At 37.0% G+C, this 68,093-nt stretch overlaps 5 protein-coding genes and 1 pseudogene across 5 annotated transcripts in view; 2 read left to right on the top strand and 4 right to left on the bottom strand.

The window, feature by feature from the left end:
- The first annotated feature begins 30,799 nt into the window (after window positions 1-30,799).
- LOC127131942 (uncharacterized) lies at window positions 30,800-33,455 on the top strand (annotated as a pseudogene).
- Window positions 33,456-34,381: 926 nt separating this feature from the next.
- On the bottom strand, window positions 34,382-35,036 carry LOC127131941 (uncharacterized mitochondrial protein AtMg00810-like). Its single transcript, XM_051060823.1, has 2 exons — window positions 34,913-35,036; window positions 34,382-34,593 (listed from the first exon to the last, which is right to left on the bottom strand). Exons 1-2 carry the CDS (start codon window positions 35,034-35,036, stop codon window positions 34,382-34,384), a joined length of 336 nt encoding a protein of 111 aa, XP_050916780.1.
- Window positions 35,037-45,777: 10,741 nt separating this feature from the next.
- LOC127128616 (6,7,8-trihydroxycoumarin synthase) lies at window positions 45,778-47,765 on the bottom strand. Its single transcript, XM_051057983.1, has 2 exons — window positions 46,728-47,765; window positions 45,778-46,645 (listed from the first exon to the last, which is right to left on the bottom strand). The coding sequence occupies exons 1-2, from the start codon at window positions 47,625-47,627 to the stop codon at window positions 46,040-46,042; spliced, it is 1,506 nt and encodes a 501-aa protein (XP_050913940.1). The 5' UTR covers window positions 47,628-47,765; the 3' UTR covers window positions 45,778-46,039.
- A 7,608-nt stretch (window positions 47,766-55,373) lies between these two features.
- LOC127128615 (uncharacterized) lies at window positions 55,374-57,660 on the top strand. Its single transcript, XM_051057982.1, has 2 exons — window positions 55,374-55,961; window positions 57,331-57,660. Exon 1 carries the CDS (start codon window positions 55,663-55,665, stop codon window positions 55,954-55,956), a length of 294 nt encoding a protein of 97 aa, XP_050913939.1. The 5' UTR covers window positions 55,374-55,662; the 3' UTR covers window positions 55,957-55,961; window positions 57,331-57,660.
- A 7,845-nt stretch (window positions 57,661-65,505) lies between these two features.
- On the bottom strand, window positions 65,506-67,229 carry LOC127128614 (BAG family molecular chaperone regulator 8, chloroplastic). Its single transcript, XM_051057981.1, has 2 exons — window positions 66,563-67,229; window positions 65,506-66,419 (listed from the first exon to the last, which is right to left on the bottom strand). Exons 1-2 carry the CDS (start codon window positions 67,133-67,135, stop codon window positions 65,697-65,699), a joined length of 1,296 nt encoding a protein of 431 aa, XP_050913938.1. The 5' UTR covers window positions 67,136-67,229; the 3' UTR covers window positions 65,506-65,696.
- Window positions 67,230-67,860: 631 nt separating this feature from the next.
- Window positions 67,861-68,093, bottom strand: part of LOC127131940 (uncharacterized) — a 1,805-nt gene continuing 1,572 nt past the window's right edge. Inside the window, exon 3 of the mRNA XM_051060822.1 lies at window positions 67,861-67,914. Coding sequence (XP_050916779.1) covers window positions 67,861-67,914 — 54 coding nt within the window. The remainder of the gene's footprint in view (window positions 67,915-68,093) is intronic.

The following is a 68,093-nucleotide window of genomic DNA, read 5'->3' as shown; positions in this document are numbered from 1 at the left end:
ATTTGTTAGCTAATTTATAAAAATTCTAAAAAACACAAAATATAATATCATGACGTCTTGTTCAACATTGTACTCCTTCAACATTTGTTTCATCCAAAGTAGTTGGGTGCAACTGCTTTCCTGTAGTAATGGTTTCAACTGCTGTAGTAGATAATGATACACAATCCTTCTTCTTACTGAACCATGAGATGAAATTGTTCCCAAGAAAGAAACATCCACCAGATGTGTTATTTCTATCATCGACACTCCCAACCCAATCTGCATCACAATATCCTATCAATATTAAATTGGTGTCATGAGAATAGAGAATACCATAATCATAAGTTCCATTTATATACTTCGTGATTCTCTTTACTTGATTCAGATGATTGGCCTTGGGTTTAGCTTTATATCTTGCACACACTCCTACAACAAAAGTGATGTTAAGTATGCTTGTTGTGAGATATAACATACTCCCTATCATACTTCTGTAGAGATATTAATCTACCTCAACTCCATTTTCATCTTTTGATAACATCACATGAGTTGCATTTGGGGTTCTCTTATGGCTACCCTTGTCAACACCAAAATTATTCATATACTTTTTTCATACTTGATTTGAGATACAAAATGCTATCTTCCATTTTCTTTACTTGAAGACCAAGAAAGTAAGTGAATTCTTCTACAAGACTCATCTCAAACTCAATGATCAAATCCAATGAAACCCTAGCTTGCATCATGACCTCTTCATCTTCTGATCAAGACTTATGAGGATGACTTGCACAATGTAACCACATGATATGCAAGATGCAATGCCTAATGACCTAAAAAATGTTATGCAATATGTTAAGCTAGTCCCAAGAGAGGAGGACAAATTTTGAGGTGTTACAGCTGCCCCTATTCAATCCACTGTGAACCTGTCGATATGAATAGCCTCGGCTTTCAGATGATCAGGATGAAGAGTGATTGAATACCAAGAACAGACGAACAATTTGCGCTCTGATGGGAAAATAATTAACAACGCCTGTCAGAATCGGCGAAGAACACAATCTTGAAGAAAAATCCGTCTGGAACGGAGAAAGTCGGCCTGATCACCGAAACAGCAACGTCGACCTGGATACCAAAATAAATGGTAACACAGGGATAACCATGGCCTGAACACCACACATCCGCTGGGGATTATTATCTTTTACTTCTTCTTTTTTTCTTTTCTTGAACCCCGAAATTTTTCTTCTGATTTTTTCATTTTCTTGAACCCCGAAATTTTCTTTCGCGCAAATGAGCCCCGATCACTGCATTTGAACCCCAACACCTCGTTTGCCAAAATAATGAACCCCATTCTCCAGTTTGAACCCCAGTCGCCTGACGATAACTCGTGATCGCCAATGTGAACCCCGTTCTCCAGAAAACACCTCGTGTCTCCTTTTCTCCATTTGAACCCCGCTCTCCAGAAAATGCCTCAACACTTCCCTTTCTCCGTTTGAACCCCAATCTCCAGAAAATGCCTCAACACTTCCTTTTCTCCATTTGAACCCCGCTCTCCCACTTCCCGTGATAATTCCACTGGCAACGTCGGAAATAACACCAAACCACTCTGAGGGCGACATATCAGAGGGTACACCTTCACAAAAGGAAGGTAACATGTGCATCTCTTCTTCAGAAGACACCCCTAACGACCTCTGTTGGACTCAGCCAAAGTCTTAGGTGACACATGAACAGAAGATAATCCTAAGGACCTCATCCCGGATATAATCTTCAACTCCAATCTCCATATGAACCCCACTCTCCAGAAAACGTCACAACATTTCCCTTTCTCCGTTTGGACCCCGATAGTCGCGCTGATCGCGTAACGTCCTTTGATTTCATTTCCATCTCCGTCCGACGGAAAAAAGTTTCACCCAGTATCGCACTACTGGAGAACATTGCTAATCTGACATCAGGATGCTAAACTCCTCAGAATAACCCCCTCACCATCCGGCGAAACAAAAACTTCAAGCGGTAACCACGACTTGAATTGCGCTGATCGCATAATATTTCCATCTCCGTCCGACAGAAACAAATTCCTCCAGTATCGCACTACTGGGAAATACCTTTGATTAAATCATGAGGCTAAACTCCTCGGAGTAACACCTACCAACTGCTGTCTCGCACAACAGAAACCTCCTCCAGTATCGCACTATTGGGGAACACCTTTGATTAAAACCACGATGCTAAGCTCCTGGGAGTAACACCTTCACCTTTGGGCAAAACCACCTCTCAAACAGTAACCACGGCCTGAGACTAGCTTATGCTTGCAATATGATGCATGACTTTTTCTGCGTAATGCTCCATAACTATGGAAATGCTACGCGATTTATTTTTCTATGCAACATGCTATGTTTATTCTACATGATGAATGCATAAAAAGCGTCCCCCTCAAGGGATTCTGCTGGGGAGCACGAGACACTCCGTTGAGGAACTCGTCAATTCTCCGATCTCCACCCCGCTGGGGAATAGCACTGGTGCTGCTGGAAAAAGGTAACCCTTGCTGGGGAAGAACCTCCTTTGCACCCAATCCGCTCGGGAAACTGCTGGGGATAAGAACCACCAACACTCTGTGGGGATACAACAGTCTTCGACTTGCTGGGGATATCAATCCCGACTCTGCTTAGAGAACCCTCACAAATACCTGGCGACTTCACTGGGGAAATGCTCACAGATAGCTCTGTTGGGGAAACAGCAACCTCCAGGCCTGGCGACTGGGGAAGCATCGATCTGACACCTGTTGGGGATAACGATCCCGACCCTGCTAGGGTAACCACAGACCTTGGATCTGCTGGGGATTTGGTCCTCCTGACTCTGCTTGGGGATATACATCCCGACTCGTCTGGACCTTTTCTGCTCCATCATCTTGTATTCCCAATCGCTCCGCGCTCGACGGAAAGCGAACTTCTGGGGACTATACAGACTTTTCAATTTTCCGACTTTGAAGAGCCTTCTTGATTAATTCCAAGGATCGTCGTACGTCCTTCCGTCTCTCGTCATTCCTCTGTTCATTCGTCCCTGATCGGACTCCATGGGAATTTGTTTCGTCAAAAACTTCCACATCACAACCTGCAAGTGAGTGCAAAAATATCTAACAGCACCTACAAAATAGACCGTTAGATAAAACCGTGCCCCAGGCGTATCAAGATTTCAACACTTGAGTCACTCAACCTTCCGAATAAGATTTCAAGCTTCAATCTTATAAACATGCATTGGAAGGGACCTGTACGTCTTAAAATGCAAGATTCTTTATCAAAAATAATCGGATGTTTTTGCAATCAAAGCGATAATGAAAAACAAAAACAAAATTATTTGACTGAATATGCATTTTATTGATTGGAAAAGTGTGGCTCAAATTGAGCAATACAAAGGAAGCAATTCCTGAAAAGAGGTAATTGCGCACAAAAGGAAAAATCTATCCTAATGGCAATGTGAAACTCGTGATCTCATCGAGTTCCAACTCGGTTACACCCCATATGTCCTCAGACTCTCCGTGCTTCCTGCCTTCTGAACAAGACGATTCCGACTGATCCCTACCGGGTATTATCCATGATGCTTTAACCAAAGCACAAACGATCATGTCAGACGCAGTTGTTCGTTTCAATCCCTCTTTTGCCTGGACCGCCCTTTCGGGTTTTCAGTCCACCGGGATACCCTTTTTTGCCCAAGTCGCCTTTTCAGGTTTTCGACTTGCCGGGTGTACAACTTTTCATTTTATCCCTAATTTTTGCCCGAACCTTTTCTTTCTGTTTTTTGGTTCGCCGGGATGCCCATTTTTGCCTGGACTATTTTATTCTTTTCGTCCAGCGAGTCTTTCTATACGAAGTATTTTTTAACTGCGTCCGCATTCACAGGGGATGGAAAATCCTTGCCATCCATGGTTGTTAACAACAAGGCTCCGCCAGAGAAAACCTTCTTGACCACGAATGGACCTTCATAATTGGGTGTCCATTTGCCCCTTCGGTCGTTTTGAGGAGGAAGGATCCTTTTCAGCACCATATCACCCACGTGATATACCCGAGGTCGCACCTTTCGGTCAAAAGCACGCTTCATCCTTTGCTGGTATAACTACCCATGACAGATGGCTGCCAGCCTCTTCTCTTCTATCAGGCTCAACTCTTCATACCGGGTCCTTACCCATTCGGCCTCTTGCAATTTCACGTCCATCAGGACTCTCAAAGAGGGAATCTGAACCTCAACCGGTAGCACTGCTTCCATTCCATATACCAATGAGAAAGGAGTTGCCCCGGTAGATGTACGCACCGATGTTCGATACCCATGTAACGCAAACGGCAACATCTCATGCCAGTCTTTATAGGTTACCACCATTTTTTGCACAATCTTCTTTATGTTCTTGTTGGTTGCCTCAACTGCCCCATTCATCTTCGGACGATAGGGAGAAGAATTGTGATGCTCAATTTTGAATTCCCGGCACAGTTCTGCCATCATCTTATTATTCAAATTAGAACCATTATCAGTAATGATTCTCTCGGGAACCCCATATCGGCAAATGATGTCTCTCTTGAGAAACCTGGCAACGACCTGCTTCGTCACATTCGTATAAGAGGTTGCTTCTACCCACTTGGTGAAGTAATCAATAGCCACTAATATGAACCGATGCCCATTCGAAGCTGTAGGCTCAATCTTCCCAATCATATCAATGCCCCACATAGCAAACGGCCATGGAGACGACATTAAACTCAACGGATTTGGAGGTACGTGCACCTTATCAGCATAAATCTGGCATTTATGACACTTCCGCACAAAATTGAAACATTGGGCCTCCATGGTCATCCAATAATAGTCTGCCCTCAGCAGCTTCTTTACCATTGCATTCCCACTGGCATGGGTACCGAACGATCCTTCATGAACCTCTTTCATCAATTGGCTTGCTTCTTTATCATCAACACATCTGAGCAAGACCCAATCAAAATTTCTCTTGTACAAAACCCCATCCTTATTGAGATAGAACACCATGGCCAACCTCCGCAGAGTCTTTCGGTCCTTCTTCGATGCTCCCTCAGGATACTCTTGCGTCTCTAGATAGCGCTTGATATCATAATACCACGGCTTCTCATCATCAGGCGCTGTATCAACAGCAAACACATAAGCCGGTCTATCCAGACGACCTACCTCCACACTGGGGAACTGATTCCACCTCTGCACCTTAATCAAGGCAGCCAGAGTAGCCAAAGCATCTGCCAAAGGATTCTCCTCTCTAGGCACATGATGCATCTTCACCTTGGTGAAAAACGTCAACAATCTCCTCGTGTAATCCCGGTATGGAACTAAATGAGACTGATGCGTATACCATTTTCCGTTAACTTGATTTACAACCAGAGCTGAATCTCCATATATGACAAGGTTCTTGATTCTCAAATCAATCGCCTCTTCAATCCCCAATATGCAAGCTTCGTATTCAGCCACGTTATTGGTGCACTCAAATGTTAGCCGGGCAACAAAAGGAATGTGGGATCCTTTCGGCGTAACCAAAACAGCACCAACACCGCTTCCATTCACGTTAACGGCCCCATCAAACATCAGAATCCATTCAGATTCAGGGTCAGGCCCCTCCTCCGGGATCGGTTCCTCACAATCTTTCAATTTGAGAAACATGATGTCCTCATCAGGGAATTCAAACTTCATCGGTTGATAATCATCAATGGGTTGTTGAGCGAGGTAATCAAATAATACACTCCCCTTGATAGCCTTCTGAGAGGTATACTGTATATCATATTCAGTCAAAATCATTTGCCACCTCGCAACCCGTCCGGTCAATGCTGGCTTCTCAAAAATGTACTTGATTGGATCCATCTTGGAAATCAATAAAGTGGTATGAACCAGCATATACTGCCTCAGTCGGCGAGCAGCCCAGACCAAAACACAGCAAGTTTTCTCGAGCAGTGAATATCTTGTTTCACAGTCGGTAAACTTTTTGCTAAGGTAGTATATGGCATGCTCTTTTCGACCAGACTCGTCATGCTGCCCCAATACACACCCCATAGACCCCTCGAGGACTGTCAGGTACAGAATTAACGGTCTTCCCTCCACAGGAGGCATCAGAATCGGAGGCTCCTGCAAATATTCTTTTATTTTTTCAAATGCCGCTTGGCAATCATTATTCCACCTGACCGTTTGATCTTTTCTCAACAATTTGAATATTGGTTCACACGTAGCTGTTAGGTGAGATATGAACCGTGAAATGTAGTTCAATCTACCTAAGAAACCACGAACCTCCTTCTCTGTTCTCGGTTCAGGCATTTCTCTTATTGCTTTTACTTTAGCAGGATCAACCTCTATTCCTTTTTCACTTACAATAAACCCCAGCAATTTACCGGACCGCACTCCGAACGTGCACTTATTCGAATTCAACCTCAGTCTGAACTGTCTCAGCCGGTCGAACAACTTGGCCAGATCTACCAAATGCCCCTCTTCTGTTTGGGACTTTGCTATCATGTCATCAACATAATATTCAATTTCATGATGAATCATATCATGAAACAAAGTCACCATGGCCCTCTGATAAGTAGCACCGGCGTTCTTGAGACCGAATGGCATCACCTTGTAACAAAAGGTGCCCCATGGTGTAATGAACGTTGTTTTCTCCATATCATCTGGCGACATTTTGATTTGATTATAGCCAGAAAAGCCATCCATGAAGGAAAACACCGAGAATTGAGTTGTATTGTCTACCAACACATCAATGTGAGGCAGCGGAAAATCATCCTTTGGGCTAGCTCTGTTCAGATCTCGGTAGTCCACACACATTCTCACTTTCCCATCTTTCTTCGGGACTGGCACAATATTTGCGACCCATGGCGGATAATTAGTGACAGCAAGGAAACCAGCATCCCACTGCTTCTGCACCTCTTCTTTGATTTTCATCGCCATGTCAGGTCGAGTTCTGCGCAACTTCTGCTTCACTGGAGGACAATCTGTTCTCAACGGTAGCTTGTGCACAACGATATCGGTATCCAACCCTGGCATATCTTGATAAGACCAGGCAAAGATATCGACATACTCTTTCAACAACACTACCAATCTGCTCTTGACACTTCCCTCCAAAGCAGCCCCGATTTTCACCTCTTTCTTGACCTCGTCGGTACCCAGATTCACAACCTCAATCTGCTCTTCATGCGGCTGAATCACCTTCTCCTCTTGTTTCAACAATCTGGCTAATTCCCCTGGCAGTTCACAATCTTCTTCGTCTTCTTCTTCAGCAAGATAGACCGGATTGTCGAAGTCATACAAGGGCGTAACAGGATTGTTATCAATGAGATCCGGAGAATGATCGCATCTGCATGAATGTTGATTCATGCATTGCTTAGAACCGGTGTGAGACAAATTGAAAAAGAAAAATGAAAACATTGCCATTTTTATTTTGTTTTTATTTTTAAACTGCAAAAATAAATGAAAAACAGGGAACACCGCTTTTAACTGAAAAACATCCTTTTATTGATGATGCGAATTTGCAAATTTAAACATGAGGTGGCCCTTACAATGAACCATTACGTGTCGGGCAACACGTAAGACTTTCATGCATATAAAATCAAAACAAGAAAAATATTACTCTTCCAGCAGAGTGACCCTGATGATCTTTTCAGCCTTCCAGTTCTGGACTCCCATCCCTGGTGCGCACGGCTTTATCCACCGGTCCATTTCACAGTCGCTATCAGCATCGTCACTCATCATGCAGATGTGATCCGGATCCAGCATTCCGGCACTAGTGAAGGTTACTGACGTACGGCGTCCTCCGCCTTGTCCCGACGAGCCTCTGTTCGGCTGATACCCCACTCCGAAACGGTCTTTCTTCGCAGAGATATCCATCATCCTGCCCCAACCAGGAGCCTCTCCACTCTTCACCACCTCAGCGGCCTGTTTGTACGAAGATATGGACGGTTTCTCCTCCTCTTTTGCAAAAAGAGCATTCTCCACCTTAACGGTTTCGAAAGCTTGACTTGGCGTTTCCCAGATTTCGCCGTCCATCTCCACATATTTGAATGAGGACAGGTGGCTGACAAAGATGTCCTCTTCTCCGCACACAGTGACAACCTATCCCTCCCAGATATATTTCAGCTTTTGGTGCAAAGTCGAGGTCACTGCCCCAGCAGCATGAATCCATGGCCTACCCAACAAGCAACTGTATGCTGGCTGAATATCCATGACATAGAAAGTCGACTTGAACACCTCCGGGCCTATCTTCACTGGCAGCTCAACCTCTCCGAACACGGCCCGCTTCGACCCATCGAACGCCCTTACTATCAGATCAGTGGGAGTCAGAATCAGCCCGTCACAATTAAGCTTAGCCAGAGCCTTCTTCGGCAACACATTCAATGAGGAGTCGGTATCAACCAGCACATGCGAAAGCACGGCTCCTTTACATTCCATTGCTATGTGTAGCGCCCGGTTGTGATTTCTCCCATCCACAGTCAGGTCCATGTCTGTAAAACCCAACCCATGGCTGGCATGCACGTTAGACACGACCGTCTCCAACTGGTTTATCGTTATCTCTTGAGGAACATAGGCTTTCTTCAAGATTTTCAACAAAGCCTCCCTGTGCCCCTCAGAGCTTAACAGCAAAGATAGAATTGATATCTTGGAGGGAGTTTGCTGCAGATGGTCCACCAACTTGTACTCAGACTTCTTGATGATCCTCAAAAATTCCTCTGCATCATCATCAAGTTTTTCTTCCGACCCAACCGGCGCCGGTGTCACCACTGGAGTACCATTATTCACCACTGCTTTCCCTTTCGCCCTGGCTAAAGCCTCGGCCTTTTCTTTTTTCTCTTTCTCTCCTTCTTCTCTCCTCAACGCATCCGGAGCAAATAGTCTTCCACTGGTACCGGCATTATCCACCTTTGAGACGGTGGTTTCACTTGCAGTCTGGTCTTCCACTTTCTCACCATTACAGTAGACCTCTCCACCATAATGCCAAGGCACGGCATCCTCTTTGTCATACGGAATTGGTCCAGGTACCGTGATGGTAACTGGAGCTGCCTCAGCAAGAGTTGACAAATCCACCGGATCAAAGTAAATTGTTATGGTGGAGATCTCATCCTTCCCCTTATCAACCTTCTCGATCAAAATACTCCCCTCGTCCATCAGACCCTGGACAGTCTCCCTCAATAATTCACAACCATTGACAGACAGAGTGCACTCAGCACACTCACAACCACAGCCCGGGTAGACCCCATTCAACAACAACTGCCTCTTAACCTCAGCCAGAGGAGTCTTCAACTGATCAACAGTAGACAACCCAACCCTATTCTCTTCAGAAACAGCATTCACCCCCCTTTGTCCATGCGTAGGCATGGGATTAGCATTGACATTGGGAGATGGTGCGAAGTTGATAGCTTTCGAATCCACCAGGTCTTGAACTACGTGCTTAAAAGCTTTGCAGTTCTCTACATTATGCCCAGGAGCACCCGAATGAAATTCGCATTTTGCATTTTCATCATAATTGACGGGCCTTTGATCAGGTCTCAAAGGTGCCAAAGTTCTGAGTTGAACCAACCCCAAATCCATCAACTTCTTTAGCAGAAAAGAATAAGTCACCGGAGGCCTGTCAAACTGCCTGTCATTCATTCGGCCCCTGACCTGGTAACCAGCCCTCTGCGGCCTCTGCTGAAACGGTTGTCTCTGTTGTTGAGGTTGTTGTTGTTGCTGCTGTTGCGGTGCAGGCTGATGCTCAGCAGGAATAGTTACCGCAGCAGTGTGCTGAAAGTAACGATCCCTACTGGGTCCTCTCTGTGCATAGACCGCACTGGTATCTCCCTCCTTCTTCCTCTGACCATTCCCAAAAGGCTTTTTCGACCCTGAAGAAGAAGCGTTACCCTGAATCTTCCCGAGCTTCAGCCAGCTCTCAATCCTTTCTCCAGCCACTACTATGTCTGAAAAGTTGGTCACCGGACAACCAACCATCCTCTCAGCATATTGCCCCTGCAGGGTCCCCATAAAGAGATCAGACATCTCTCTGTCAACTAAAGGAGGTTGCACTCTGGCAGCCAACTCCCTCCATCTTTGAGCGTATTCTTTAAACCCTTCATTATTCTTCTGAGACATACCCTGCAGCTGGGTACGACTCGGGGCCATATCAGCATTGAACTGATACTGTTTAAAGAATGCGTCCCCAAGATCTTGCCATTTCTTGATATCTGAGGACTTAAGCTTGGTGTACCATTCCAGTGAACCTCCGGACAGGCTGTCCTGGAAGAAGTACATCCACAGCTTTTGGTCCATGGTGTAAGCAGAGATCTTACGGACGAACGCTTGCAGATGAGTCTCAGGGCAGGAACTCCCATTATACCGGTCAAACGCGGGCGCCTTGAATTTCTGCGGGATCACAATCCCCTCTACCAACCCCATGTTTGACATATTTACCACACCGGGAGTGGCATAACTCTCCAAGGCTCTGATTTTCTCAGCCAGCAGCTGAATCTCTTTGTTTTGTGGTGGAGCACTGTACTGACCAAAAGGCTCATTGTGCATTGAGAACTGATCAGCCTCTCTGTCCTCCTCTCTGTCGTCCTCAACACCGAAGAAAGGCGGGAACAGACTGTCTTTCATGTTCTGACCCGGTTGACCACCCGCAGCACCGAAACCAGCGGCGTTATTCACTAATCCCACAGTTGTCCTCTTACCACCGTCTCGAGAACCACCCAGCCCCTGGTTGGAGACACCATCTAGGTTTACACCGCTGTTTGCTGCTGAAGCCCGCTCGAGCTTCTCAACTTTATCAGCTAGAGCTTTCTGACCAACTGCAAAACCTTGCATGATGTTGATCAGCTCAGTCATCTTATCCTTCAGCTCAAGGATATCAGTATTCGGGAGATCCATTAGTCTGGGAGTATTGCGTCTCGTGAAGTATCTGTGCGGGCGTGTTGAGTGCAGAGGTACAGTTCTGCGAGCACGAGCAATGATTCCTGAAACAATCAAGCACGTTAGAACCGATACCTGCAAAATAAAACACAAGTTATTATGATCATGCATGAATGCAGTGTTTATCCACATGAGGATCATTTTGTCTCTCGATCCTGGCTTCATCGAGACAAATAACAATCCGGCAGCAATATTCTGATATTCAGCATTTGATTTCGTCATACAGATCAGAGATATATGATTTAGCAAAATACCGCCCAACCATGTGGGTGTGCTGTGTGAGTGCATACGGTAAAGCAAATAAAGCTTGAAGATCAATCACTGAATGAAAATCACCATCACATAGCAAAATACACAATAAGTGCCATAGTCATACATTAAATCAGATACAAATCTCCAGAATCGAGAAAGAAATACAAGCAAATGAATTCCGTCAACAAGCCTGACGGTAATCCACACAAACAAGAAAAGCTAGCCTGACGAGGGTCCCACAGACGGCCCTATCTCATCAACCATCTTCGCGAACTCTGCGGCGAACCTGAGCTCAGTGTTCTCCTGCTGTAATCTCCCCACCTCCTTCTGGTGAATCTTCATCTGCCTGAAGTAATAATCTCTCTCAGCCATGTAATGATCTCTCTCGGCGATGATCTTCAGGTTCTCTGCTTCCTTAACCTTCAGCTTTGACTCCCACTCAGCAATGAGAACTCGGACTCTGTCGTCCCTCTGATCTCTCACGAGGATTTGCCTTCTCTTCTCATCTTCAATGACTCTTGAAGCTCTGGCTAGCTTCTCCTTCGTGATGTCATGCTCCCTTGTGGACGATGCTAAGGCTTGGCTGACCTTCCCATAGTAGGCCGTATCCATCTCAAAGCGCTTTGCTTCCAAGGCATGTCGCTTATCTTGATCTTCCATTCTTACTTTGATCTCTTGATTAGCCATCTGAATCCGAGCGACACTCATCTCCAATTCAGCTTTCTCTGCAAGCAACTGATCTCTGGCTCTCTTCATCTCGAGGAATTCTTCCATACTGACGGAAGAACGCGGACCCTCAATCAAAGGACACCCAGGATCACCTCCCGGAAATGGTAGATGTGTGATCTCGATCCTCTTCCAAAGCCAATCATCGAATAGAGGAAAATACCGACAGTTGACCTTGCCATAAGGAACTTTACCCTTTCTCTGGATGTCGCGCCACTCATCCAATACTTGCCTCAGCTTGGCCTGATTGCCATTAATCGGGAAGTAAAAGGACTCCTGAATCTCTCGCTCGAGAGGAGGACCCTCTACAGCAAACCCCATCTGTCTCCTGAGAAGCGTCGGGTTGTAATTGACGCAGCCCTGAACTCCTACAAGAGGCACATTGGGAAGACTCCCGCAACTGTATATAAAATCCCGTCCAGCCATACCATTATGAGTCCATGCTATATCATCAGCCCGCAAACCCATCAATCTGAAGGACCACTTGACAGTAGGATCAAGATGAGCAAAAGCACCTCGGGAAGGCAAATACCCCATAAACCATCTGAATAGCATCTGAGCACAACACCGGATCAAACCCCCACGCCGCTTCTCGTTCCTGTTATGAACCGAGTAATAGACATCTCCAATCAGAGTAGGAATAGGGTTCCTCTGCATGAACAATCTGATAGCATTATGGTCAACAAAGCTCTTCTGATTAGGAAACAGAATAATCCCATAAATGCTCACAGCAATCAAAGCACCAATCGTCTTCCAGTTACCCGCAGCAGCATGTTCCTTGGTTTTAGCTTCTAAGAAACTCAAGTGAAAACCTGGTAACTTTCCCTTTTCCTTCAAACCTTCCTTGACCATCTCCGGACTCAAATAAAGAGCACGGGAAATCCCAAGGACATCAGGCTCCACCCTAGTAGCATGAAAAGGAATCTGATCACGGATCTGCATACCCAGGATGCTAGCATAGTCCTCCATCAGAGGTCCCAACAAATAATCCGGAAACACGAAACACCTCAGCCCTGGATCATAGAACTGGAGAAGAGTATGAATGGCGCTTCTGTCGCTATTAGTGAGTCTGAAAACCATCTTCAGAATACTACCGTATGCCTCCCTGAACATCCCCACATGGTCGGGTGTAATCAATGTTATCATATCTCTCAACCCATCAATCTCTGGGTTGAAGAAGCTATAGACAACATCAGGCTTCAAACCGGTCCTCATATCTGAGCAGAGAGTCTCTCAACCAGGATCTCGATCTAAAATGTCCCTGCATATGGATAAACATGTGTTAGATGCAGGTAAATGCAAGATGTAATGATGCTGATGAATGAATGCAATGCATTGTGCCATCCTCCAAGTCATCTGATCATCTGTTGCTCTGAATCACAGCCATGACTTCTGAATCGATCACCACCATCTGAGGGAATATGTAACCACAAATCCGACTCAAGGGTTCCGAAATAAACGGAAGATACATCACCATCATCATCATCAGACAAACTCGGAGCAGATACCCATAACCATCTGAATCGGCCCGGGGAATTCTGAAATAAACGGATCCCCACTGATAAATAACTCGGACAGCACTCCGGCGTCTCAGAAATAAACGGCCATAAATCCGACTTATAAATATGACTCTGATCAACGGAACCAAAAGTCACCATCAAAGTCACCATCTGAACATGCATCTGAAAGAACCACCCTCCCCTCACAGGTAAATTCTAAACAGGTTATCCTAAGGCGGATGATAGTCTCGATAATCGGGCAAAGATACTCAATGGGTTTGCCCTTTCGGATGTGCCATTGTAGCTCCCTTAAGATCGTCTAAACCAAAGATCCGGGAAATGATCGGTCACCAGAGTCAATAGTTCAACAAGATAATCCGACCAAAGTGGAATACTCCACCCGGAAGGACTCTCTCAGATGAACCTCGTCCGGCTTGTGGTACATCACATTGCCAAGCACATGTTAACCTAACATGAAAGAGGCAACATGAGACCACACTAGTCCTAGGTGTATACTCGGGCCTGGGTTTTAGCCCCACTCAGAACACCCACCCCAAAATAGAGGAACCACTTGCACAGAGGATAGCAACATGATAGTATGATGCATGCAAATATTGTAAGAACAAAAATTGTTCTACAACAGATTCCTTGATTTTGATGATAACAAAGGATGAAACCAAAAATGGCACCCTAACGAAAAGTTTCTAAGTGTGCAGGGTTCTAAAGAAAGAAGGAAGAAATCTGATGACGTCATCAGATACAGAACCAGATCAGATACAAATTATCAAATGATCAGAAGCATCTGAAGTTGAAACACGTTCAAGAAAGTCTAACTCTGAGCAAAACAGCAAAGTATCAGAAGCATCTAAATAAGAAGTACGCTCTAGAAGTTCTGATTCTGAACAACAGTATGTCAAACTTCAGAAGCTCTTGGCGTTATCTGAAGAAATTCTCAGAACTCAAAAGATCAACATCAGAAGCTAGATAGCAGATTCCAAGATCTCCAAAAACATGAAGACTCTGATTATGGAATTGCTAATTATGAAAGAGTAACGTTAAAGTCAAGTAAAGTTTTGCAAATGGATTTCCTAATACAGAAAGAGACGTTAATATCCAATTTCAATAAAGAAGGTACTATATGTGGTAAGTAGTCATTTCAAGGAGAGAAAGTTATCCTGCAGAAGCTATTTAAGTGATGGCGTAAATTCATTTTAATATCCACCAGTTTCAACCACTACCTCACTTATCTATAAAAAGGACTGCAAATCAACATTCAGAAAACACAACACATACAAAGAAAAATATACTGAAACATCAACGCTCAAGGAAACACTCTCACTCTCTAAATCTTCATGAAGCTGTTGCTTATAACGTGAATCACTTTGTTCTTACTATTGTAATATTTGCTTTCTTAGAAGCACTTTAGATTACATAAATCTTTTATCTATTGTTTGTTTATTTCCTCAAGTGACTCTGTGTAGTCTGTATACTTGAGAGGACTAATAGATCTTTCTCTTAGACGTTGTTTGTAATCAATCTTTCAAGATTAGGGGATTAAGTCCTTGTTGAAGGCGAAATCACCTTGGCCGGGTGGACTGGAGTAGCTTTGTGTTATAAGCGAACCAGTATAAAATCCTTGTGTGATTTTCATTTTGAAAAAGCGCTTATTTTCAAAACAATTCAAACCCCCCCCCCTTTCTTGTTTTTCTCACCTTCAATTGGTATCAGAGCTCCGGCTCTGTTATTGATTTTCTAATCAAACACTTAACAGTGTAGAGAGATCCAGAAAGAGAAAAACTATGGCCCACACAAATGAAAAGGATAGTTACAATGCTAAGCCTCCTGTCTTTGATGGAGAGAAATTCGATTACTGGAAAGATAGAATTGAAAGTTTCTTTCTAGGCTATGATGCTGAACTCTGGGACATTGTCACAGATGGATACAAACCTCCTGTCACAGAGGATGGAGCTGAAGTTCCCAGAAGTAAGATGTCAGATGATCAGAAATGAGTTTTCAAGAATCATCACAAGGCCAGAACCATACTCCTAAAAGCTATATCTTACAACGAGTATGAAAAGATCACCAACAGAGAAACAGCCAAAGACATACTTGACTCTCTAAGGATGACTCATGAAGGAAACTCTCAAGTCAAAGAGACAAAGGCTCTGGCGCTTATCCAGAAATATGAAGCCTTCAAAATGGAGGATGATGAAGCCATAGAGGCAATGTTCTCTAGATTCCAAACTCTGATTGCAGGTCTCAAGGTTCTAGACAAAGGATACACAACTGCAGACCATGTCAAAAAGATAGTCAGAAGTCTGCCAAAGAAATGGAGACCTATGGTTACTGCTCTGAAGCTGTCAAAGGATCTGAACAATATTAGCCTTGAAGAACTTGTCAGTTCTCTCAGAAGCCATGAGATAGAACTAGAGGAAGATGAGCCTCAGAAAAGGAACAAGTCTGTAGCATTAAAGTCCAGACCTGAAAGACGCAAACTTGACAGAACCAAAGCTCTCCAGGCAGAAACTGAAGATGCTGACAACTCTGAACCAGAAGACTCTGATGATGAAGAAGAATTGTCCCTACTAACTAGAAGAGTTAAGCAACTCTGGAAAAAGAGGAACAACAACTTCAGAAGACCAAGACCCAGAGGGGATCGATCAGAATCAACTTCAAAAGGTAAATCTAACAAAGATATTACCTGTTATGAATGTAAAGAAACAGGTCATTACAGGAATGAATGCCCCAAGCTAAAGAAAGACAACTCTAGAAAAGAAAGCTTCAAGAAAAATACCTTCAGGACAAAGAAAGGACTGATGGCTACCTGGGATGATAGTGAATCGGGATCATCAGAATCTGACTCTGATGAACAGGCCAATGTGGCACTTATGGCTACCACATCCAGGAGTAGCTCAGATGAAGAATCTGAAGAGGTATTTTCTGAACTTTCTCGATCTGATCTAGAATCTTGTTTGTCAGAAACTCTTAGCTCATATCAGAAATTAAAACAAAAGTTTAAAAACATTAAAGGTTGTCTTAAAGCAAAATTTGAAGAATGTAGTGAACTTGAGATGACAATTCTAGCACGAGAAGATACAATCAGATCTTTAACACTAGAAAGAGATGGAGCAAAAAGAAAAAGCTTAGAATTAGAAGAAGCGTTGTCTCAAGCACCACAAACTTCAAATAAAATTATTTTTGAATACGAAGAAGCCTTTCAAGAATTTCTGAAAAATGGAATAGGTAGGAGTATTATGGCATCCATGATTTATGGAGTCAGTCAGAACAATAAAAAGGGAATTGGGTATGATCCTAAGGAAGATAAAACTTCTACCAGTGACCAACTTAAATCTCCCTTTTCATATCATTACACACACACACAAGAACAAAAATTTAAAAATGCTAGAAAACCCAAAGTTATAAGAAACTCTGGGAAAACTAATCTGAAAGGACCCAAGAGATTCTGGGTACCAAAAGATAAGATTGTGTATGTTGCAGATATCCTATGCAGTAAAGTTCAGACACCAGTCATGATACCTGGACTCTGGATGCTCGCGACACATGACGGGAAGAAAGTCTATGTTCCAAAGTCTGGAACTTAAAGACGCTGGATTTGTAGGCTTCGGAGGAGATCAGAAAGGAAGGATCAGAGGCTCCGGAACTATTGGTAATGGTACTCTTCCCTCTATATCTGATGTTCTTTACGTAGAAGGATTAATGCATAACTTGTTATCCATAAGTCAATTAAGTGATAACGGTTATGATGTAATCTTTAATCAAAAAACATGTAAAGCCATTAATCAGAACAATGGCTCTGTCCTTTTCACAGGCAAGAGGAAAAACAACATTTATAAAATTAATCTTTCTGATTTAAAAGAACAAAATGTTAAATGTCTGATGTCTGTTCATAAAGAGCAATGGGTATGGCATAGACGCTTGGGCCACATTAGCATGAGGAAACTTTCTCAGCTAAACAAACTTGAGTTAGTCAGAGGCCTACCTAAACTGAAGTTTTCTTCAGATGCTCTGTGTGAAGCATGTCAGAAAGGAAAATTTTCTAAAACATCTTTTAAAAAGAAAAATGTTGTTTCTACCTCTAAGCCTCTGGAACTTCTCCACATTGACTTATTTGGTCCTGTGAAAACAGCATCAGTCAATGGAAAGAAGTATGGACTAGTCATTGTTGATGATTACAGTCGCTGGACATGGGTGAAATTCCTAAAGCACAAGAGTGAGTCTCACTCTGTATTCACTAGTTTCTGCTCCAAAGTGCAAAAAGAATTTGATGCTAAAATTGTTAGAGTCAGAAGTGATCATGGTGGAGAATTTGAAAACAAAGATTTTGAAGAATTATTTGACTCTAATGGAATATCCCATGATTTCTCCTGCCCTAGAACTCCACAACAAAATGGAGTTGTAGAGAGGAAGAATAGGACACTCCAAGAGATGGCCAGAACCATGATCAATGAAACTAATATGGCAAAGCATTTTTGGCCAGAAGCTGTAAATACAGCGTGTTACATTCAGAATAGAATCTCTATAAGACCTATTCTGGAAAAAAACTCCTTATGAACTGTGTAAAGGAAGAAAACCAAACATTTCATATTTTCATCCTTTTGGATGCTCTTGCTTTATCTTAAACACTAAAGAACATCTGAACAAGTTTGATTCCAAAGCACAGAAAGGTATTATGTTAGGATACTCAGAACGCTCTAAAGGCTACAGAGTATACAACACAGAAAAGTCAAAGCTAGTTGAAGATTTTGCAGATTTAGAAATCACCCTTGCAGGTTCTGATAAAGCTCCAGAAGCAACTGTCACTCAGAACTCTGAAGAAATTAAAACCCCAGAAATCCCAAAGAAAGTTAAAAGTCGTATCAACGTATCTGAAGATTTGATTCTGGGAAACAAGGACGAACCTGTCAGAACCAGATCTACCTTCAGAACCTCTGAAGATACTCCTCTGGGACTAGTGTCTCTGATTGAGCCTACGTCCTGTGATGAAGCACTTCAAGATAACGACTGGGTTTCAGCCATGCAAGAAGAATTAGATCAATTCACAAAGAATGATGTCTGGGATTTTGTTCCAAAGCCCAGAGGCACTCACGTCATTGGAACCAGATGGGTATTCAGAAACAAGCTGAATGAGAAAGGAGAAGTAGTCAGAAACAAAGCTCGACTGGTAGCTCAAGGTTATAGTCAACAAGAAGGTATTGATTATAATGAAACTTTTGCTCCAGTCGCAAGGTTAGAATCTATTCGTCTTCTTGTATCTTTTGCTATTAATCATTCTATTAAATTATATCAAATGGATGTCAAGAGTGCATTCCTTAATGGTTATATATCAGAAGAAGTGTATGTCAACCAACCTCCAGGTTTTGAAAATCCAAACTTTCCAGAACATGTTTTTAAACTTAAAAAATCTTTATATGGACTTAAACAAGCTCCCAGAGCTTGGTATGAACGTTTAAGCAATTTTCTTCTGGAACACAATTTTATCAGAGGGAAAGTTGACTCCACATTTTTCTGTAAGAACCTTAACAATGATCTCATGATATGCCAGATATACGTTGATGACATTATTTTTGGTTCAGTTAACGCCTCTGTTTGTCAAGAATTCTCTAAGTTAATGCAGACAGAATTTGAAATGAGTCTAATGCAAGAACTAAAGTTCTTTCTGGGAATTCAAATTAACCAAACTTCAGAAGTTACATATGTTCATCAAAGCAAATATATTAAAGATGTTCTGAAGAAATTTGACATGGCTAACTGCAACTCTGCGAAAACTCCAATGCATCCAGCATGCATTCTTGAAAAAGAAGAAGTAAGCGCAAAGGTTTGTCAGAAGCTCTATCGAGGTATGATAGGCTCTCTTCTCTATCTGACTGCTACTCGTTCTGATATTCTCTTTAGTGTCTGTCTCTGTGCCAGATTCCAATCAGATCCTAGAGAATCTCATTTAACAGCAGTTAAGAGAATTCTTAAGTATCTGAAAGGAACTCCTAACCTGGGCCTGATGTATAAGAAAACATCAGAGTATAGACTTTCTAGTTACTGTGATGCAGATTATGCAGGAGATAGACTAGAACGAAAAAGCACATCTGGAAATTGCCAGCTTCTGGGAAACAATCTAATCTCCTGGGCTAGCAAAAGACAGTCAACTATCGCTCTATCAACTGCAGAAGCAGAATATATCTCAGCATCATTGTGCACAACTCAGATGCTCTGGATGAAGCATCAGTTAGAAGATCTGCAAATTTTTGAAAGTAACATTCCTATCTTCTGTGATAATACTGTTGCCATTTGTCTAAGTAAGAATCCGATTCTACATTCCAGAGCTAAACACATTGAAATAAAACATCATTTTATCAGAGACTATGTTCAGAAAGGGATAGTAACATTGAAGTTCATTGATACAGATCATCAATAGGCAGATATCTTTACTAAGCCTCTAGCTGAAGATAGATTTCTTTTTATCTTAGAAAATCTGAACATTCAAAATTGTCCAGAATGAAGTGTGGCTCTGAAAATGTAAAATGAGACTCTGACATAAACAAATGTGTTTCTGCCTCTGACTCTGATACTTCTACCAAGTTAAGAAGATATCTGAGTTAGAAATCTCCAGGAACCAATCCTTTGGTATTCCTGAAGATCAAATACATCAACACGTGGAGCACTTAGCGTCCAACCCTAGAACTTCTAGACAGTTGTCCAGAAGAAAATCAAAGGGAAACGTTTGAAGATCTCCTCGAGCAGTGTGCATACTGTTGGGATTAGACATTCATTAATTAGCCTTAATCATTTCTCCCCCAAGCGTGCTTACTTGAGCTTTGTGCTAACGCAATATTGTGTGTCGTTTTGCATGTGTTTTAACTTAGGGTATTTAAACACTTTTCTCACTTTTCACACACTTATCACTCTCACTCACTCTCAAACCCTCTCTAAAACCCTAAACCTCTCTGAAGCATTTCTGCAAACTCTTCATCTTCTTCTTCAACTATGGATGCTCAACAACAAGAAGTTTTCAACTTCTCTCAACAAATGGAATCCACCACCACTGCCCAAACTTCAAGCATTTCAACTCCAATGGTTACAGGCGTTTCCATTACTCCAGTATACAAGGAACCCCATATCCGTGATCGTTTACCTCACATCAACCTAGCAACTCCCTTTGAGGGATTGGATGTGTTATGTGAAACACTGGTGGACTTTGACAACTTGAGAAGAAATGGAGTTGATCTTACTGAAGAACTTCGTCAACAAGGTTGGGGAAACTACTTCCAAAGGCTCTATGGCCCTGTTTACCCACTTCTCATCAAGGAGTTCTGGAGATTTGCAGATGCTGATGACCATTTCATCGTCTCCTATGTTTTGGGGGTAAAGATAGTAATTACTGAAGAGTCAATTGCTTCTTTGTTGAACATGGAGAAAGATGGAGGAAAAAGGATTTACAACATCAACCCTAGATCAAGGCGCGTTGCTGAAGTAATCAATCCAACCATCTTCAAACCCAACACTGAAGGAAATCCTTCAAAGAACAAAGAGCTGCATCAGAACCTCAGAGTGTGGCTCAAGATCATTCTGGGAACTATTCACCACCGCCCAGCCTCAAACTCCTCTGATTACATCAATGCAGATCAGAAGTGCATTCTGTATTGCATTCACAAGGGTGTGAAGATCTGCCTTCCTGCACTACTCTTCAGATACCTAAGAGACTCTGTCAGGGAGACCAGAAACAACATGAAGCCCAGATCCTACATCCCTCTGGGAAGATTGTTATCTGATGTTTTCATCGAGAATGGGCTGGTTGATCATCTGGAGAAGGCCAAGCTGATGCAAGATCTGGCAATAGATACTGGGAAGCCTCTGAACGCCAGAAATCTCAAGAGTATGGGAATAATAAAGAAGATTCAAGTCAGACCCACGCTGGACACATCATGGGATTCCTTGAAAGATCAGAGGAAGCTGCCTCATGGTCTTGCTAGGTTCTACAAGAATGAACCCAGAGATGCGGTTGCTATCTATCTTAATCGTCTGTTGGATGAAGGTGTTGACATCTCTGACTTCAGCCTCGACGATTGTCTAGATTCAGAAGAAGACTTCGTCAGGTACAAGAGAGGTCTCTCTGAGAAGAAGATAACATCACAGGCAAGAAGGCAAGACTTGGAGAATCTTCTGGAAGCAGATCTCCAGCTCCTCTGCAAATTTCTACTGGTACGTCTGTTCCTCCTATTTCCTCTGAACCTCTGATGGTTTCCTCTACTCCTTCCTCTAATCCTCTCCCAACACCACCCATTTATACAACCTCTGAAATCCCACCTTCAATCACCAGAACCTCAGAACCTCGACCCAAATTTAATCTTGCCCATACAACACTACCCTTATCTGAAGCTGAAGAACTGAACTAAACCAGTTCCTCTTCATCTTCAGCCCCAGAATCACCCCCATACCTTCAAATCTCCTCTGACCAAGAATACTCTGACCCTGACTCCCCAACCTTAGCCCAAATTCAGGCTCAAAACCTTGCTTCACAACAACAAACACAAACACAATCTGAAGCAACTTCACCTCCACCAGAACAAACAACCAACATTACTTCTGAAGACCAACCCTCTGACCTCCACACCTCTGATATCACCCCTCCAAACACCTCTGCTGAACCTGAACCTGAAGCTGAAACTGAACCTTTAGACTTAAACCCTCTTTACGCTTCACCCCAAAGATCTGAACCTCAACCTGAAGCAGAATCTGAACCTCTCACATTAAATCTCAGCCCTCCAATTTCTTCACCTCAAACCTCTGAACCTGACCTTTCTATACCTACCCTTGAGGAAGCCATCATGCTGGTCGCAGGGGCTTCAGTACAAAAGGTCAAGTCTCTGACCACTAACTCTGAAGTCAGTGATGATCCTGACTCTGTAAGGACACACTGGAACAGAGTCATTGGCTGGATGACCTCTGAGGCTTTTAGACTGAAGAACATCTTTGAACAAGTCAGAAATGGCTACATCAGAGATGCTGAGGCAAGACTTCAGGAAAGACTTGCAAGAGAAGCTGAAGCCAGAAGGCTGGAAGAAGAGAGATTAGCAAGAGAAGCTGAAGAAGAGGCTAGAAGGCTGGAGGAAGAAAGAGCAAGAGAAACTGAAGTTCTAAGGATAAAGGAAGCTGAAGCACAAGCTGCTGCTGAAGCTGAAGCGCTGGCTGCTGCTGAAGCACAGCAGACTCTGACTCAGGGGGAGTCTTCTTCTTCTGTTATCCCTATGGTTCTCCAGACGCTGAAAGAACTTAAGCAAGATCAGAATGAACTCCGTGCCAGAATGGATAAACAAGACACTGTCAACGACAACATTCAGAACATGCTGGCTATGTTGCTTCAGAGAATGCCTCCGCCTCCGAACCCCTAGGCACTTAGGACTTATTGCTTGTTGCTCTGATTTCTTTGTTTCTGATGATTTGTTTCTTTTTGCCTATGTTGCTTTGCTTCTTTCTATGAATACAATGTTTTTCTCTTATTATTTATTTTTGCTATGTCTTTTTGATTCTGACAAAAAGGGGGAGAAGTCATTAATAGCTCTGATGAAAATATTGTCTAAATACCTTAAGCATTCTGCAACATATTTTTCTTAAAAATAATTTTATCTAACCTGGACTTAAGAAATTGCAGAAGGTATCAAGAAACCTCTTTACTTAGAAGCTCTGGTAAGAACTTCTGAACTCCCTAGCACTATCTCAGGGGGAGCTCTTGTCTATCTGATCTGATATTTTATATGTTTCATCTGCTAATTAAGATTGTTTTGTCATCATCAAAAATGGGGAGATTGTAAGAACAAAAATTGTTCTACAACAGATTCCTTGATTTTGATGATAACAAAGGATGAAACCAAAAATGGCACCCTAACGAAAAGTTTCTAAGTGTGCAGGGTTCTAAAGAAAGAAGGAAGAAATCTGATGACGTCATCAGATACAGAACCAGATCAGATACAAATTATCAAATGATCAGAAGCATCTGAAGTTGAAACACGTTCAAGAAAGTCTAACTCTGAGCAAAACAGCAAAGTATCAGAAGCATCTAAACAAGAAGTACGCTCTAGAAGTTCTGATTCTGAACAACAGTATGTCAAACTTCAGAAGCTCTTGGCGCTATCTGAAGAAATTCTCAGAACTCAAAAGATCAACATCAGAAGCTAGATAGCAGATTCCAAGATCTCCATAAACATGAAGACTCTGATTATGGAATTGCTAATTATGAAAGAGTAACGTTAAAGTCAAGTAAAGTTTTGCAAATGGATTTCCTAATACAGAAAGAGACGTTAATCTCCAATTTCAATAAAGAAGGTACTATATGTGGTAAGTAGTCATTTCAAGGAGAGAAAGTTATCCTGCAGAAGCTATTTAAGTGATGGCGTAAATTCATTTTAATATCCACCAGTTTCAACCACTACCTCACTTATCTATAAAAAGGACTGCAAATCAACATTCAGAAAACACAACACATACAAAGAAAAATATACTGAAACATCAACGCTCAAGGAAACACTCTCACTCTCTAAATCTTCACGAAGTTGTTGCTTATAACGTGAATCACTTTGTTCTTACTATTGTAATATTTGCTTTCTTAGAAGCACTTTAGATTACATAAATCTTTTATCTATTGTTTGTTTATTTCCTCAAGTGACTCTGTGTAGTCTGTATACTTGAGAGGACTAAGAGATCTTTCTCTTAGACGTTGTTTGTAATCAATCTTTCAAGATTAGTGGATTAAGTCCTTGTTGAAGGCGAAATCACCTTGGCCGGGTGGACTGGAGTAGCTTTGTGTTATAAGCGAACCAGTATAAAATCCTTGTGTGATTTTCATTTTGAAAAAGCGCTTATTTTCAAAACAATTCAACCCCCCCCCCCCCCTTTCTTGTTTTTCTCACCTTCAAATATTTATGCAAATATATACACAGTCAGAACAATAAATGCAATAAATATAGCGGCACAAGCAACCTAAACTATCCTAGAACGCTAGGAAGGACTCGCTTAGGGAAGATGGACCAGCACAGGTCAACATCTCTAGAGGTCCCCAGCAAAGTCGCCAGCTGTCGCATCCGCGAAAAACAACCGGCGGGCTGAAACAAAAAACAACACAGAGCCGCCACCGTGCGTTATTTATCCCAAAAGAGGGAAAGGAAACGCTCAGAGTAAACCTAGAAAAAGCATGGTCTCGCAACCAAAGAGAAAGGGTACGGGAGTCGGTTACGCAAGGGGAAGGTATTAGCACCCCTCATGTTCGTCGTACTCGACGGGATCCACGCTCTAAAAGAAAGAAAAGGTTGCTAAAACACCACACACACACACACCGAAGACAACACAGGTGGGGTTAAGAGGAAGAGGGCTCGCTAGGACATCGCATCCTATGCCTACGTATCTCGTCTGGAACGAGAATCAGAGCTGCCGTAGTTCGGCTCACGCACACCAAACAAGACACACACAAACACAGGCAAACCTGGAACCCGAATGCCAATCGCTGGGCTTACATCGGCTTCCGAACCAAACAAACACAATCAGGATACGGACAGCCAATCGCTGGGCTTACATCCATATCCTGACACACAAGATGGTTAACAAGTAAACGCACACAAAAAGAAAAAAAAGTGCCCGGAGAGACCTCGCACGGTCTCCTGCCTACGTACCTCATCTGGTATGAGGATCAGGGCGACGTAGTTCCCCTGAACGGGAAAGAAATTCTAGCCAGAAACCGAGGGAAGACACACTACTAGGGAGCTGGACTCGAGCTTAGTGTTATCATGCATCGTTGCCCTATGTTATGGTTTCTATCTACTTGCACCACGGCAAGCTAATCCTAACCAGGAAAAACAAGCATGCAAGCATCAATCAAAATAAAACAAACATTTCACATAGCACACACTATATCCAGTCAAGTGAGGCTCAAACAAGGGTGGACTGCCGAGGCAAGTCAACTGTATAGGGTAATGTTCGCTCTTAACCCTGACATTGAGAGTCAGGGTGAAGCAGATGAAAGGTGAGTGAAAATTAGACTTCACAGCTCTTATCCCTGGCCAGGGAGAGCTTCAGACAAAGGAGCGTGGGTTCAGAAAGGAGGAACCCTTCTACGCTCAAGACTCTGACTCGACTGAGCAACAGCACAAGATCTTGGGTTAATATCCCAATGCATCAATACAGTGGTGTGAGCAGAGGGACGACTCAACAAAATAGCGGGGGATAGATTGCATATCCCTTGGGTTCCGCCAATTGCCTCATAGAGGTCTTTACCTGCTTGGGCACAAAAGTAAACAATCACAAACATTGCCTCTTAAGGAGGACTTCAGACAGTTGCCTGGCTAAATAACAAGCCAGGTCTTCCAGACTACATGGAGACAAGAGAGTCTACCTCAACTGGTTTATACAACCAAGCAGCAGCATAGCAAGTTCTTAAAGAACTAAAGCGACTATGGTACCTGGAATCAATCAAGCACAGTCAATATTCCAGACAAACCAACATCAAACAACAAAAGTCAAACAGTTAATATATACAGTCAACCAATGCAATGTGCAAAGCACAATCAACTCAATTGAGCCAAGCATCCTACAAAACACACAAGTTAGTTTACAACAAGCAACCAAACTCAATTCAATCAACTTGCATTTTTCTCCTTAAAGCATTTGCATCTCAACCTGAAACACAATTCAAAAGTGAGAAACAAGACCACTAGGCCAAGCCTAGGGTCCAAAGGAGATGAAAAATCCAAAACAGCAAGTGAAAATTATCCAAAATCACAATCAAACAATTTAAAAGCAAAACCAATTGGTCCCATGCTCATATCAATCACCATTATCATTTTATGCACAAAATAGCATCAAACATGCAATTTGCAACTTCAAAAGACCAAACAGAAAGATCTCAATCAAATCCATGCCAAAACAATTCAATTAATTCCACAAAAATTCAAGTCTAAACAGAACATATCCAATGAATAGCATATCAAATTTCAGCTCAATTGGACAAAAGGAAGTAAGTCAATGAAAATCAAAAAGTTCAGACAATTTCAAGCAAGCCAACATAAGGCATCAAAACAAGCATCAACTTCCAAAAATCATAAAACAGTGACACAACAAGATAAATGAATGGGATCAAAACCATAATGACCTATAATGTGTCTACAATGCTCATACCAAATTTCACACTCATAAAATCAATGATCAGAATTTCACAAATCAAATGCCAACATGTGTCACAAAAAATCAACAAAATGACCAAACAGAGGGAAAAACTCCAATAAATTAGGAAATGCCATCAAAAATTCCAGAAAAAATCACATGTGATCTCAACATGCATATGCCCAGTCATGCAAAAAATTAGCTCAATCCAACATCCCTAGGCATGGCAAATAAAATCATGAAGTTCATCAAGCTTGGTGTGACACAAATTGTCACACCTCAATTCAAAAATTCATATCTCAACAACCAAGTATCCAAAAATTACAAACTCTACATCAAAATCACCATCAAAGTGTCCAGAATATGCACAAAAAATTTCATCCATTTCTTTGAAAGCATCATCATTTTATGAAAGATATGGCAAGACATGTACAAATGTGACACATTCAATCAATCTCTAGACAAATTAATTTTCCACATGTGCACAAAAATAATAAAAATCATCATTAAAATCTACACATCACAAGGAGCATGGTGAAAAAAACCTCACAAATTTTGGACAAATAATGAAGAATCTATGAATTTTACAAGATCAAGCATCAAAATGAAATGAAAATTGCAAAAAGAAAAAGAAATAAAACAAATTAAACTCAGAAATGGCATTCTCGTAAATACGAGCCACACGACCAAAACGGCGTCGTGTTCATTAAAAGCGTTGGCGCCATCTGATTGGCTTAGGCAGCGCGGTAAACACGTTTCAAACAAGGCCAAGCGAAATTTTGGATTGAACGCGTATCTGGAAGTGTTCTTCATCAAGAACAACTTCAAATTTCTAGAAAATGATGAACATCAAATCTCAACCAAAATTGACAAACTATACATCAAAAGAACCGTCTCATCACGTACATCATGGATATGTAACTTGTTTAACCTAACTCTCAACCTATCGACCGGATCGAGCAAATAAAGATATGCACATCAAACTTCAAACTCAGATTTCTCTCACTACACTCAACCAAATCAAAAACTATGAGCATCATGTTAATCTACAATCAAAGACCTACACAAGCCATATAACAATTTGAGCGATGAAGAATTTCGAAAAATCACCTTGTGAATGATGGCAGAAGTTGATTTGTGCTCTTCCACGCGCAAAAGGTCCAAACAGATGGAGATTAAGGTTATGTAAGTTGATTGGAGTGATCAGCTTGGCTCGAAACAGCTCCAAGTGCAAGAATCATGAAGATGCCATTGTTGTGCAAGCTTTGGACAGTTGGAATTCTTGAAGATTTGGCCACGAATTTTGCAAAATAGTTACTCACAATTACATGTAGAGCATGGATCCACGAAGAATCAACCAAGATGATGAAGAATTCATGAAGAAATGTGAAAAAAAAGTGATGAAGTTTTGAGAGAATTTGAGAGGTTTTGATGAAAAAGTTTGTTGCAATCTTGGAGAATGTGATTGTGATTACCAATTCTGTTATAATTAAGGTTATATACCAAGCTTAATCCACCTTGCTAATCACAATTAGCAAATCCAAGTGAATTAGTGTTAATGTGGTTTTTAAGTGAAAGTCCAAAATGACCTTTTCAAATTGGCAATGTAACAGTACCATGACAGTTCCAACAAGTCATATTTGCTATTTGGAGTGTGTTGGAAAAAGTCCCATGTGCATAGGCCTTGTAAATCTCAAATTCACATGTTCACACCAAAAATTCAAAAGAAGTCACTTAAAAAATGACTTTTTGCCTTGACCATTTTTGATGAATTTTGATTATGCACCATGAAAGTACATGTGAAATGGGGTTTTCTCAAAGAAAGATCATCCATGTTGGACATTCCATGTGAAAGTTATGCCACTTTGATTTTAGGCATTTTTGGAAAATGAATGGACCATATCTTGTCAACCATACATGGGAATTTCAAGTTCTTGGACTTTTTGGAAAGGTGAGAGCAAGATCTACAACTTTCATGTTGAAAAAAATTTCATTTGAAGCCTTTTTGGACATGTAATTTTGAGGTGAAAAACTTTCCATTTTTGGAAACTTTCATTACAAGTCACTTTCTATTTTTGGCAACTTTTTGTCTGACTTTATTTTCTTCATTCTTGATGTTTGAAATGTCAAATGAAACTTGTTTAGACATGAATGAAGTGTATCCAACTCTCTCCCACCTCCAAATCCATAAAATCAAGCACAGTTGACCACAGTTGACTTTTTCAACTGATAGATGAATTTGGCAATGCACTGATCAAGCTGAGCCCCAAACTCCTGATGAAATGGCTCAAGGATGATACCCTAGCCTTCATAAGCTCAATACAATCACATGATGATCCCCATATCCATTGTAGACCCCATCTCCTTGCCATGCCCTGATTGGCCCAATGCAGATGATTAGGGTTGACCAGTGGTCAAAACCCTAATCTCAAGGTATCTGATCAATCTTCTGAATCTCTTAGATGATATCAAGACCATGATGATGATGATGTATCATTGCAACCAAGATGAAGCTCAACCTCCTTGAGAACCATGAAACCCTAATTTGAATCACCATCCTCAGATGGCTAATGATCAAATCCAATGAAACCCTAGCTTGCATCATGACCTCTTCATCTTCTGATCAAGACTTATGAGGATGACTTGCACAATGTAACCACATGATATGCAAGATGCAATGCCTAATGACCTAAAAAATGTTATGCAATATGTTAAGCTAGTCCCAAGAGAGGAGGGCAAATTTTGAGGTGTTACACATGGCACCCATCTTTTCACTTTTTCTCGTTTCAAGCATATGCCAGCGTGGGGAGCAGCGTAATGTGAAGCAACGGTAACCTTTCTTTTTTTCTATTTTTTAATTTAGAAACTAGCCGTTCAACGGCTACTTATTTTATTTTTATTTTTTTTAACTTATTTTTTATTATAAATATAATTTTGGTTTCCAAAAATTTACCAACACAAATTTCTCTCACTTTTATTTTCTCTTCAATTTGAAATTTCTCTCTCACAATTTCATCATTTTATTCCTATACTTTTAATTTTTTTTCAACAATTTTTTCTCATTAGCATTTTTTTTACAAAATATTTAACTCAAAATTTCATCTTTTTACTTCAAATTACAATTGTTTAGGCCAAATGGATCCTAATCATTTTCATTATCAACAAGCTTTTTTCAATTACATGCAAAATTATCAAAATCATAATCCTCAAAATTCTCAAATTCCACCGGTGCCAACAAACCCCGCCATATTTCTTCTGTCACCAAACAATCCAAATATGTATCCTATACCTCAAATGAATTCTAATAGTATGGAATTCTCTGCTTAAGTTCCACCATTTTCTACTCAAGTCCCACCATTTTCTACTCAAGTTGGTACTGAAAAAGAAGAAAGGGTTGTCGTTAAAAAAAGATCTCGAGAGCAATTTACAAGGGAAGAGGATATACTACTTATCCAATCATGGCTCAATGTTTCAAAGGATCCAATTGTGGGATTTGATCAAAAGGCTGAGAGTTTTTGGTTAAGAATTGTTGCTAGTTATAACCAATATCGTGGGCAATTGCGGGAAAAGTTAGGGGGACAGTTAAAATATCGATGGCATAGAATAAATGGCATGGTTCAAAAATTTGTTGGGTGTTACAAAATTGCTCTTAAAGTAAAGAAAAATGGGACATCCGAGACCGATGTCATGGCAGATGCACATGCTATTTTTGCTTAAGATCAAGGTACAACATTCAATCTTGAGTATGCATGGCGATTGTTAAAAGATGAAGCTAAATGGCGCATCGTCGAAGAATCGATTGGAAGTTCTGCAAAAATAACAAAGACTTATGCTAGTGGGGCATCATCGGAGAACCCAGATACAACTTCAAGTTATGAGCTTAACTCATCATCACCAATGAAGCGTCCAATGGGACAAAAAGCAGCAAAAAGGAAGGATAAGGCATCAGAAATTCCAAATGCAACGCAAGATGCAAAGAATAAAAGACCAATAACAATGGACAGACTTGCGCAAGCTAAGGAGGACAAGCTAGAATTAAGGTTAGTGCAAATGATGATGAAAGACACTTCTACTATGAACGATAGTCAACGAGATATTCATGAAAAATATTGTAATAAGATGAAAAAAAAATATGGAATGTAGTTAGTATCACTTATGTAAAATGGTCATTAGTACCACTTTAATTTATCAACACCTATGTAAAATGGTCATTAGTACCACTTTAATTTAAACTAGCCGTTATTCAAACTACCACTTTAATTTAAACTAGCCGTTATTCAAACTAGCCGTTATTCAAACCATTATATATACTACCACTTATGTCATTGTTCTCTCATTCTCATCTTATTCTTCTCATTTTTCTCTCATTCTTTACTCACTAAATGGATTCAGACAATTCAGATAATTACGATCAAGAATTTTGGGAGTTGGTTGAAGAAGAATTTATGGACGACAGTGATGAAGAACAACAACTTCAGAATGAACGTCGATCTGGAAGTTCCTCTAGGCCAAAGAGAAGAACAACGGTAGATCGAGGTCGTGAAGAAGGGCACAATCGATTATTCAATGACTACTTCTCGGAAAACCCAGTATACACAGATGTTCAATTTCGAAGAAGGTTCAGAATGCATAGGCATGTATTTCTTCGAATTGTAGATGCCCTTGGAAATCATGATGAATATTTCCAAATGAGGGTCGATGCAACTGGTAAAATGGGTCTTTCACCATTGCAAAAATGTACATCTGCTATTCGTATGCTGGCGTATGGGTCTCCTGCTGACCTTGTAGACGAATATGTTCGAATCGGTGAAAGCACTTTAATTGAGTGCTTAGAAAGATTTGTTAAGGGTGTCAATGTTGTATTTGGCGCTGAGTATTTGAGAAAGCCTAATGTTAGATGCCCAAAAGTGCTTATTTGAGCTATCATATGTGGGCATCTTTCACTCTATTTCCTTGCTAAATTGTCAAAACCACCTTTGTTTTACATGAAATGCATTACATTGATAAACGATCTTAGTACCTTTGATTTGTGTGTTATTGTGCAGGAAGAAGGCATGAAATAATTGAAAATGAAGACACAAGAAAGTTGGCAAAGGAACCAAAGAAAACAAGCATTCATCAGCCTGCTCGCTAGGTGAGCTGCTAGCGAAAAGCTCCAGTAAAATATCAATAAATTCGCTAGGCGAGCTGCTAGCGAAGGTGGTAGCGAGTTCGTTCAGTTTTGGTGAAAAGCGCAGCCAGCACTCACTCGCTAGGCGAGGCTCTAGCGAGTTCCCAGCGAGCATTCCAGTAGCCAAACCTCTCAACCTCGCTGGAGCGAGGGTTGAAGCGTGACCTTCGCTAGGCGAAGGTTCTGTTTGCTAGGCGAACATGACAGTCTGAGTAGGCTGTTTCTCTGGGCGCAGGAGCCTCTGGTGCCTCAATTAGACCCTCGCTAGGCGAGCCATTCTGCTCGCCTAGCGAGCATGACAGCCCAGTACAGCTCTATAAGTAGCAAGTGCCACTTTTGAGAGCCATACCTTAGTTTTACCTAATTTTTGCACTTTTGTACTTTCTTAGAGATATTTTACAGCATTGTTCTTGGGAGATTTTATGCCCTAGATTTCATTTCTCTTCATCTTGTAACCATCTTTTACAAAAAGAAGGTGGATTCCCATCCAATCTCGATTATCCGACTTGGATGTTGATCAACCTTCTTCTGAAACTTGCCGACCAAGCTACCATGAAAATGAGTAGCTAAGTCCTCCATTTGTCAAGGTTAGATGTAGGTGATTACTAGCTTTGTGTGTAAATGTAAGGATCTTCATGTGTAAACTCTTTAATGGTGAATATATGATGAAAACTTTGTTTCTATTTAAAACTCTTTGTGTTGGTTTATGATCGAGAGATGTTTACCAACTCTTGACCTAGGTTTTCATCCAATCTTGTTTATTAGCTAGAGATAGTAATGAATGATTTTGTTCACCATAAGGTTGAACCAAAAAGTTGTCATTTTGATAGATTGTGTTCGAGAGAAACAATGGATCAAAATGGGAAAACTCACAATGTGTGTTCGAGAGAAACATATTGGGAGGACTTTGTGAAATGATTTATCATCTAAAGGAGTTTATAAGATTGTTGACCGAACAAATACATGCAAAGTGATCATCGAACCCTAACTTTGGCAATATTTCTCATTTATTCAAACCAAAACCTTTACCGCAATTTATTACCTTTTTATGCAAGATAACGTGACAACCAACCAAAACCCTATTGTTACATTGAGTTAGAATTAATACAACCATCGAACGGCGGTGATATCTTACAATCCCTGTGGATACGATAACAAAAACCCGACACGTAAATTTACAACTAACACCTAACAACACTGATGTTGAACATCTTTTATAAATGGGAGAGTCACGTGGCTTTCCAGGTATCTTGGGTTCCATCGATTGTATGCATTGGGTATGGAAAAATTGTCCTGTTGCATGGAAAGGACAATTTTGTCTAGGTGATCATGGTAAGCCCATAATCATGCTTGAAGCAGTGGCATCACAAGACTTATGGATTTGGCATGCTTTTTTTGGTATTGCAGGTTCAAACAATGACATTAATGTGCTAAACCAATCCAACGTGTTTAACGATATTTTGGAAGGACGTGCTCCTAATGTGCAATATACAATCAATGGGACACCATATAATATGGGGTATTATTTAGCAGATGGTATATATCCCAAGTGGGCTACATTTGTCAAGACTATTTCAATGCCACAGGGAGAAAAGAAAAAATTATTTGCTCAACATCAAGAATCGGCTAGAAAAGATGTGGAGCGAGCATTTGGAGTGCTTCAATCTCGATTTGCAATTATACGTGGCCCAATGCATGCCTGGCACATGGACACTCTCAAGCATACCATATATGCCTGCATCATATTGCACAACATGATTGTGTAAGACGAACGACATACATATGGAGGTAATTTTGATTACTCTTATGATAATGTGGATATCAATAACTCAACAACTGAAACATTTAGCGGTCCTCATCCGAATCTTGCAACAAGACTATAAAGAAGAGCAAGTATTCAAGAAAAACAAGTTCATCGTAAACTTCAAGGAGATCTAGTCAAATATATTTGGGAACGTTTTGGACATGAAGATGATGAAATTTAAGTTTGATTAATTATGTGATGTTATTTATTTTTATTGTTTTTAATTATATATCATGTATTTGAGATTAATTTTAATTATCCTTTTAAATTATAAGTTTAATTTAATTTTTTTTATATCAAATTTAATTTAAAACACTAAAATTATTATTTTAATTAATATAAAATTTAATATGAATAAAATATTAATATATAAAATAAAGTTGTGAGATCCAATCTGAGTTCTTCAGAGTTGCACCATTGGAGTGAAAAAGTAGTTGAGTTGCTTCAAGCTGACGTGGTTTTATAGGTCCCACAAAGAATCCAAAAATGGTTTCACGGTTGGAGAAATAGGGGGCATACTGACTTAGCCTTTTTATATATTTTTTTTATTATTATTTATTTTGTTTATTAGTAATTTTATTTTTACTGTTTATTTAAAATAGGCCATGGTTATTCATGAGAATTAAGCACATTAAGTTTTATTTGATTAGGATCCCTTTAAACTAATATACCCCTTAACTCTAATTTGTTTATTCTTATTTTATTTTAATTATTTAGCTTTCATTTTATCAATTTAAACTGTGTAGATAATTTAGTTCATCCTTTTAATTTAATTGTTAGTGTATTCAAATTTTTAATTAAGTTATTTGTCAATTCAATTTGTATTTATTTGTTAGCTAATTTATAAAAATTCTAAAAAACACAAAATATAATATCATGACGTCTTGTTCAACATTGTACTCCTTCAACATTTGTTTCATCCAAAGTAGTTGGGTGCAACTGCTTTCCTGTAGTAATGGTTTCAACTGCTGTAGTAGATAATGATACACAATCCTTCTTCTTACTGAACCATGAGATGAAATTGTTCCCAAGAAAGAAACATCCACCAGATGTGTTATTTCTATCATCGACACTCCCAACCCAATCTGCATCACAATATCCTATCAATATTAAATTGGTGTCATGAGAATAGAGAATACCATAATCATAAGTTCCATTTATATACTTCGTGATTCTCTTTACTTGATTCAGATGATTGGCCTTGGGTTTAGCTTTATATCTTGCACACACTCCTACAACAAAAGTGATGTTAAGTATGCTTGTTGTGAGATATAACATACTCCCTATCATACTTCTGTAGAGATATTAATCTACCTCAACTCCATTTTCATCTTTTGATAACATCACATGAGTTGCATTTGGGGTTCTCTTATGGCTACCCTTGTCAACACCAAAACTATTCATATACTTTTTTCATACTTGATTTGAGATACAAAATGCTATCTTCCATTTTCTTTACTTGAAGACCAAGAAAGTAAGTGAATTCTTCTACAAGACTCATCTCAAACTCAAATTTCATTTGCTGAACAAAATGCTCCACCATCTGACGTCCCACCAAAGACTATGTCATCAACATAGATCTGAGCTATCATGAGCTTTCCTCCTTCATTCTTCACAAATAGAGTTTTATTTGTTCCCCCTATATTGTATATATTATTGATTAAGAACTCAGTTAACCTCTCATACTAAGCTCTTGGAGCTTTCTTTAAACCATAAAGAGATTTCTTAAGCTTGTACACATGTTTAGGAAAACTAGGATAAATGAATCCCTTTGGTTGCTCTACATAGACTTCCTCATTAAGATATCGATTCAGAAAGGCACTTTTAACATCCATTTTATATAATCTGAATTTCATCATGCAGGAAATTTCCAGTAAGAATTTAATGGACCAAACTCTAGCAACTGGAGCAAGTGTCTCATCAAAATCTACTCCTTTTATTTAAGTGTACCCTTGAGAAACTAAATGTGTCTTGTTCCTTGTAACATTATCACTTTCATCATATTTTTTCTTTAAAATCCATTTGGTACCAATGACATTCATATCTTCAAGTCTAGGAACAAATTCTCATGCCTTGTTCCTTTGAACTGTCATAGCTCTTCTTGCATAACATTGATCCATAATTCATCAGTAAAAGCTTCCTTGATGTTCTTAGGTTCAATCTTTGAAATAAAAGATGAGTTGCCAATCATCTCTCTAGATCCGGTGATAACTCCTTCATTCAGATTTCCTATGATATTTTTTATGGAATGATCCTTCTAAGTTATGATTGATAGTCCTTTGTTGACTTGAGATTTTTCATAATTTGTGCTTTCAGACTCAATGTCAGACCTCTTGGCTAAGACATCTGCTAGGACATCAATCTGTTGGAGAGAAACATCATCTTCATCTTATTTATTTTCTTCAAGAGTATCATTAATGACAACATTTATTGATTCCATCATTATCTTGGTACGTTTGTTATAAACTCTGTATGCTCTACTATTGATGGAATAACCTAGGAAAATTCCTTCATCACTCTTGGGATCCATATTTCTTCATTTCGCACGATCTTCCAGGATATAACACTTTCTACCAAATACATGAAAATATTAGACAATTAGTTTTCTCCCTTTCCACAGTTCATACTGAGTTGCTTTGGTTCCAAATCTTATGGTCACACTACTTTGAATGTAAGAAGTTGTGTTCATTTCTTCATCCTAAAAATAGTAAGGTAGGTTCTTGGCATGCAACATCACTCTTTTCGAATCTTACAATGTCCTATTCTTTCACTCAACCACTTCATTATGCTAAGGTGTGATAGGTACTGAGAATTCATGTCCAATCCCTTTAGAAGAACAATATTAAGAGAATTTAGAGTTTTTAAACTCTTTTCCATCGTCACTTCTTATTTTCACTTGCCCATACCTTTTTTTTCTCTTTAGAGCTATTGGCATAGATCTTTGAATACATCAAAAGTATATGATTTTTCTTTAATAAATTTGACCCAAGTGTACCTTGAAAAATCATCCACACACACAAAGACACATATTTTCCCACCCAGGCTTTCTACTTGCATAAGCCTCATCAGATCCATATGAAGTAACTCTAGTACTTTTGAGGTGGCAAGATACCAGAACTTTTTGCGGGACATCTTAGTCTGCTTTCCTATTTGGCATTCTCAACAGATTTTTCCTTCTTCGATCTTGAGCTTTGGCAATCCCTTGATAGCATCTTCAAATATGATCTTTTCATGCTCTTAAGGTTGATATGAACCAGTTTTTGGTGCCATACCTTGGTCTTATCTACCTTTGATATCAAACATGTTGATGCCTGACTTTTGTTTTGAGATACGACAAATAACAATTGTCTTTGATCTTGATCCTTTCATTAATACTTCTTGATCTTTGCTAGAAACAATGTATCCAGGCTTGTTGAAGCTCACATTCAGACTTTGATCATATAGTTGACTTATATTGATCATGTTTGCAGTTAAACCATCTTACATCAACACATTATTAAGGTTAGAGAGACATAAATAGACCCCTTTGCATATGCCCTTGATTTTTCCTCTTGCTCCATCATTAAAAGTAACATAACAATTGGATTAGGGTTTCAACTCTTTAACATAATACTTTTCTCCAGTCATGTTCCTGGAACATCCACTATCAAAGTACTAATCTTCTCTTGAGGAAACCCTAAGAGATGTGTGAGCTATGAGACTTGTGACAACATCTTTGGGCTTCCATACTTTCCTTGCTTGAATGTTCTTTCCTCCTTTTCTGTTGAACCTTGGATGATTATAAGACTAAGGGTATCCATACAAGTCATAACAATATGGCCTTATATTTCCATATCTTCCAGAGTGATGACATCTCTATGATGATCTCTTGTTTCTCATGTATTAAGGGTACATATGTCGAACATGATGTTGGGACATATGGTTCTTCATAAAACCTCAGTTTTCTTCTTGGGGGGGGGGACTTTTAGTGGGAACTTTTTCTTCTTTGATCATGGAGTTGTAGTCAAATCCTATTCTCTTCACATCATTGCCCATCTTTCCAACTTCCAAAATTTCATCAAGAGCTTTAGAACCATTGTTCAACATACACGTAGACTTTGTCAAATTATCAATCTTGGATTTTAACAAGGTAATTTCCTCTTTCAGACCTGAAATAATTGAGCCAAGTTTCTCTCATTCTAGAAGTAGAGCATTTATAGTATTCTTTTATTTCTATAATACCTTGAAAGTTTCCTTCCATTGAATATACAAAATTCTATATGTTTCAGCTAGCTCTTCATGATTGATTCCTTCATCACTAGAATCACTACCGGAATCATATTTTCCAATGAAAGCCAACACCTTCTTAGTTATTTCTTTTTACTCTCATCATCAGAATCAGACCAAGTGATTGACATCCCCTTTTTCTGTTTCCATAAATATGTGGGACATTCAACTTTCATGTGATCAAAACCTTCACATTCAAAACATTTAATTCCTTTGCCTTTGTTGGGTTTGTCTTTATATTTTCTTTTGTGTTGGGGACTGATGTTCTTGAAGTTATCTAACACTTTATCTACAACATTTGTTCTACATTTTGTATCCAGTCTCTTCAAAGCTTTGTTAAACTTTATACCAACAAGAGCTATATCATCTTATAGTCTTTCTTATGTATCATATTGATCTTCATCATCTCAAGTGTTGGACACAAAGGCAATATTCTTGTTTTCTTCTTCAGTTCTATAATTTATTGCCACCTTAAAAGTTTGCAAAGATCCAATGATTTCATCCACTTTGATGGTGGTAATTTCTTGGACTTCTTCAATAGTTGTGACCTTCATATCAAATCTTTTAGGTAGGAATCTTAATATCTTTCTATCCAATTTCTCTAAAGACATCTTCTCTCCTAATGCAAAAGAGGTTTTGGCAATGACACACATCTTAATGTTAAAGTCTAAGATGGATTCATCTTTCTTCATTCTCAGATTTTCAAACTTAGTTGTGAGGAACTACAACTTTGACATACACACTTTGGATGTGCCTTCATGTGCAATCTTGAGAATCTTTCTTGCCTCTTTGGCTTCATTACATGTGTTAATCAATCTAAGCATGCTCTTGTCTACACTATTAAAAATAACATTCAAGGCCTTAGAATTTTCAAGAGTTTCTTCATCTTCTGCATTAGACCATTCTACTTCCTAATACTACCCATATTTTTCTATTTAAAGGAAAATAGAAATAGTACAATTAGTCTTAGATGAACAACCTTTTTCTCAATGCCTACTTCCTAATACTACCCATATTTTTCTATTTAGGACTACCCCTAAATATGAGAACCATTCTCACATTCTCTTAATCACAATCCTAGTGCCCAATGCTTTAGACGCGATTAATATGTTGAATTACAACTCAACTAAGAAATCCACCTTTATGCCTTGAATATTTAGATTAGGCTTTTATAGAGGTTTACAATAAACAACAATACAAAGACTCAAAGAACAAAAATCCTAGCATACTAAATCTTCAATTCTTGCTATGTTTAGTGTCTTCAAGGGAAGAATGAGTCTCTTTAAATAGCAATCCATCTTCTGGGCTTTTTTCCAATGAGCATTAGATTTGATAATAGCCTTATTTGATTTACTTTAAAAATATCCAAAAAAAATGATTTGATTTGATTTTCATTCAACTTAAATCATCAATTAATTGACTTTGATTTTATTAAATCTTTTCGCAAATCTTACTGAATAACATATTGCTAAAAGATACAAATCATAAACACCAAATCTTTCAGGAATCAACCGGAATTTTGCTCTAAAGATCTCACAAACCATGACCTATAGACTGAGACCAGATGTTGTATGCATGCTGGAACATCTTGTCCCACATGTTACATCTTCACGGAAATACATCTTGTACTACCCAAAGTTGTTTTACCTAATACAACCTATCAAAAGGAACAACAATAAGGATTTAAAAATTCAAATTTTCTTGTATTAGTGAGAAATTTGAATTTCTAAATCCTTATTGTTGTTCTTTTTAATTGATTATATTAGGTAAAACAACATTAGTGAGAAATTTGAATTTCTAAATCCATATTTTTTCTTGTCTTTGGCGTAGTTCTACTATTGGGTTTGTAGTGTTGTGTTCCGTTAGGATTTTAAAATCCAGACCATGCAAAATGGATATTTTTGAGTTTTCAACAAAATGGGTGAGTAATTAAATGAAGTGTAGTCAACAATTCCTATTTCAAAATCCAGCAACTGAGCTTATAAACATGAGATCTATCTTCCTAAATAATGGCCAATATTCGATGAAGTTATGATGCAAATAATGACATATTCTATCAATTTACTTACCTAACCAGTCAGCTGACAAATTATTTTCACTATTTCCAGATGTGTATCAATTAAGCATTTGAATCCTTTATTTCTACTTCCCACTTAGGGGTGGACAATGGGTCGGGTTGGGCGGGTTCGGGCCCAAAAGCACCACCCAACCCAAACCGCAGATAGAACATCAAGGCCCAATTCCGCCCAAATTAAAAATCGATTTTAGCGGGTTGGGTCTTAGCGGGTTACGGGTTTATTCGGATGGTTTATTCGGGTTGGTAGAATTTTAAGACCCAATATAATTAAGACTTTTTAACAAAATTTAACTTTTTAACTCAACATTTATAAATAATAGACAACTTTTAACAATGTTGTTTTTAAAAACTACAATTCATTTTATTGTTCTGTATAACCTATTAAAATTGATAAATATAAAACAATATCACATTTAAAATTCAAGTTGCAATTTATTGATTGGGCGGGTTAGGGTACCCGCGGTTCAGAATTTGATACCCGGCCCGCCCATTTAAAACCAACTGAACCCGCTATTATCACCCGTTGGACCCGTTAAACCGTTTGAACCCGCCTATTACCTTCTTTTTTTTTGGTTCTTAAAGGGTTGGGTCGGGTTTGCGGTTTATGTCCACCCCTATTCCCACTATCAACATCATTCTTACACGTCAAACTCACCATATTACCAATCTTTCATTCATGAATTACCAAGATTCTTATTGTCCAATGTCAATCTTCCTGAAATCTTAACTTGTGTCAAGATATCATATCGGTATGACTTTGCGCATGTCTTGTTGCAAATCTCTTGTTAGCATTAGCATTTCATCGGTAACTCTTAACACACATACTTCCTTTCTTGCTAGGAAGTAAGGGGTCAAACAAACCCTAACAATTAGGTCTTTATTTGGCCCCATTTTTTAGGCCCCCTACTAAATCAATAACTCTTTGGTCCTTTATTTTTAAACCCCTCATATTTTTGATTTTTAAAGAACTTAAATGAGGGGTTCAAAATATAATTTATTTGAAACAATATATTTTATTTTTTTAAATATGTATTTTTAAATAATAAATATTTTTGAAAACTATTTTTTTTTTAGAAAAAAAAACGTTGATTTTTTTTTCGAAAAAAAAACCTTATTTTTTTAAAATAAAAAAATTCAAATTTTTTAAATAAAAAAAATCATTTTTTTTAAAAATAAACATAATCGATTTTTTTTAAGTATTAAAATTTTTAGTTTTTTTTAAAAAAATTGATATTTTAAAAAATATATTTTTTTTTCAAAAAAAATAAATAGATTTTTTTTTAAAAAAAATTGATTAATTTTTTAAAATGAGAAAGGCGGTTTTTCTTTAAAAATAAAAAGAATCTTTTTTTGAAAAAAAAGTCAATTCTTTTTTTCGAAAAAGAATATCAATTTTTTTTTTAAATAAACAATTAATTTTTTTCGAAAAAAAATGGTGATTTGTTTTTGAAAAAAACCCGAATTTTTTCGAAAAAAAAAAACTGACTATTTTCGAAAATAGAATAAAAAGGTAAAAGTTTTTTCGAAAATAAAAAAAATCGATTTTTTCCAAAAATTTAAATCGATTTTTTTAAATAAAAAAGTTTAATTTTGTTTGAAACAAAATTGAATTTTTCCTAAAATAAAAAAGTTGATATTTTTCAAAAAAAAAAAAATTATGAAAATAAAATAATAAAATAATTTTTTCTTAAAAAAAAAAATCAATTTTAAAAAATGATGAGGCCTCAAGGCTTTACTTGAATTTTATGGGCCTTTAATTTAGGGAGCCTATATATTTTGGGCTCATTTATTTTTAGAATTTTGGGACCTTAAAAATTAGGCCCAGCCCCTAAATTGACAGCTCCACTGGGAAGTGAAAAATGCTTGAAAAGTATTTGCCTAAGTTAGGTTGGAGTTTCATATGAGAATCTCATTTTTTGCATCTGTTCACTAAACTGTCATCAACCATTAGTTTCTTGCCCTTCACTCGAGGCCATTGAAGAACACGTTTCAACCCTTCGGATACATTGTATATAGAATTTAGCTTCTTGCTACTTGTTGAAGCTCTATTCTCAGCTGCCGAGTTAGATGTAGTTGAGCTCATTCCTGCACTTCCCTGATCAGTAGTAGTACTACTAGCATCAAATTCATTCTCGATGCCCGTCGGTCCAATCTTCGGAATGCAGGAGACTGGAATCCAGACACGGCCTTATGGAGACAAGTTTCTCCGACGTGGTTTTGTATTGAGATTAGTGAGGAAGATGCAGAAATTAGAGTTTCAACTGCAGCTAAGTGGCCTCTGTAAGCAGCCACATGCAAAGCAGTGTTTCCTTGATGATCTGTGGAGTTGATGATGTCAAATGTTGATGTGAAATATTTTACTACCTGCATTAGTGTCATGAAGACAAAAATAATTTCAAAAACCACAAAATTAGATGATAAAGCAACAAGATAGTGGACAATTGTGGGAATTTGTAATCTTATGTTTTCAATCTACAAAATATCAAATGATTCATTTGCTTTCACATACAAATAACTTAAATTCTTCTTTTCAATAGAGTATATGACTGAAATAATCAGTTTATGATTCAGTAATATATATGTTTGAATTCACGTTAGAAACTATATACCGCGGTGGAAAATAATGTTCCAATGCAATAAAACGTGAAAGTAATAAAGCAATTATTTACACTTTTGATTTGACATGGTTTTTCAACTTGATTGTAATCAAAACGATGGATAAACAAACACCAAATTTGTCACAGAGGCGAACATAATTGAGTTTAATATAATTGAATTTAACAGAATTAAACTATATTTTTATTAAGTTGTATCAGAAATAATGTATAAAATCGAAAAAGTACTCATCTTAACCATTACACTTACACACACATAGAGATAATATGTCGTCTAGCCAATGACCCACACTCAACTCCACCTCTAAGTCTCTACACCACACATATGCCTTACTACCTCCATCCTTAAAACAGTCACCTTTTATCCCATATTTAGATGCAAGCACCTTAGACCACATCACATCTTGCTCAATATGCATTCTCCCCCGCCACTTATTTTAAATAGGATAGATTGAACTCCCTTATCATTTCCAATTTAATTCTCTAAGTGGACACACTTTGTCCTAGTTAGTCGAATTGACCTTCTAGACATCCTCACTTGCAAGATCCCAGAAGAAGAAAAGAAAGTATTGAAATATAAAAGACTCAGAACGTTTGAATAAACATTATGTTTTAAGAAGCACTACGAAAATTGTATTAGATAGAGAGATTATAGCTAATTACATGTTATAATTGATGTGAGACTATTTTATATACAAATATTCTTAACACTCCCCCTCAAATTGGATCATATATATCATATGAATCAAGTTTGTTACAACTTTAATCCACTCGAGAACTCCTCAGAGACTTTATAAACATATCAGTTAATTAGTCTTCGAATTTTACGAAATCTGTGGTGATTTATCCTCGTAGTACTTTGTCCCTTAAATAATGATAGTTTATTTCTATGTGATTGGTCCATTCGTGGAAAAACGGATTATATACAATGTGGAGTGTTGATTGATTATCCCATATAAGTTTTGTGTTTTGAAGATCTCATATCCTAAGTTCTTAGAGTAAATTTTCCAGTCATGCAAGGTCCTTTGAGACTGCTGTCATAACACGATATTTAGCTTCAACACTAGATAATGCAATTGTATTTTGTTTTTTGCTTCTCTATGAGATCATATTACCTCCAATCAGAAGACAATATCCGGACGTGGATCTTATATCTGACGATGATCCAGCCTAGTTTGCATCCCAATAACAAATGATTTTAGCATCACATTTATCTTCATATAATAGTCCTTTTACTGGTGCATTATTTATATACCTAAGAATTTGAATGACTGCATCCCAATGACTATCGCAAGGAGTATTCAGAAACTGGCTCAAATGCTCACTGCAAATGTAATATTCGATTTGGTGGTTGTAAGATAGTTGAGTCTTACCATAAGCTGTCAATATCTTCACGGGTCTTTCAATGGCTCCCTCTGACCTAGAAGAAGCTTGGCGTTGGGATCCATAAGAGTATAAACAAGACGACAATCAAGCGTACCAGTTTCACTGAGAATGTCTAAGCTTTAATTGTGCTGGTTGATTGCAATGCCGAATGAGGACTGGGCAACTTCAATACCTAAGAAGTATCTGAGTGGATCCAAATCTTTTGTTTGAAAGTTTTTGAAAATATGAGTTTTGAGTCGCTGGATACCCTTAATATCGTCTCCAGTGATAACAATACCATAAACATAGACCACATGAAAGATGCGTTGACCGATGGAGGAATGAAGGAACAAAATAGAGTGATCTAATTCATATCTAGTCATACCAAATTGTATCAAGGTAGAGTTGAAGCGATCAAACCAAGCACGTGGGGACTGTTTCAATCCATAAAGAGAACAACGAAGCCGAAAAATAAGTTTATATTTGCCAGGAACAGTAAAACCTAGAGGCTAATCCATACAAACTTCCTCCTCCAATTCTCCGTGTAAAAAGAAATTTTTAATGTCCAACTGATGAAGTGACCAATGATGAGTATAAGTCATTGTAAGAAGGAGACCGACTGAACTAATGTTGGCCAGTAGAGAAAAAATGTTATCATAATCAAGACCAAATATATGTGTATATCCTTTGATACACAATGGGATTTGAAACGATCGATTTGACCATCTGGTCCAACTTTCACTGTATAAATACATCGACATCCCATTGTATTTTTGTTTGGAGGTAAAGTAACAATGTCCCAAGTGTTATTTGAATGCAATGCAGCCATTTCTTCCATCATCGCCTGACGCCAATTGGGAGAAATGACAAAATTGTTTCGATCACTACACATAGTTTGGCATGAACACTTAACATGACAAGTTCATGTAGAAATTGGAGTGTAAATCTCAATGTTTTCCCATAAAATCTTTAAATCTGAAACAATTCAGTGGCTGACCTTGAATCTTGCTGCATAGCATAGATTTCTTGCATCAACTCAAAGATGCGCACCAAATCTCCTTGAGAGAAACGCTCTTTGAGATTGATCCAAACATCGATTGAGTTTTCCATGAAAACGATGGATTGAGCAATGGATTCTGATACATAAATGATAATCCATGAATGTACAAGCATATTGCACCAGTTCCATGCACAATACAATGGATCAAAACTATCAATAATTGGATCGGTGATGCCATTGATAAACCCGAAATTCAACTTTCCTCCAAGTGCTCGACACATTGAATGAGCCATGAGTGATAATTCGCACCATTGAACTTAGGAGACACACTAAGAAACGATGGTTCATCACTCGGCTGAACAAATAAAAGGACTGGATTGATCCAATTAAGGATCTGCATGAGGTTGAATGCGAGAGGGAGCAATGACACACGAAAACAATGCACTCTCAGATCAAGAGGCTCATGATACCATGTTGATAGAATGAAAACACCACAGAAACACCATGGTTAAAGCTTAAAAAAGAGATGAAAAGGGAGAAGTAATGTATATTGAACTACTTGAGCATTACAATCTAAGTACAATCCCTTATATATCTTGCAAGTAGACGATTGATCATAACAGAATTTAAAAAAAAAATATGACAGTTACAACATATTTACAACATCTTAACTATCATGGCATGTGTATCAAATTATCCTATGGCCATCATGCATATCATATATGCATGTGACATGCATTTCTCTTTCTCTAGGGAAATTTGATCATCCATTTTCGTTTAACAAGAACTAATGTATAAAGAACTACACACAAAACACACATAATCACTTTAAGATAATTGCTCTGCAAGGTTTTGAGAGTCTTGCCATCGGTTGATAGAATTTGATACCAATATTATAAATAACTGAATGATAATTGTTTATCATTGAATATTCTTTAGGTAAATGTTCTCAAATTATAGATAGAACACAATCACACACTTCTATAGAATTGGAAATATCCAAACAAAAACAAAAGTGCAAAAGACACAATTCCTATCAAGGATTTCGAGAGCCTTGACCTCTCATCTTCCCAATTGTTAACCACTCAATAATTATAATCTAATCAACTCCTCCATGCCCTTTTATTCAAAACATAAACCCTACAAATAAATAAAACATAACATTTTCTTAAGGAGAAGTCTAACAGATAGATACAATACTTAGAAACAGTGCCTTATGGCATTCAATTGTGATGTTTTGCAACAATGCAAAGGTGATTCTTCTTGTGTCTAGCAAGTCCTGGCAACCCTTCAATGTCAATATCTTCCTTTGTCATCCCTTCAGGCATTTCCCAATCAAATGAATTGAGAAGGTTTGCAGTCACCATTTCTAATGTAGCGATTGCCAATGGTATACCGGGGCAAATTCTACGTCCACCGCCGAACGGAATCAACTCAAAACCTAGTCCTTTAAATTCAACATCATTGTTTAAGAATCTTTCGGGATAAAACTCTTCTGGATCTTTCCATGTCTCGGGATCCCTATGAATAGCCCAAATGTTCACATACACTAACGTTTTTGGTTCTATTTTATATCCATCTAGAACAAAACCTCTTTTGGTCTCTCTTGGGGCTAGTGGTGCTGGTGCATAATATCTTAGTGTTTCTTTTATCACAGCTTTGAGATATACAAGCTTTTGAATATCATCTTCATCTATAAACTCTTTTTTCCCACAAACGCTTCTAACTTCTTCTTGAGCTCTCTTCATTGCTCTTGGATTCTTCATTAGTCCAGTCATCACCCAAACTGATGTGGCTGCACTTGTGTCAGTAGCCGCCACAAGTAGGTTCTGTAATCAACCAAATATGATATTAATGACATAGTATGTATCTGATAAGAGATAAAAAAAATTGAAAATCATGGAAACATACCATAAGGACAGCTTTGATGTGATCATTGGTGAGATCAATTGAGAGATGACCTTGATTTTTTAACTCAAGCAACACATCAACTATATCCTTCTCTTGTTCTTCTTTCTTGCTATTATTAGGATTGAGATGTTCCTTAAGAACTTGTTCAAAAAATGCATCCAAGGACTTAAAAGTGTTGTCAACACGAGCAATTGAGCCTGTGAGTTTATCAATCCATCCCATGAAAGGAATATAATCTGAAACATAAAAGGAAAGGAAAATGACCTGCGTCTCATTAAGTAAATCATGGAACCTGCTTTTTTCACCTCCTTCATTTTCATAACTTTTTCCAAAAGCAATTCTACACACCATAGAGCTTGACAGTGACATGAGAATCTCACTAAGGTTTGAAACCTTGGAAGAGTCAGCATGCTTAGATATCTTTTCAATCAATTTCTTGACCTCAGATTTTCTAATATGAGAGAAGCTAGAAATCTTTTTGGAGCTAAAGAAATGGACAACACAGATTTTTCTTATCTCTCTCCAACAATCATTGTAAGGTGAAAATATCATGTCTATGCCATTGTAAGACAGTGCTTGTGTGCCACGTGATGGGGGTCTACTGGATACATCATGGTCATGATCTTTGAGAATTTGTTGAGCTAGTTTAGGTGTGGAAATAACTATGGCTTTCTTGAAACCAATTTGAAGGGAGAAAAGAGGACCGTAAATTTTTGAGAGGTTCCAGAACTGAATATGGAGATTTGAAATGTCAAGTTGATGGAGGTTTCCAAGTATGGGAAGGCCTTTTGGACCTCTTGGAAAGGTTGATGGTGAGTTCTTGTTACTGGTTTTGTATTTCATGAAAAGGAATAACACCAATAAAGGAAAGGCTAGAAGTGTGTGAAGAAATGACACCATTATTGATTAGAGCTTTCTAGATAACTCTCACTTCGAAAAATGTCGAGTGTGCTGTCAGAACAAAACCTCTCTTTGTTTTTATGATGTGTTCTACTGACAAACGTAACTATGAATTATATCTATGCCTACTCTTTAAATAAACTCAATGATCGTTTCAATATGTCACTGTCTATTCACTTCTTAAATTATTGATTCATTTTCTAAAAAATATATTTTAGCATCACTGTTTTACCTTAGTTTTTAATTCAAACTAATTACTTTTTTTTTGGACTATTTTAGTAAAACTAATTATCTTTCGAGTTGAAGAAAATTGGGGCAACGTCAGATCTATTCATTTCTTTACAACACCGAAGAAGTTAGGGAGCTCATGTAACATCTTGAATTGTGACTCTTAATATAAATATAAAAGAAAATAGTTCATGTTTAAGAATGGTACTTCATACATATCATTTATTTTATGAAAATAGTTTTAAATTTATATCGGAAAACAAATAATCTTCATAGCATCAATAATATAATAAGTCACCAAATAACGAAAATAAATTTCAAAAAAAAACTCCAAAATGAATAACGTGCACATCCCTAGTGTTAAAGATCAGAGTAGATAAATATTAACTAAAAGCGCTAAATAAATTAAGCGAAGACAACCTCCAAGGTCATCTTCCAATTCACAAGCAACTACTCTTGCTGAGTACCTGATTGTTTGTACTCCCGAAGAGTAGAGACGCCACAACAACAAATAGAGGATGAGAATACATCTAACAAATGATAACAGTGAAATTCAATAAAATAACATTCTCAATCACACTCAAACACAATCAAACAACTCATAATGCAAATACAATGCAATGTCACCATCTCCATCTCAAATGCATAGCAGATGTATGTTACTAAAATCTTCCATAGTCTCCGGTCTCTCACCTGAACTGACAATCCCAACCAAATAGAGTTGAGACCCACCTCTGGTCTCTTAACTAGACATAGTCCTTCAAACATCACAACCATCTCCTCTGCCTCATATTCAGCTCCTTCTGATAAAAAAATACTTTAAACTTTATTCATCGCTGAATACCTCGAATCTAAAACCATACAACGAATGTCTCCACAACTTCAACACGAAAATCACGGTTGTCAATTCTAGATCATGGGTAGGGTAATTCCTCTCATGAACTTCAACTGTCGCGAAACATAAGCTCTTACATCTCCATTATGCATAAGAACACCATCCAAGCTCATCTTAGACGCATTGCAATATACCACAAAAGGTTCTTTCGGGTCTAGTAATATCAAAACTGGTGTTGTCGTCAACATCTTCTTCAGTTCACCTAATTGTGTTGGACACATTCTATAAGGTGCCATCGACATAGGTCTAGAACCCATTAGTAAATCTATGGCAAAGTCAACTTATCGCTCCGGCGGCAAGTCACAAATATCCTCAGGAAACTCGCACATCATTGGCATATCACTAGCCACAACATCGCATTCCACTCTCAAGAAAGAAAACATAACGAGCACATGATGGTCCTCCCTCGGTGACATCTCAACTTGACCGACATACATGAAACTCGATTTCGTACTCTCTTCATGTTCAAGAAACAACACAGCATCAACAACACTTGCACTCTTGCAATCGGCGACACGTTTAACCAATCATTCACACCTGAAACATTTTGGAGAAGCAGAAGCTTATCCCTCACATATTTCAATCCTGCTCCTGCTGGAACCCGTTAAGAAAAACAAACGACCGTCGATAGTGTTTAATACACATGTCGTGTACTAGGAAATAGATAAAAATAAAAAAAACTGACTGGACGAACCGACCTACTCTGATATCACTATGTAATACCCTAAACCCTGACTCTTAATATAAAAGAGAAAATAGTACATGTTTAAGAATGTGGCTTCACACAAATCAGTTATTTCATGAAAATTGTTTCAAACTCGCAGCGGAAAACAAATAATCCTCGTTGCATCAATAATATAATAAGTCACCAAATGACGAAAATAAATTTCAACAGAGAACTCTAAAATAAATAATGTGCCAATCTCCAGTGATACATATCAGAGAAGATATACCAAATAAAAATGATAAATAAATTAAACAAAGACAACCTCCAAAGCCATCTTCCAACTGACAAGCAACTACTTTTGTTGAGTACCTGATTGTCTGTACTGCCGAAGAGCATATACGCCATAACAATAAACATGGGATGAGAATACATCTAACACATGGTAATGGTGAAGTTCAACAAAACGGGATAGTAATAATGAATACAATAGCAATCACACTCGAACACAATCAAAATGAATATAATAGTAATCACACTCGAACACAATCAAGCAACTCATAATGCAAATGCAATGCAATGCCACCATTTCCATCGCAAATGCATGTGGTATCAAGTTTTTGTGGATATTAGAGGTATGTTACTAATTTCTTCCACGGTCTCGGTCCCCTCACCTGAACCAACGATTCCCACCAAATAAATATGAGATTCGCCTCTAGTCTCTCAACTAGACCAATGATCCTTCCAAATAGATCTGAGGCCACCAAATAGAACAAAGTCGTACCTATTTCTGAAATACATGAATGCGTGATCACAACAACACAACATGCAACATAATCATCATCTCAAAATCATAACAACACACAAGTCTCAATCATTCACAAAAGATTCCACTCTTGAACCTATAATTTTTCATACTCAACCATCATTGTAATCCCTCTCTGGATTACTATGCTCAAAATGTCACTCAAGGTCATCAATGTAATCTCTGTCTGGATTACTATACTCAAAATGTATTTTCAAAAAAAATTAATTATTTATTTCAAAAGGTAAAGTTATATTATTACTAATTGTCCTCAACTCATCAAATTACTCAAAACTAGTCAAAAAGTCTCAAGGAATCATAGTTTCTCAAAAACGTATTATTTTCTCAAAAACTCTTAAAACTCAATATTATTATTATGTCATACAATTAACAGAGTAATGACAAGCAATTTCCTCAATTTACTCAAAAGTGACCATAAGGTCACCAAAAGGACTCTAATGTCACAAGATGCTCTAAAATACCACTGAAGGGCTCTCGGGCTCTAAAAACTTCGGGAAATGCTCAAAATATCCTTCGAGTACCCCAAAGGTACACTAAAGTATCCAAATTTCTCTAAGGGTAATATTCACGAGTGATAACTCTACTAAGGACATAGAAGACAATTTTCCTTAAAATTATCAAAAGGTAACCTTATAATGTCAATGGTGCTCCAAACTCAACTCAAGTGTATCCTATATTCGGATCTCCAACTCTAACAAATCAAAAGCAACTATGATAACTCTATAATAAATTAAATCAAATAAAATAGGACTCTTAAACTCATCAAAAGGTAACTAAAGGTCAATACATCCAAAATTTGCTCAAAACTTTAAACCTAACTCTAAAATTAACTCACCTCAAAATAGCACCAAATTTTATAGACTTATGATAAATTCATGAAACTCTCCAGTTTTAAACTTCTTTAAAGACTATTTCAAACACACTTAGCTGCATGTCAAACGGAGTTACAAAACTCCAGTTCTATTCGTTTTAGTTCAACCCTATCACAACAATTCTTGCATGAACTCTAAAACAGAATGCCTGACTTCAAAATAGCACGAAACATTATATACACATGATAAAATTGTGAAACTTTCCATTTTTAAATATCACTAAGCCCTCTTTCTAAGAAACTAACGACGTCCTAAAAGGACTTACGAAACTCAGGTTACGCATGAAACATGATGACCAACACAAGACTAATATTGACTACGCCTCTGGTATAAAAACCAGAAAATTTCTATTGTTGTAACGCCTATAAACTCAATTTCTCTACTTCAAAATGAATATTATCGCGTTATCTTTATAACACAACTAAAGGCATCTCAAACCGACTCACCAAACTCAAGTTATGCCTGAAATAAGGCGGTCAACCCATTTCTATAGCTACCGACGATTTTCTGCATTTTTCACTTTATTAAATAGATCCAAAACTCAATCAATTCGCTCAATTGAGTCCCAACTGCACAAAACAGAGAAGGTTAACCATGGATAGTAGGAATTCATATGTTACAGGTTTATATTCTCGCCTTATCAAAATACTTTATAGCCAAAACCCTATGCTATGTATGAGATAACATTTAATTATGGTCACATATCGACCAAATCACACATCGACCAAAAACTATGGTCATTACAAAATTGGGAAACCAAATGTCCCAAACATAGTTGTTTGAATTCCCGGGAACAAAATCCAAACTCTACAACAACAATCAACCATGTAAGCAAAAGAATTCATACGATCAAATCATCAATAACAAGGTTATAAACCTATAAACAATAGAACTTATAGAGATCTTAGGGGATTTATTCCAAATCCCCTTTTAGGGTCTCAGAGCAATCACATACAAAAATATTCTCAACAATCACACCAATAAGACGTTTCCCAAACCTTATTTGGTCAATTCACATAGGTCGTATGAAAAAGGGAAAAATTAGGAAAAATCATATAAACCCCCAGGCTCTGATAGGAGGATAAGGAACCTTCACTATCTTGCATGTCTAAATCACCCATAAGTAGATAACTTTCTCCCCTTTTTATTTTTCTTCTATGGTCCATAATTCTCTGGGTTTGTTTACTACTTCATTATTAATGAAATGTGTAGAAAAAAATGACCATCTAAAACATAATCCCATAAATCAAAATCAATAGCTTCTAAAAACATTTCCATTCGAGCTTTCCATGTGGTATACCCTTCATCATTAAACTATGGGGGCTTGTTCAAAGGAAACTCTTATTAAAAAAATGTTTGAAGTCACCATACTACCTCCCGAGATGTTTAGTAATGTAATAAGAGTTAAGCTCTTATTTCACTTGTTAAACAAACGACTTCAAACACAAGAAGAGGGTGGATTGTAATATTAGAATTTAATTATTTTTTAGAGAAATTTGCTTGATTTTTAAAAGGTTAATTTTAAAAAGATAATAAAAATAGAGAATAAGCAACAAAAAAGATAAATAAAAGATAATTAAAAGAAATAAAGTAAGAAATACCACATTAGAGATTATCTTGGTTTAGCCTTAAACCACACAACCTACTTCAGTCTCAAAGTATTTTCTCTTGAGATTTCCACTAACAACAACTTGAGATTTTACATAGGTTTAACTCAACAACCTTATACCAAGAACTTGAAATTTTACATAGGTTCAACCTAACAACATTACACCAAGCTTTTTAAAAGTTCAACTTGCAACCTTTAAATCTATTACAAAAGCATAAGAGAACTAAACCCTTGATTACACAAATACAATATAGAACAAAAAAAAATACAACTTTCAAATGAAAATTTTCACTCTCTCGATACTAAGGCAATTTCTAGTAAATTAAACTTATAAGATAAGGATAAGGAGTGAGATAGAAGAGTTGATTATTCATAAAAAAAATTTGTTTAGAAGTGAGGAAAACACTAATTTAAACAACTTTCAATTACAATATAGAACAAAAAAAAACCCTTGATTACCCTTGATTACACAAATACAATATAGAACAAAAAAAAAATACAACTTTCAAATGAAAATTTTCACTCTCTCGATACTAAGGCAATTTCTAGTGAATTAAACTTATAAGATAAGGATAATGAGTGAGATAGAAGAGTTGATTATTCATAAAAATCTTTTGTTTAGAAGTGAGGAAAACACTAATTTAAATAAGAAAAAAATTGGTTAAAAAAGACAACAACCCATGGGCATGGCCACTTCCTAATCGATTATATCAACAACTTAATCAATTAAGTTAAGCTAGCAAAGGAAACACTAATATACAACATCACTTAATAGTTTACAAGACTTTTCTATTCGATTAAGATGCATTACTCTTACCCTAATCAATTAGATAAATAGCCTAATCAATTAGAAAAAGATTTTTACTTTTCTAATCGATTAGAATCGCTTATTAGTAGACTAAGTACTTGCCATGATTAGTTTAATGAAGTTTTAAGAAAAGATGAAGAGTTTGAAATACTTTGGGTGTGTGCATGCATCACTTTAGCACTTAAAGACCTACTTTTGCTTAAATTACACTCAGTGGATCAAACTATAAGATTAAAAATTAAGCGTAGGATCAGTCGAGCTTTAACAACTTCAATTCCTTTTAATTACTTTGTTTAACTCTTTGAATTAGAACTTGAACAATTGGTCTCATGCTTGCTTCTTAGTTGATGATGCTTAACTTATCTATTCTGTATTCAGTTAACGTCATCAAAATCTTTAGAAGACATTAACCTGCATAACATATAGAACCTCATCATCGACCTGTCGTCACTTTGTCATACATATATAACAATTACGATCTTGGCCAATATTACACGACAAGTACATGCTAAAAGAAAAACAAATGCACTTTCTCCCCATGTTTATTGTGGCACATGGGTTTACCCGTGAGAGACAATGTTAGTGCATACGAGCACACAAGGATTTGTTTATGGTGGAAAATGGGTCATGCCCGTCCTATTAGGTTCAACCCGCAAAAGCTTGCAAAAAAAAACGGGGCAGTGTGGACATAGTTAAGGACGTGAGGCTAAAATCTTACCCCGTCCCGCAAAAAGTAAAGGCGGGACGAGGCGAACCCGTAAATATTGCAATTTTTAAGATTAAAAATAGAAAAAATTAAGTTAATACTCATGTCCGTAAAAGCCTATAAGAAAATGGGGTGGACAGGGGCGGACACATTAAAAGGTAAGGACATAAAATCTTGGTCCACCATGCACCCTTAACTATGCCTATATTTGTGTCCATGTTTGGGTATGTGACGTCTTAAACATAATTATATTTAATGCTTTATATTTGATTTTTTTTAAACACCATTGGATACAATGACGTGTTTATTTATTTATTTTCAAAACATATTTTTTCTTAATTTACTGCATTGTGAAATGTTATAGAAAATTGAGATGTTAGAATTTTTTTTTAATTGAAATTTCACTTTTCAACAATAAATAAGTAGATGTTGCTCGGTAGAATCCACGTATTTATATGTATTTACACAATTACCAATTCTATTTAGGGGTGTTCATGGGTGTGAGTCGATCCACAAACTCGTTGATCCAACCCAATCCAACCCATAAATTACCTGAATCCACTCATTTACGGGTATACACAACTCAATCCATAACAACCCATATAATTTTGGTTCGGGTATCGGGTTTGAGTTTTGCAACCTGTGAACCCGTTGACCCAATCCATTGATGTGCCTTTAGTAATTTTTTATTATTTTTATTATTATTTTAAATAAAAATATAAAATTAATATCTCACTGATAACCATAATTTTTCCAAAAAAAGTTATTCTCCACCAATAATACTACTAGACCAATGAATTTAAAAATAATGTGTCTTGTTGCATTTTATACTATTATAAAATGTTATGTCATATTAATGAACTTTATTAGATATTATATGATATGTTTCATTGAATTTGAGTGTTATAAATGAGTAGGATTGTATTGAGTTGTGTTATATTTTTTTAAAACCGATAAAAAGAATCATAAAAAATATATTTTTTTATTTAATCCAACTCAACCCATTAATGAACGAGTCGTTTCGGATCGATTTTGACAATAAAATTAAGGGTTGGACGACAGACCAAATCCATTGAAGTCTGAAATTACGAATTTTGACAATGAAATTACTGGTTGGACGACTAAGCCAACCCAACCCGTGTAATTCCATTGATGTTAGAATTTGTCTACGAGGATGATTTAGGAGTGTATACAATCTTATTTTTATTTTTCTAAATAGATAAAAGTTCAGGGACCAATCAGCAATTAAGCCAAAAATAAATAGCGTCTTCTGTTTCCCAAACCCTTACCGGAAAACACACTCATCAGACCCACCACGATTCTCCGCATTCGAGCATCGTCACCGATTCAGTTCCTCTTCAATCTCGTTTCTTGATTCCACCTATTTTTTATCGCCGATTCTACTTTTCCTCTGCGTGGCGGTTACCATGGCGGCGGCGGCGGCGGCTTCATCTCCTTCAAAATCCCAAATCCTATCGCTCCTCCGTTCCTTCATACGAGTATCTCGTCAATTTCCAGATTACAACATTAGGGAATACACTAAACGACGTGCCGTCGATGCGTTTCGTCAAAACGCAACACTTTCTGAATCTTGTTCGGTTTCCGAAGCTTTCTCGTTCGGAAAATCTCAGTTTGAAGTAGCTAAACGACAGGCCGTTGTTTACTCTCTTTATGTTCCGCCTCTTCCCAGTGTTATGGAGATTCAGAATAAACCCTTTTAATCAAGGTTCCATTTTTCTTAAGTTTTTTTTAGGTTTTGTTGCTAATAATTGTGAATTTGGGCATGACTGATTTCAACGAAATTATATTCTCTATTAGCTCTTAAGTTTAGGGTTATGGTTGAATGAACTTGAAGATAGGTATTTTAAAACTTGTTTGAGCTATGAAATGTTTATAAAGCTACATAATTTAAGTTGTGTTATTCTAGTGCTGTGTTCTATTGTCTATGTATTCCTTAGTTAAGATCCCGAGATTAACAATTTGAATAGTAATATGGTCCTAAATAAAATGTCATGGCGAAAGTTGTTCAGTTGTTCCATGTAGCCGACTCCACTTAGTGGAATAAGACTTGGATGTTGGTTGCTGTTAGTTAAAATTGAAAACATCCTCGACAAAACCACTTCAGAGTTCAGACTAGTCAGGCCATGTCTGTCTACACTAGTGACTCCAAATGTGGAAGTATCAGCAGAGCAAGAGAAGTATTTAGACTTCTATCTGGTGTGCTTTCATCTGTGATCTGAACATTAATAGCACCGTGTTGCTGATGTGAATGGGGGAGGATAGTTGTTATTTTGTGATCTAGATTTTCATGCAGGGATCATGAGTTTGGATTCACTCTTTAGAAGTGACTCCATGGAAATATTTTAGTTGGGCGACTGTTTTTGCTTGAGGGAAATTTGGAGCATGGCATTTGTTTTGTGGATGATAATGAGGTGGGTTTGTGTGTGATGATGCAGGTTGTCAATGATAACTTGGGTGTGGAATACTCAATTAGAATTTATTAACAACTCTTTGTGTTGAGTTTGTTTTGTGGATGATAATGAGGTGCGATGGTGTGTGATGATGAAAGTTGTCAATGATAACTTGGGTGCGGAATTTTGAGTAATGATTTAGAGAGCAAATAAAATAGGTAGTTTTGATTTGAGTGTGTGGATAGTTATTTTATTTTACACAAGAGTACAGAAGTAATAAATTTAATAATGTTAAAAGGACCTCTGGTGTAATTTTGTCCAATTTCTTATCATAACAGGGTGAAGAATTGTTAAGTTAACAACAACAAACCATGTGAATCACAGTTGTTTGCAGTTATAGTAGTATTAAAATGAAGAAAAAAATGATATGATTATTGAAGTTGAATTGAAGTCCCACATTGTTTCTGACAAAACAATTGAGTTGTGACTATCTAGAACTGAATGTGGCATCCTAGGGTAAATAAAATGTATTTTTGAGATGATTTTTAACCGTTTGTAACTATTGTTTAGGCTGTATACTAATTGGACTTGAATCATGTTGTTTAATTGCTTCTGTGCCATGTCTGCTTTTTTATTTGCTACTAAATTGTTGTATTCACTCCTTTGTGATTGGAATTGCTGCAGGTTAGGTTCTGTTGATGATAGGACAATCAGAAATGTATGTTTCCTACTTCGCATTCATCTATTATGGAACGAGCAATGAAGTGAAAATCTTGTTTACAACTTTCTCGAGGAAAGCTATTATTGTTCTTTAGTAGTTAACATTAATATTTATGCAGGACAATGTTTTTGTATGCATATTTAAAGTTGAGTGACATTTTTAAATAACTTAAACCAATTTTATGTTGTTAGAATTGGAATGAGTAATTTTAGTTTGTCTCTGTAAATTGAAGATTTAATGTAGTGTATTGTTCTACTACATGGTAATAATTTGATGATGCAACATTAAGTTTATTTATTTGTGCTCATTTTTAGGTATATTATTCTGGGTTGTCTTTTAAGTCTCACCGCATTTGACGTGTTTGGTTGTCATTTTATAAAAATCATTTGGTTCATTTGGTTTAGATCGGATTTTAGATTGATTTTTCAAAATCGATCCAAATCAAATTAAATCGGATGTGTATATTTATATATTTATTTATTTTTGTTGAATTAATTTATTATTAGATGATAGTTATTTTTTAAAATATTATTTATTAATTTTATTTAATTTATTTACTTTTATTATTTCATTTGTTCCAACTATAAGAGATTATTATTATTTGAAATATTAACTTTTAATATAATATATATTATATATTATATTATATCAAACTTAATATTTAATAGTACTTTTATAATATTATTAAAAAATATAATTTGTAGTTTGAATATTAAAAAAATCAATTTAAATTAAATTGTATAAAATTGGATCTGATCGAATCCAAAATCGATCCAAACCACGAGTAAGTTTATCTATGAATTGGTTGATATTCCACGACTAAGTTTATCTACGAATATGAGTTTATCTATGAATTGGATGATATTCGGTTTTAAAATTGATTCAAAACCGTACTTTGAAAACCGCCAATATCTTAAACCAACATAAATTAAAATATATATATATATATATATATATATATATATATATATATATATATATATATATGATTTGGTTTGATTCTTAAAATTGATTTTATTAAACCGATTTATTTTTCAAAACCGTGGATCAGTTTAGTTTTAAATCGACTTAAAACCCAGTTTTTTAAAAAAACAATTTTAAAAACTGTCTCTCTCAAAATCAAAATTAGTTTTTTAGTTTTTTTTAGAAACATCCAGTTTTATAAAAAAAAATCAGATTTATATAAAAAAATTATTTTCTTTAACAAATATTTTATTTTAACTAGTTCTAAAACTAGTTTATGTCATAACCAATTACTTAAAAAATTAATTTAAATTAGGCTCAGTTTTTAAAATTATTTAATTTGAGCTTTATTTTAAAATAATCTCCACATACAAAATTTCAATTAAAAACAGTCATAAAGTATGATATGTTAGACTAAAAAGATCATAAAATAAAATAAATTGTTAATCATGTCTTTATAAATCATTCAAACTAATAAAATCGCTTTGAATTTCATCATTTCTTTGCATCATCTATCATATTTATAAATAAATAATATTATTCATAAAATAAATAACTCAAAAAATTAAAAAGACTTTTAAGGATCAGTAGTCTGTAATACTAAGAAACTTCTAGTTTACACATGAAGAGTGATGGATATAAAAATTATGTAAAATACAAAAACTTAAATAGACTCTATGTTCAGTTCATAAACATCACAGAAAATCCAAGACTAGTGACTTCAACTTCTCTCACTAGAAGTATTAGGCCAAAAATAACATTCACCAACTCATGAGATTAACATGTCAAATACAAAAGACAGGGTGGATGGAAAACCTTTGAATGGAATTCTGAGTAACAGGGAAGAAATTAAATCCAAATTCATCCCAAGGAAATTTAACAAGTAAAATAAGTTTTGTTTAATGGTAAAGTAAATTTATATTAAGATTGCTGGAATTGAAGACGTGGAGCTGAATTTTATCTCCGGAAAGATTTTAATCTTGATGGACATCATGCATGTTCTTGGAATTAGAAAAACTCTTGATTCTGATTTTCTTTTAAATAAGACGGGGTTTAATAAGTCTATTGGGACAAGTTTGTACGTCATCACTAAGAATGATACTTTTGTTGATAAATGATACGTTGTTGATGACATGTTTAAGTTGAATGTTGATTTGAATAAAATTTCTCATTTTGTTTATTATTGGCGTGATTTTAATGTTTGACATGCTAAACTCTGTCATGTTAATAAGCGCACTATCTCTAATCTAATCAACTTAGGCTTAATTCCAAAAATAAATGTCAATGATTTAGAAAAATGTGAATATTGTAGTCAAGCTAAAATAACAAAGACTTCACATAAATAAGTAATTAAAGAATCTGATCCCCTAGATCTTATACATTATGATATATGTGAATCAGATATAACTTTAATTAGAAATAGTAAAGGTTATTTCATTATTTTTATTAATGATTGTTCTGATTATATGTATGTATACTTAATGAAGAGTATACTTAATGAAGAATAAAAGTGAAACGCCTGACATGTTTAAGATGTATGTGAATGAAATTGAGAATCAATTTAGTAAGAAGATTAAGAGACTTCATAGTGATAGGGGAATTGAGTATGATTATGAGTTATTTAATGAATTTTATAAACAACATGAAATTGTATATGAAACGACTGCACCATACTCTCCTGAAATGAATAGTAAAGCAGAAAGAAAGAATAAAACTCTTACTGAACTCGTTATTGCAATTATGATGAGTTCTGGTGTTGCTCCTCACTGTCGGAGAGAAGTTTTGTTGAGTGCTTGTTATGTCCTTAATCGAGTTCCCAAGTAAAAAAAGTAAGATTTCTCCTTATGAGATATCGAAGAAAAGACAATCAAACTTGTCTTATTTAAGAACTTGGGGTTGTCTAGTTTATGCCAGAATTCCGGATCCAAAGTAAGTTTATGAATGTATATTAATTGAATATGCAACAAACAATAAGGCATATAGGTTTTCTGACCTAAATGCTAAAGTGATCATAGAATCAAATGATGTTGAATTCTATGAAAATAAATTTCCTTTCAAATCGAGAAATAGTGGGGGCACTGAATCGAGTCACATTCATGTGATAAGAAACACAAAAAGCAATGACGAAATAGAAACAAAAATTCAACGAAGTAAAAAAGTAAGAGTTGCTAAAGACTATGGGTCCAATTATGCAGCTTATATTATAGAAGAAGATCCAACAAATCTTCAAGAAGACTTGTCATCCCTGAATGCAAATTTGTGACAAGAAGCAATTAGCGATGAGATAGATTCTATAGTATCTAACATGACCTGAAACTTAGTAGACTTACCTCCTGGTTGCAAATCAATCAATTTTAAATGAGTTTTGAAAATGAAACTAAAACTTGATGGAACAGATGAAACTAAAACTAAAACGGATACGCTCCGCTTTCCCACTTTCTTCTCCAATTTGGGTCAGATTTTCACCTATAAATAGAGGCATTCCACACTCATAATTTTCACTCTAGAATTCAATACTCGACTCCGCTTCATCTTAAATTTTTCTTTTCTGTTTTCGAGTGACTATTATGCACCACCAACGACTAGTTTTTTTGCCATGACTGATTTTAACACCATTATCAACGAACAACAACACCATTATCAATTGATCTTTATACCATCTAAAGGTGTAACTCTACCGGTAATTTCTTTCGTGGTTGATTTTTTACTATAAAAAAACTGTGAAATAACACTGATTCAACTTTTCCTCTGTGTGGCGGTTACAATGGCGACAACAACTCCATCTCCTTCAAAAGCACAAACCATATCTCTCATTTGTTCCTTCATACGACTATCTCGTCAAATTCCATATTTAAGCATTAGAGAATACGCTAAACGAGGTGTCGTTGATGCGTTTCGTCAAAATGCAACACTTTCTAAATCTTCTTTAGTTTTTGAAGCTTTTTCTTTTGCAATGTCTCATCTTGAACTAGTTAAACGATGAACTATTGTTTACTCAAGTCTTATGGAGCATCAGAGTATGCCTTTTTAATCAAGGTTCGCATATACATTAGAGGAAGATCCAACAAATCTTCAAGAAGAACTGAAAGCAACAACAAAGTAGAAATAAAGCTTCGAAGAAGTAAATGAGTAAGAGTTTCTAAAGACTATGGGATTGATTATGCCGCCTATACAGTAAAGGAAGATCCAACAAATATTCAAGAAGCCTTGTCATCTCTGGATGCAGATTTATGGCAAGAAGCTATTAACGATGAGATAGATTATCTAGAATCTAATAGGACCCGACACTTAGTAGACTTGTCAATTGGTTGCAAACCAATCGGTTGTATATGGGTTTTAAAAAAGAAATTAAAACCTGATGGAACTCTTCATAAGTACAAGGCTCTCCTTATAGCCAAAGGTTTAAGGCAAAGAGAAAATATAGATTTCTTCGACACTTTTTCTCCAGTCACTAGAATTACATCCATTAGGATACTAATTTCAATTGTTGTTATTTATAACTTAATAGTACACCAAATGGATGTAAAGACGGCTTTTTTAAATGTGACTTAGAAGAAGAAATCTATATGGACCAACCGGAAGGATTTGTGATTCATGGGCAGGAAAATAAAGTTTGTAAGTTAGATAAGTCTTTGTATGGTCTAAAACAGGCTCCTAAGAAATGGCATGAAAAGTTTGATAACTTAATGATACTGAATGGGTACAAAGTGAATGAAAGTGACAAATGCGCTTATTACAAATTTGAGAATCGCATTTGCACTATCATATGTCTTTATGTAGACGATTTACTCATATTTGGATCAAACATTCAGGTCATTAATGATGTGAAATCATTATTGAGCAACAATTTTAATATGAAAGACCTCTGAGAAGCAAGTGTGATTCTTGGAATCAAGATCACTAGATCCGAAAAAGGAATTTCTTTAAATCAATCTCATTATATAGAGAAGATATTAAAGAAATGTAACTACTTTGATTGTAAACCTTCTTGCACACCATACGATCCAAGTGAAAAAATATTTAAGAATATTGGTAATAGTGTCAGCCAAACGGAATATGTGAGCATCATTGGCAGTCTTAGATATGCAATTGATTGTACTAGCCCCGACATTTCATATGTTATAGGATTGTTGTGCATGTTTACTAATAGATTGAGTAATGAGCATTTGAAAGCTATTGAGCGGGTCATGTGGTATCTTAAAAGAACCGTGAATCTCGGTTTGCATTATCAGAGATTTCCTATTGTACTTGAAGGATACAGTGATGCATATTGGAATACTTTATCAGATGATTTTGAAGTAACTAGTGGTTATATATTTAGTATAGTTGGAGGAGTTGTATCTTGGAAATCAAATAAACAAACTATCTTGGCTCAATCGAGGATGGAGTCTGAGATGATAGCATTAGCGAATGCTAGTGAAGAAGCAAGTTGGTTAAGATGCTTGCTAACTGAGATCTCATTGTTGGAAAAACCTATGTCAGCTGTGTTGATCCACTACAATAGTACCACGACTATTGCAAAAATTGAGAACTGTTATTATAATGGTAAAAGACGTCAAATTAGAAGAAAGCACAACATTGTTAGAAATTGTATCTCTAAAGGAGTTGTAAGAGTGATTCATGTACGCACTGATGAAAATTGAGTAGATCCTTTGATGAAACAAACTATCTTGGTTCAATCGACGATGGAGTCTGAGATGATAGCATTAGTGAATGCTAGTGAAGAAGCAAGTTGGTTAAGATGCTTGCTAACTGAGATCTCTTTGCTGGAAAAACCTATGTCAGTTGTGTTGATCCACTACAATAGTACCACGACTATTGCAAAAATTGAGAACTGTTATTATAATGGTAAAAGACGTCAAATTAGAAGAAAGCACAACATTGTTAGAAATTGTATCTCTAAAGGAGCTGTAAGAGTGATTCATGTACGCACTGATGAAAATTGAGTAGATCCTTTGATGAAAGGATTAGCTAGAGAGAAAGCCCATAATACATCAAAGAAGATGTGACTAATGCTTATAGAGAAATGAGTTGCTCATGATGGTAACCAGACCTAAATGACTGGAGATCCCAAGCAATAGGTTCAATGGATACTATCAAGTTGTGAGTAATATGAGATTATCATGCGAGTATAAATAAGTAAAGCATGAATTCTGAAGCAATAAGAGGATGAGATAATAGAAACTCTTAATGAGATCTATACTATGTATGAGGGAGTACCTAGGCTACAAGAGTACTCTTCATAGACTCACCTATGTGATTATGGAACTTAGTCCGGTTCCTATGGAATTTCGAGCCAGTATTCCTAGAGTCTTCACTAAACCGAGATACATGTTAAGGACCATTAAAGCACGGGCTATTATAATACATCTTAAGAAAAGCTTGTGTGCGGGTTTGATGTCTGAGATAGAATTCGAGACAATAATGTCACTCTTGTTGAATCAGAATCCTACCTGCTACGCAGAGGTTCAAGTTGTTGACACATTTACTTATGCACAATCTTAGAAACTTTTGACGTTCATTCTAAAATCACCTTTTAAAATTCAAGTGGGGGTCGTTGGAATTCTTGGAATGATAAAAATTGGAGTGGGAATTTGGAAGAATTGATGACACTAAATTGACAATAAATAAGTACAAGTAAGAGTTAGTATGAATGGAAGTGAATTTGAAAAGATGCATTTTAGTCTCACATAGGAAAGACAACACATATTAGTAGTGCTTATATATTCCAAGTGGATAAATTGGGTTAGGCCCCAAGGGGTATCCAATTTTGTAATGGAGCGAGGGCACACCACCAACACACGTGTGTGCGTCACCGTCGTCGTCTGTCTGAACGGCTCGGTTCGGTTCGGTCCGGGCTCAAGCTTAGGTCTTTGCCATTTAATTTTTGAAACTCAAATTGGTGGAAAATTAATTAAATGAATTTAATTAATTCGATGAAAATTAATTTTATTAATTAATCAAAAATGGAAATTAATTAATATTAATTAATGTTGACGTGTCCTCTACAAAAACCTACTTCGGACTGGGTTTGTTTGCCCTCAAAGAGTCGACAAATGACTTGCTAACAAAGAGAATAACGGTTAGTCTAGACTAGATCGGTTCCACTATTCCACGTTTTCCTCCCACGATTTTTCCCCATTCGGGTTGGATCGTCAACTATAAATAACGTCTTTCCCATCACTTGCAATTCACACTAGATTTCACAATCCGAAATCTCTCTCTTCTCTCCCATATTCACTCTATTTTTTTCTTCTGTTTTCTAGTAGCTTGCTTGCGCCATCTCCAACTAGTTTATCCAGATATTACAATTGATTTCGACACCATCATCGAGTGGTTCAACACCATCCGAAGGTGTATTTCTGGAACGATCACATAACGTGCAAGTAGTGATCGTAAAATTGAACAGAACTGTTTTATCCTGAAGGTGACGCGGTAGTTCGACTACTTTGCGTAACTTTGTCCAGTGTCGTGAAACATCTTAAAGATATAGACCTAGTCCACGACTCAATCCAATAATTTCATCCGTAAAATAACATACTCTCTCAACACTAATCCAATTTTATTTTATTCTACCTCTGATATATTTCTCAACACTAATGCAATTTTATTTTATTCTACCTGTGATATATTTTGTATGGATTTCTAAACATCCAATACCTACTATCATCTTAGTGATCTTAGTTATGCTATACCGTTTTGTTTGAAAGTTTGGATAGAAATGACTTTTGAAAAATGGAAAGAATTGAGTAAAAAAAAGGATTTAAAGGGAGACATTTGAGTTTATTTTAAAAACTATACTAGAGAAAGGGTTTTGAAGGACTTATATAAATTGTTGAAATATAATATATATTGTTATAATATTTAAAATATATTTAAAAATCCAAGTCTAGAAATCCTTTCATTTTCAAGTGAGTCAAATACTAACTTATGAAATCACGTTCCCTTCCAACTCATTTATGATCATGTCATGCAATGTTTGTTGGAAATAAATGCAAAGTATACCATACTAGCTCCTTGAACCATGAAACTCATTCTTTGAAATGTTTGTCCCAAATGCAAGTATATGCTTCCTTCATGACATGATCTTATATCAGCTACAAACTCATTTTTTTTTCCTATAGCAAGAGAACAACGTTGTGATTATCATGTGAGAAGTCATTACACCTAACATGTAGGATGATAATCTGAAAGTGATAAACAACAATTGAAGTGGAACATTACAAATCCATTTACAGAACCAAAGATCAATTAGACACACACAAATGAACTCTACCAAACAATCTAAGTCCAAATCAAACTATTCTAGAATACAATCAAACATTACAAATCAAAACATAACCAAAGCCTTGCATCTTACGACATTTCACGACAAAATTTTCACGCCTTTACTCTTCGAATCACTTCTGTTTTCCATCTTAAGCGGCAACGGAGGAGAAAACAGAAGCTTCTCTTTCACTAAATCTCCGTCATCACTCGATCCTCCACTGTCCTCCACCAGCACGTCCTCGTCATCTTCACCACCTCGAGAAGAGTCCACAACATCTACAACCGCAAACTTTCCATTCGTCATCTCCAATACCTCACCATGTTCGTCATTCGATGAACTACCATCCGATTCACCAGTTCTAGTGCTATAAACCTCGCAATTCTTACCATTCTCTACAAATCTCACACTTTTCTTCTTTCTAGGTTGAATTTCTTGCCTTTTAACAAATAACCCGTTTCTGTTCCTACCCCTTCTACCGATCAAAACACCGGATACTTCATCTCCATCGTCATCATAATCATCATCACAATCTTCGTGAACACCCTCCTCGTTCTCTAAACGTTCTTCATCATTTTCATAAACCTTACACAATTTACTAATCTTCTCAACCCTACCCCTCAAATTCTTCAACAGCTTCCCCTTCTCATCATCACCGTCTGAATTTCTCTGTCTCTGAATTTTCTGACCAGGTCTAGAACTCTTCACTGCTTTAACATGTAGTATATGTTTTTTCGCCGCAACCTCTTCGATCGAGTCCAAAAACTGAACTAAATCTCTACTAATCGACCTTTTCCCATCCACAATCATTTTATCACAATCCTAAGTCAAATTTAAAATTTTTACTTTCAGAATAAAAAATAAAATAAAAAACAATTCAATTCAATTCCATAATCACTATATCACAACCCTAGAGAGAAAATAGAAAATTGAATGAAAATGAAAAATATTCAGAGTTGGGTTACCTGAATGGAATCAAGTTGAAGGAGCAAGTTGACAGCTTTGAGAGAAAGAGGTGGAAAATCGAAATGGGTATGTGTTGAAAAGGAGGATTGGAGAGAAATGAAAGAGGATTTGATAGATGCAAGGTGTTTGAGGTTTCTTAGGGTTCTTGATCTACGAACAAGAAAGGAACGGAAATGGGTTTGGATAATGGTTGCTGCGGAATGGCGGAGAGATTGATGGGTGTGATGATGATGATTGAGAGAGGATTCAAGGGATTCAATGCGGTGAAGGAGAGATGAGATTGTGGATTGGTGTTTGATATTTTGAAGAGTGTGTGATTTGGGGTGTACGAGGTTGTCATGGTGGATTTGAGTGGGACGAAGGTGGTCGTGTACGAGGTTGTTGTGTTGTTGGGAAAGGATGAGGGAGTAAATGGATTGTACGAGGTGGTCGTGTTGTGGAGAAAGATGGGGGTTTTGGGGGGTGCAGCATGTGTAGGAAGGGGTGCAGAAGCAATGGGTTGGAGGAGGAGGTGGTGGAGGAGACTGGTGACGGCGGTGGTGGTGGTGGTGGTTGTGGTGGTGAGAGGCCATTCAGTCTCGAGGGTTTTTGAGAGTGAGGGAGTTTTAGGGAGGAATGGGGAATGGATTTGAGTGTGGCTACTAGTTGGTCACTTCAAAGAATTTTAGGACAGGGACTTTTTTGGGTTTATTGTGTAAATTTGTAACTTTTTTTAATACATTGATTCTGAATTTAAAAAATAATATTTTTTATAGATTAAAAATCAATGTAATATTTAAGTATTTTAATTGTTTCTCTAAGAAGAAAAACTTTGATTTAATTGTTAAAATAATCAAGATATTAGTAATAGTTATAATTATGGTCAAACGTCTTAATGATTTAATATTATATTCTCTTTATCTCATAACTAGCGTTCAGACGGGTCCTCCCGTGCCCGTCTGCCCACTTTTTTTAATGCGCATAGCGTAGAGGAAAATAAATATTTGTTTTCTTTTTATGAGGTTTTTACTGTAGGTCGCATTAAAAATAATATTAATACATTTTGAAAACGGTAAATAAAGATATTCAAAATTATATCGAAACATGCAAAGTAATATTGATACTGTGTAATCAATGACGTTCTTTAAGAGGAATGCCGAACATGAAATCTCTATTCGAAGTATTTTCTTTTTCCCTGCAATTGTTTTCCGTAGTAAAGAAAAAATGTAATACTCTTAAATTAGACTTTTTTTAAAGAAAAAGATAGTAAAAATAATAGTAAGTAGTGTAATATAGCTTTTGCTTACCTTATAAAGATTCAAATCAATTCTTCGTCCATCCCTTTATCAATGCGCTCTTGAGATTTAAAAAACTACAAATACATGATGAAATGTCATATTATAAAAGAAATACATTCAGAACACTTGACTCGTTTGAATATAATATGGTTTATTGCGACTCAAATAATACTTGGAGAATGGAGATACTTTATTTTAGTCTAGATTTCGTAGAACAACAATTATGACTTGTTTCTGAATTACCTGGATTTCT

This window comes from Lathyrus oleraceus, chromosome 3, assembly GCF_024323335.1.
Source record: "Lathyrus oleraceus cultivar Zhongwan6 chromosome 3, CAAS_Psat_ZW6_1.0, whole genome shotgun sequence".
NCBI classification, from domain to species: Eukaryota; Viridiplantae; Streptophyta; class Magnoliopsida; order Fabales; family Fabaceae; genus Lathyrus; species Lathyrus oleraceus.
The sequence above is the reverse complement of the archived record's forward strand: the minus strand, read 5'-3'. Positions and strand labels throughout refer to the sequence as shown.

Coding starts and splice junctions, on each gene's coding strand:
- LOC127131941 (XM_051060823.1), bottom strand. CDS start 35,036: ATGGTGGAGCATTTTGTTCAGCAAATGAAATTTGAGTTTGAGATGAGT. Junction 34,594..34,912: donor CATTTTGTATCTCAAATCAA/GTATGAAAAAAG, acceptor TAATATTGATAG/GATATTGTGATGCAGATTGG.
- LOC127128616 (XM_051057983.1), bottom strand. CDS start 47,627: ATGGTGTCATTTCTTCACACACTTCTAGCCTTTCCTTTATTGGTGTTA. Junction 46,646..46,727: donor ACATCAAAGCTGTCCTTATG/GTATGTTTCCAT, acceptor GGTTGATTACAG/AACCTACTTGTGGCGGCTAC.
- LOC127128615 (XM_051057982.1), top strand. CDS start 55,663: ATGGCGGCGGCGGCGGCGGCTTCATCTCCTTCAAAATCCCAAATCCTA.
- LOC127128614 (XM_051057981.1), bottom strand. CDS start 67,135: ATGGCCTCTCACCACCACAACCACCACCACCACCACCGCCGTCACCAG. Junction 66,420..66,562: donor TTCAACTTGATTCCATTCAG/GTAACCCAACTC, acceptor AATTTGACTTAG/GATTGTGATAAAATGATTGT.